The sequence below is a fragment of the Podarcis raffonei genome, chromosome 17 (genome assembly GCF_027172205.1).
Source record: "Podarcis raffonei isolate rPodRaf1 chromosome 17, rPodRaf1.pri, whole genome shotgun sequence".
NCBI classification, from domain to species: Eukaryota; Metazoa; Chordata; class Lepidosauria; order Squamata; family Lacertidae; genus Podarcis; species Podarcis raffonei.
In genome coordinates, this window is record NC_070618.1 from 8,471,366 (window position 1) to 8,532,313 (window position 60,948).

The 60,948-nt window shown below is 45.2% G+C and overlaps 2 protein-coding genes across 2 annotated transcripts; both read left to right on the plus strand.

Annotated features, from left to right (window-relative positions):
* Positions 1 to 16,082: 16,082 nt before the first annotated feature.
* SPINK2 (serine peptidase inhibitor Kazal type 2) lies at positions 16,083 to 22,589 on the plus strand. The gene is made up of 4 exons (XM_053370934.1): positions 16,083 to 16,229; positions 18,064 to 18,104; positions 19,493 to 19,602; positions 22,334 to 22,589. Exons 1-4 carry the CDS (start codon positions 16,169 to 16,171, stop codon positions 22,380 to 22,382), a joined length of 261 nt encoding a protein of 86 aa, XP_053226909.1. The 5' UTR covers positions 16,083 to 16,168; the 3' UTR covers positions 22,383 to 22,589.
* Positions 22,590 to 44,060: 21,471 nt separating this feature from the next.
* HOPX (HOP homeobox) lies at positions 44,061 to 60,631 on the plus strand. Its single transcript, XM_053371153.1, has 3 exons — positions 44,061 to 44,716; positions 56,486 to 56,663; positions 59,561 to 60,631. Exons 2-3 carry the CDS (start codon positions 56,520 to 56,522, stop codon positions 59,636 to 59,638), a joined length of 222 nt encoding a protein of 73 aa, XP_053227128.1. The 5' UTR covers positions 44,061 to 44,716; positions 56,486 to 56,519; the 3' UTR covers positions 59,639 to 60,631.
* Positions 60,632 to 60,948: the final 317 nt, after the last annotated feature.

Here is a 60,948-nt window from a genome sequence, read left to right on the forward strand (position 1 = left end):
AAAAGAAGAAAGCAAAGGATAGAAGAAAAATACAGGATCCTCTCTCATAAATGTATCTTAACTTTTGTCCCATACAGAAAATGGTATGTCTCACCTGGGGGGGTGCCCTTCCCTTCTCCCGGGCTCTCATCCTGAGACATTTCCCCTTCCCTGTCTCTCACACAGGGACCTTCAAACTGTACATCACCTTCATCAGCATGACAAAATAACGAAGATAATTAAGAGTGAGGACAAGGTTTCCTGCCCTTACTCTTAATAGGAAAACACTTTTTACTGTCTGCAGGGTCTCCCTAAAAAAAATCACTGACAAAGGGGTGTTTTTTACACCCCCTGAAAGCTTAGTGATAAGCACTCCTAACCTTTGGCTCAATCACATTGTCAGATGCCACACTGGACTGGAAATATCTGTATGTAAGTACCCCATGGGGGATAATTTGGTTATTTCCTTATTTCACTTTCATGAGCCACATTCGATGGACCCCTTGCTCAGCCACCAGTGGTCATATAGAAACTGCTTCGGTTTGTTTAGATCCCATGTTACACCTGGGAACCACTGGGCTGGTATGGCTGACTGACATTTATTTATCATTATTAATTGTATAAAATTTATACACTACTTGACTGTTTTTTGTTTTTAAATCCTCCAAGCAGTTTACAAAAGATAAAACAGTGAAATTAAGGGGGGGGGAAATACAACTATACTTTAAAACCTACAAAAGTTAAAATACTCAAAGAGTTTAACATTAACTCAGTTCTCTAAGCATCCAGCACCTCAGCCAGCATAGCCAGTGGTCAGAGATTATGGGTGTTGTAGTTCAAGAGCCATGTTGGAGTACACAGCACAAAGAGGAGTCATATTGTCCCTACTGAGTCACCTCATAACTGCTGAACCAGAAGCTACAGAGAAGCTAAGATAAGCTACAGTAACACCCTCTGCCTTTTGTGGCAAACCAAAGGTGGCCCAAAGGGTCAGATGTCTGGGTCAGGCAGCCAGAATTCTTGCTTCAAGACCTCCTTCTGTCTTACAGTTATGAACAGATATCTCAGAACGGGCAGTACAGTGGTACCTCGGGTTACATATGCGTCAGGTTACAGACTCCACTAACCCAGAAATAGTACCTCAGGTTAAGAACTTTGCTTCAGGATAAGAACAGAAATCGTACTCCGGCGGTCCGGCAGCAGCGGGAGGCCCCATTAGCTAAAGTGGTGCTTCAGGTTAAGAACAGTTTCAGGCTAAGAACGGACCTCTGGAATGAATTAAGTATGTAACGAGAGGTACCACTGTATATTCCTCCAATACCATGGACCGGAATCCACCATGAAATTGTTACAGTAAGTCACCAGGCGATTCTGGGCAGCCCTGAACAGATCTTGATTTGACAACAGCCCATGGAGGTGCTAAAAACTATGGCAAGCTGCCTCACTAGCTGATTTGGGGGTCGCCCTAGTTCTGCTGCAGGTCAAATAAATGTGCCCCTGCCTCCCTCTTTCTCTTAGATTCAGGCAGATGACTAGGGCACCTTGGAAGGGTCCTCACACAAATGGTAGAGGCCTGGCTGGAATGGTAGAGACCTGCCTGGAAAGCTTAAAGCAGGCATGGCCAAACTTGGCCCTCCAGTTGTTTTGAGACTACAATTCCCATCATTCCTGACCGCTGGTCCTGTTAGCTAGGGATGATGGGAGTTGTAGTCCCAAAACAGCTGAAGGGCCAAGTTTGGCCATGCCTGGCTTAAAGCCTGCCTCTGCTACATGAGAGACAGATTGAAGAAAAGGAAATATGAATTGGCCGCACCCTGTGGCTTGACCAGTCACGGCTAGGAGCGGCTAGGTGGAGTCATAGATCTAAAAAACGTGTTGGCTCCCACAAGCCGGCCAGCTTCTGTTTTGACTTGAAATGTTCATTTGGCGCTTCTCAGAAGGACGTCAAGGAGGAGGAGGAGTTTGTAAAATTAAGGAATGTTGAATGATGCTGGATTGAAATTGAGTGGTTTCTAGCTGTAATGGTATAAAGGAATATGAAAAAATGGTTGGATAGAAAATAAGGTGTTATTATAAGCTGTAATGCTTTAAGTTAAGGATTTGCTGAACAAATAATTTGAAATGGAATACAAGAAGGGGAGGTATGAGGAGGTCAGAGAAATAGGTTATTGAAAACTACGTATTATGAACTATATGTCTTTTTAATTTTTTTTGTTTGTTTTTTGTTTGCATAAAAAATTGAAAACTTTAATAAATATCTATTAAAAAAAAGGAGGAGGAGGAGTTTGGATTTGATATCCTGCTTTATCACTACCTGAAGGAGTCTCAAAGCGGCTAACATTCTCCTTTCCCTTCCTCCCCCACAACAAACACTCTGTGAGGTGAGAGGGGCTGAGAGACTTCAAAGAAGTGTGACTGGCCCAAGATCACCCAGCAGCTGCATGTGGAGGAGCAGGGACATGAACCCGGTTCACCAGATTACGAGTCTACAGCTCTTAACCACTACACCACGCTGGCTCTCACAAAGGCAAGAAGTGATGGGGGGAGTGATGGCCCACAATGGCACCCACCTGAGAGGTGCTTGAACTTTTCTCCAGCTGGGGAAAAAAGCACTGGGTATGTCTGTCTACATCTCCCTGGAAAATGACATATAATAATAAGCGTAATGTTTATTTTTCTGAACAATGGCACCAGCCCTCTTAAGTGGTATTCACTTGTCGGTCCTTTCCTGAAGGCCTTGTTTTTGATGGGGAATCTTAGTGGAAAGGATAATTATGAAAAGCCAGTCATGCCCCCTTGTGGTTGGGAGAGAAAGCTGTTCCCTGCAAGCAAGCTATGCAGGAAAACACTAGCTCAGACGTGCATCCTTGATGTGAGAATGCGAAACAATCTGATTAAAGATGGATAAAGTTAGGGCTGCCACCAACCTTTAAGCATCAGTGTCAATTTTTCTGAAACATGCCGAACCACAGGTAGAAACGGATAGAGTGACTCATGGAGTTCTGAGGACGGAAAAGGCTGCACTTGTTAAATATCTCTCCACCTGTTGCAAAGCTATTGAACTTTAACTGTGTCCTTTTCCAGGAAGAAAAGGATCAGTCTTAGATAAGCTTAAAGGGGAGTTCTGTACCTTCTGGAATCTTTGGGGGAAGAAGAGAAAACAAAAAAGGCAGCACAGGATATGAAGAAAAGAGAAGGAAGGAAGAATAATAATATGATTTATTACAGGAAGGAAGGACTTGAGATTGCCTGGAAGTTGCACACTTCAGCATAATAATAGCAAACTGAACGGTCCTCTAGCAACAGCATTACCCAGATACTTGAAGCCAGAGAGGGAATGATTTGGTCCGCTCATTTCCATGAATTCTAGCAACCGGTCAGCACCAGGGATAGCTCCAGGAAGGCAAAAGGGTATGCCAGGAATGCATAGCTCATTTTGTCAAAGGAGATTTGACAGTAAAGCAGAAAAGTTTGGTTCTTTATTTTAATTTTAAATACATTTTTTTCTGCTGCATAATTTAATCTGAAGAAAATGGTTCTTTTTCAGGGTCAACAAACGTCTAGAGTTCAGTTTTTGCCAAGTCAAGTGGCAAGGTGGTTGGAGCGAGGCTAGGTTAGGTAAGACGATGCCATCGCTAGGTAGAGGGAAAGCGAAGAACTACTGTATTTTTTGCTCTATAAGACTCACTTTTTCCCTCCTAAAAAGTAAGGGGAAATGGAGCGAATGCAGGCTGCGCAGCTATCACAGAAGCCAGAACAGCAAGAGGGATTGCTGCTTTCACTGCGCAGCAATCCCTCTTGCTGTTCTGGCTTCTGAGATTCAGAATATTTTTTTTTCTTGTTTTCCTCCTCCAAAAACTAGGTGCATCTTGTGGTCTGGTGCGTCTTATAGAGCGAAAAATACGGTACATTCTGTGCCTGAGAAGCTTAATAAGTAAAGTTGGCTGGATTTGGGTGGGGTGGAGGAGCCACCTAGTTTTCTTTGCGTGAAATTCAGCGGGAAAGCAAGCTACCCATCACATCGTTAACTACTCTGCAGGATTGGAACATTCACCACAGAAAGAGAGCTCCACTAATTACTCTCTGAAATGAGTGCTGCTTCCTTGCTATTTGTGAAACATTCAAACGACGATACCCTCTTCCTGTCTCAACTGGGTGGGGGATTTGCCTCACTCAATAATGGGATTCCTTTGTGCAGAAACTTGCGTTGCTTTGGCACCGCGAGGTTTTCTTTCATGTCTGACGGAGCCACCAGACTCCTCGGAGCGATGCGCGTATCTCTGGCCTGCCACACGGGCTCGGCAAAAGAAATTCCTGTAATTACTGCATCATGCTTTTCACTGAAACCAGATTTCGTATCTGTGCTCCTTTGGCAGGCAATTCATTACTGGTTGCTATAGCGACGGTTGCCATGGCACCATAAATCTCTTCTCTGCAAGGCTGATCATTCATATTCTAATAATATCTACATGAATGAACTTTGAAATGTAAGAACCTAAAACCTGCCTTGCTGGGTTAGATAAAATATCCCTCTGGTCCTGCATTCTGATTTCAGCACCCAGCCAAATGTCTCCAGGAAGTCCCTAGCTGGAGCAAAATTAAAATAGGCACCCGCTCTCTTTTTTAAAAAAACCTCTTCATCTGTACCCAGAGATATCTATCCTCTGAATATGGAAGGTCTATTAGCTCTCATGCTTACCAGCCATTGATACACTCATCCTTTGTGATTTTGGCTAATCCTTTTTTAAGGCAGCCTAAACTCTAGTTTTTAGGGACGCGGGTGGCGCTGTGGGTTAAACCACAGAGCCTAGGGCTTGCTGATCAGAAGGTTGGTGGTTCGAATCCCCGCGACAGGCTGAGCTCCCATTGCTTGGTCCCAGCTCCTGCCAACCTAGCAGTTCGAAAGCACGTCAAAGTGCAAGTAGATAAATAGGTATCGCTCTGGCAGGAAGGTAAACGGCGTTTCCGTGCGCTGCTCTGGTTTGCCAGAAGCGGCTTAGTCATGCTGGCCACATGACCCGGAAGCTGTACGCTGGTTCCCTCGGCCAATAAAGCGAGATGAGCGCCGCAACCCCAGAGTCGGTCACGACTGGACCTAATGGTCAGGGGTCCCTTTACCTTTACCTTTAAACTCTAGTTTAGAGTTCATAACCACACCGCTTTAGTATTTGATTCCATGCCTTTAAAAGGTGATGAACTGGGCTTGCATTGGCCAACCTGATTTGACTAGCTGCCATTTTTTAAATGATAAAACTTTACTTTGGGATGGCAGCAGTAATGCTAGCCTATATATGAATTCTGTATATAGCCTATATATGAATTCTATATATAGCCTGTATATGAATTCTGTATATGGATTTGCCTGTTGTCAGGATCTATCTTCCTCTGTACTATCCCAAGCTTTCCATCTGCTGCCTAATCCAGGGGTAGCAAAAAGTTGCCGGACTACAATTCCCATCATGCCATGCTGTTTGGGGCTGATGGGAATGAGGATCCAACAATATTTGGAGGGCATTGCACCGGCTACCTCTGCCCCGTTCCATATTCAGGAACTCTAATTCGGGAGAATTTTTCTTCTTTCCAGGATCCTGATCAGAGGAATTTCCTGAATACTCTGTATTTCATGAATACTCTGTGGGAAAAGTCATCGAGTCAAGCTATGGAAATTCTTCAGAAAGTATAAAAGTTAAGACGAATCCCAGTCAGAAGAAACTTCTCGATCCTAGTGACGTACTTCAGTGTGGTGAATAATCCAACTCAGCAGAGGAGGGGGGTAGAAATAATTTCTTTCCTCAGGGAAGCTCCAGTTCTTTCCTCTGAGTCATTCAGAAAATTGTTTTCAAAAGAGGTTCTGTAACTGGGTTACATATTTCTTCTTTCACATGGAACTTTCAAGAGTTGTTTCCATGTGTTTGGAGTATTTTGGGAAAGTATTTTTGTTTGTCTCCAGTAATGTTCCAAAACAGCAGAGAAGTCAAACTTGTATATTGATTTCTGCACACACGCCCAAGTTTGTTGTTCAGATACTTCTGGTCCAGCAGTGCTTGCTGATGTGTAAACACGCCCTGGAGATTTAATCCATCTAGCCTAGGGGATGGGGCCCACACTTCCTGAACAGCCAAAAGGCTCCAGGGGGCCATTTGGACACTGCTGCTGCTGCTGCTGCTGTAAGTGTGGAGGGAAGATCGCAGCAATCAAAAATGTTTTTAAATGTTTTAAAATAGTTTTAATCTCTGGTGTCTGAAATGTTGGGGGTTTTTTGTTTTGCTTTTTGCTATATTGGGGTAGGATAAATGTTTAGTTGGGGCTGGAGATTAGTTTCATTTTAGTTTTTTGTTTAGTTTATACTGTTTTATTGGTGTATCATATAATTTATATTTTGTTCTTAAGGGGAGAGGATTGGGGCTGCCTGGGAGTGGGCCCCAGCAACAGAATGGCGGGGGCAGATTCCACAGGGGGTGTGTGAAATCCCACCCCCTTGTTTGGACTCCATTCGTGGACGCGGGTGGCGCTGTGGGTTAAACCACAGAGCCTACGACTTGCCGATCAGAAGGTCGGCGGTTCGAATCCCCACGACGGGGTGAGCTCCCATTGCTCGGTCCCTGCTCCTGCCCACCTAGCAGTTCGAAAGCACGTCAAAGTGCAAGTAGATAAATAGGTACCGCTCCGGCGGGAAGGTAAACGGCGTTTCCGTGCACTGCTCTGGTTCGCCAGAAGCGGCTTAGTCATGCTGGCCACATGACCCGGAAGCTGAATGCCGGCTCCCTCGGCCAATAAAGCGAGATGAGTGCCGCAACCCCAGAGTCGGCCACGACTGGACCTAATGGTCAGGGGTCCCTTTACCTTTACCTTTTAGTGGTTGTTAAAGGGCCTGGGAGAGATGGGCTGAAGTTGCCCGGCAGGATATTTGAAATTCAGCCAGCTATTTCCCAACTCATGGAGTGACCGTCCTAAGGCAATGGGGACCCTATGCACCAAGTGACACATAAGTGGGTGGTGGCAGCAGAGAGAGAGAAACCAGGTAGGACATCCTTTGCTACCAGGCTACCCTACAGGGTTGGCGTCAGAGCAGTTGGTGCCCAGTCAGAGCCAGTGTGGTGTAGTGGTTAAGAGCGGTGGACTCATAATCTGGTGAACTGGGTTCGCATCTCCGCTCCTCCACATGCAGCTGCTGGGTGACCTTGGGCCAGTCACACTTCTCTGAAGTCTCTCAGCCCCACTCACCTCACAGAGTGTTTGTTGTGGGGGAAGAAGGGAAAGGAGATTGTTAGCCGCTTTGAGACTCCTTCGGGTAGTGATAAAGCGGGATATCAAATCCAAACTCCTCCTCCTCTTCTGCTACACCTTGCACTCGTATAATTATGAAAGCCGCTAAAATCCACCCAGTTATGCAGCAGTAAGTTTTTAACTACTGTATATAGTTCAGTGAGGTGTTGGTGGGGGCAATGTTTGCTTTCAATCTGTGCATGTAAACACAAACTTGAGCCTCCATTTGTGCACAGAGGGATTTTGTTGCTGTTCAAACTGCTAATTGATTTCCCCTAATAATAGAATTCTAATCTAGTACCTAGGAAGCAAATGGCGATGCTTCAGCAGCTTTTAATAGAAAATGTTTGGCTATCGCTGTGTATATGTACACATGAGATTGGAGTAAGGGTGATCCAACCATATTAAAATCTAATCCTCTGTTCTTATTTATTCTAGCATCCCTGTAATTAATTGCCTCTGAAGTACGTTACCGTGCTTGCTTGGGTCAAACACATCTACAAACGACATCTCATGGTCAGGGGATAAAAATCCTTCCAGAACACAAATGACTTGGGGGCAGGAGAGGATCTAACTCAAATGTACTTGGCAATGTGCTGCCCCATTGCAACCCTGACTCTACCCTGCCAGAGGAAAGGACAGGCTGCTTTCTGTCTGGTAGAGCTGGGTAAGAAATTAGCCCATTTTCTAATTACAAAGGAGCTCATCTGTGCTTCATTTGACTAAGGCAGCAGAATGTCCAAGGGACTTAGGGCACAACTGCATGGTACATTAACAATGTGAATCCCCTAGGGTAGAGTTCATTGAGGCAGGGTCTGGAACGAAGGGCGGAGCCACACCATTCAACACACATTTCAAGTGTGTGGCTTCTCCTGAATAACCCTGGGACCTGTAGTTTGTTAAAGGGTGCTTTAAACTGTAGCTCTTTGAGGGTGAAATGGCAGTTCCCAGTTTGGACAGCATTATGTGTTTTAAATGTGCATTGAGTGTGCTTTAAATGTCACTACAGAGGACAAGAGGCATTCAGGAGGGTCAGGTGCCAGGTAATCCATCAAAAGGGGAAGCAAAGGGAACCATAGGCTAGAACCAAAGCCTAGCACAGGGTTTCCAAAGCTTGGGTCTCCAGCTGTTTGGGGACTACAACTCCCATCATCCCTAGCTAGCCGGACCAGTGGTCAGGAATGATGGGAATTGTAGTCCAAAAACAGCTGGAGACCCAAGTGTGGGAAACCCTGGTCTAGCAAGAGGTGGCCCATAATGCCGCATGAATTGCTGCTCAAGCAATGGCCCAAGCCCGGCCTGAAATTGTTTATATATGGGCCATGACTGATGGAGCCAATATTGTGTGTACAGAGGCAAAATGCTTTTGCAGCTTTAGTAGCTGTGCATAGGAAATTTTAGCAGGTGTGTCTTGCATTACAGCACAACTGTTCATGATGCTGGAGTTGTGCCTTCTTTTTCATCTGGTTGCCCTAGGAACCAATAGGCTCTCTGCAGGGTGGGGAGCTATGCTAGAACTTAAGAAGGTGTTTTCTCACATGGTACAGCTGCTGCTCAACAACTAGAAGCAGCAGAACAGAGATACAGAATCACCCGGTTTGAAATGCATTGGAGCCTGCTACCTGCCTATATGATGTTGTCTTTGCTTGCTAAAGTTAACATCCTATGCAGGGTGGTTTGGTTTCATTGTCGCTCTCTCCTTGAAGCCCATCTCCCCTGTGCTGAAGTCAGACCCTGGTATTCATTCATGCTGTTAAAGCATGCTTAAATCTCTTTACGCATTTCTATTTTTAATGTCTCACAAAAGACCAAAGTCAGCACCGAAAGCAGTCAGCTGGGAATGAGAAATTTCAGAAAAAGAGCCGCTGTGTTTTTTCCTCTCTCTCATGCCTAGAAGGCTCCGCAGATTAATAATGAGATAAATTAAGTGTCAGTAAGAGGGGAAAATGTGTGTCTGCAGTGAATAAGATACTGCTCTCTAACTTATTCCCAGTCATCTGGATAATGTGACTCACGGCCAGTGCTGTTGGAGGAAAGAGGACAGTGTATATCCTATGACTGATGGGCTTTGCAAAGCTGATTAGCTGTTGCCCTAAATAAGTACAGTATGTACAGAAACACCAAAGGGGCCATCAGCTAGGATCTTCCCCTGCACAAGCTAGTGTCAGGTGCTGCAGGGCTTAAATTGGTATCCTGAGAAGCAAACACTTCCTCTCTCTTTGTAGGAATCAATGGGCTGTGCATGCTAACCTGAGCTCAATTGAACACACAGGACTTATGCATCTGAAACATTCAAAGATTGCTTGAAGCCTTGGAGCTGTACTAATTTGTGTGGTGAGAGGTGAAGAAAAACATGTCCCTTTATTACAAAGAAGCATCTTTTTGATACCTAAGATATAAACATTAAGTCTCATTTCACAGCCATGTCATATTCAACATTCATGTGAGGTAGGTTTGGTTGAGAGTTTGATGACCAGCCCAAGACAGGTAATGAGCAATTTTTTATTTCAGACCCTCCGTGTCCCTATTTTCCAGGGACAGTCTGGGATGTACAGAAGCCGTCCATTTTTTATTTGATCCTGGAATGCCCCACTTTTCCTTAGGACGTCCCAATTTTCATCAGAGAAATGTCAAAGGGTATGGAGTTATCCAGTTCCCAAACCATCTGAAGGCAGTCTTGGAGAGTGAAGTTTTAAAAAAAATATTTAATGTTTTATTATGTTCTTTTAAATATACTGGAACCTGCCCAGAGTAGCTGGGGCAACCCAGTCAGATGGGCGTGGTATAAATAGTGAAATTGTTGTTGTTGTTGTTTAATAGGACGTCCCTATTTTCATCAGGGAAATGTTGGAGGGTATGTTATTTTAAGGGACGTGGGTGGCGTTGTGGTCTAAACCACAGAGCCTGGGGTTGCTGATCAGAAGGTTGGTGGTTCGAATCCCCACGATGGGGTGAGCTCCTGTTGTTCAATCCCAGCTCCTGCCCACCTAGCAGTTCGAAAGCACGTCAAAGTGCAAGTAGATAAATAGGTACCACTCTGGCGGGAAGGTAAATGGCGTTTCCTTGCACTGTTCTGGTTCACCAAAAGCGGCTTAGTCATGCTGGCCACATGACCTGGAAGCTGTCTGTGGACAAATGCCGGCTCCCTCGACCTATAGAGTGAGATGAGCGCACAACCCCAGAGGCGTCCGTGACTGGACCTAATGGTCAGGGGTACCTTTACCTTTACATTATTTTAAAGATGAACAGAGTATATTCTCTTTGTTTATTGTGGTTCAGGGCAGATGTGGATGTTGGTGGAAAGTTGAACCCCTTTGTTTCCCTACCTTTTTTTTTTTTTTTGGTAATGCTAATGTGGAGGTTGAGGGTGCAGTTGAAGGACTGGCGCAATGGGTAAGAGAAGGCTGCTTCAACATTTCCCTACAGGCCAGTTCTCCTCTGCTGCAGTTTGTTGTTGTTGTTTAGTCGTTTAGTCGTGTCCGACTCTTCGTGACCCCCTGGACCAGAGCACGCCAGGCACTCCTGTCTTCCACTGCCTCCTGCAGTTTGGTCAAACTCATGTTCGTAGCTTCGAGAACACTGTCCAACCATCTCGTCCTCTGTCGTCCCCTTCTCCTTGTGCCCTCCATCTTTCCCAACATCAGGGTCTTTTCCAGGGAGTCTTCTCTTCTCATGAGGTGGCCAAAGTATTGGAGCCTCAGCTTCACAATCTGTCCTTCCAGTGAGAGCTCAGGGCTGATTTCCTTCAGAATGGATAGGTTTGATCTTCTTGCAGTCCATGGGACTCTCAAGAGTCTCCTCCAGCACCATAATTCAAAAGCATCAATTCTTTGGCGATCAGCCTTCTTTAAGGTCCAGCTCTCACTTCCATACATCACTACTGGGAAAACCAGAGCTTTAACTATACGGACCTTTGTTGGCAAGGTGATGTCTCTGCTTTTTAAGATGCTGTCTAGGTTTGTCATCGCCTTTCTCCCAAGGAGCAGGCATCTTTTAATTTCGTGACTGCTGTCACCATCTGCAGTGATCTAAGATAGACTACCTTAGAGAAATGACTCAGAGTCGCCCGTGGATCCGAGTTTGGGAATTTTCTTAACAAACTAGATTGAATCGGGGGATGGTCTGTGCCTACAGATCTGTGTTCAGAATCTGGCGACAATCCGGGTCGTTTTGTCTCGGCCTTTTAGATAAGATCAAGTGTGTGTCAAGTGTAGTACACGAATATGCTATAGTATCTAGTCTGGGAGTTACTGAGCCTACAGCTAAGAGAATGATATTTCTAGTTTGAGAATTCCCTGGATGAATAATCTAAGGAAAGCAGCACTGTACCTAAAGGATCCCTTGCTCCACCATGCAAAATCAGTCTGGCCAAAGTGATGCAGGCTGCATGTCTCCTTTCTTTTAACAACAACAACCTGTCCCTTTGCTTCCTCTAGTTTGTTCCAGGTTAGAATATCATTCTCATACCAGCATTTTTTTTAAACGCTGATGTGCCCTCTAGTGGCCAACATTATGTTTTGGCGTTTGAAGCCAAACGCCACTGGCGGTTTAAAATAAAACGATAAATAATCAACTGTGCTTTAACTGTATCCCAAAATGTCATGATCAGGTATCAAATTTTGGGATACTGTTAAAGCATTGTTGGTCTGCCTCACCATGCCAAGAGTAAAATATATGTTTGACAGCGAAGCTTATGCTTTTCAATAATCTCACTGGGGTGGAACAACATGTTATGATGCAAACATAGGCCTCATTCACATGTTCATCTTCCAATGTGATATATTCCAGCATATGTATGTGATATATTCCAGCAATGCTTGCTCTGCACTCCATGCAGAAGAAACAGGTGCACAAAAGAATACAGAATAAAAACCAGAAATTGCAACATTCAGAAAGTAGGGCAAGAACATTTCTGGCTCCTTGGGCGCTTTGCTGCTACCCTGAAAGTTCCTATTCTTCAACAAAGGAATTTCAAGGGGAAATTGCAACATGAAATTGCTGAAGTAGAACTTGTCAGGAAGTCTATTTCGCTTCTTTAGGCAAAGATGGAGACAATGGTGTCCTGTATGCCAAATCCTATGGTTGTGAATAGTAACTTTGCTTATCTTAGGGTCAAACTGCTATTTAAGGTAAACGTGACTTTCTAAAAATGTGCTTAAATGGGCCATACAGACCCTATTCTGAAAGCTGTCGTTTTCTTGCCAAAAAACAGCTCCTATTCCCACCCCCAACCCTGTGCCAGTTACTGCAAATAAGTCCCTTTAGGATCAAAGAGATTTGGGATCAAAAAGAGCTGACATGAGGGGATTTTAAGCTGAAAACTGATGTGGAATCCCAGCCCACATAGAGAACCCCATGTAGACCAGAGCCTCGGGGTTGTATTTTCTTCAAGATTAAAAGAGGCCCATTTAAATGCACTCTTTATGAAGCATATTTATCCTGGCATGTAGTTTGGCCCTTAAGCTTTACATTGAATTGTTGCAAACTGTACTTTTTGAATTTCCTGGTCATTTGGTCAAGCTCTTTAAAAAACCTTTCCTATATGCCAGCCAGGATAATACTTCGTGCATTTGATGAACAGGACTCTAGTTTGTGAAAGCTCACATCACAGTAAATCCCTTAGCTGTTGCTGCTGCTTTTATTGTTGTTATCATTATATCATTATCATTATATTTGTACCTCGCCCCCAACATCTGACTGGGTTGCACCCGCCACTCTGGGCGGCATTTTGATAAATGATTTGGATTCTTTTTACGTTTAAACAGAAACAAAACTGCCTTTATGTAGGACTGGAAGTCTACGTTTGCTGAGATTAAAGGCCCAAAGAACTAAAATATCTGCAAGGCATTCCCTGATGACTTTTTACAAAGAGGCTTTGTTTGACTCTGGGATGAATGGCTTATTGGAAGGTGGACAATGAGCATCCTGGACCATTTTAGCACATAGATAAGAGCTGGAACACAATACAAGTTAATTTTCTAGCTAGTGATGTAAAGCTACAGGGTATATCAGACATATCAGGAACAGTATTTCTATCTCTTTTTTTCTGCAGACAATGTGTTTAAATAAGAAACAAATCTTACATGGACACAGACTGTAAGATTCTCAAGACTGGAAATTCCAAATAAGTTCATTTTCTGCTGGAAGTACTTGTACCAATAAGCATGTGCCATAATTAAGTCAACCAGTTCTTCGATGCTTTTTTAATATATTTTGTAATATATTTTAATAAAGTTGTATCTGAATAAATCCTCAGATAGGGAGGAGATAACAACAGGCACACCTGAGACTCAATTCATGCACATTCCTAACAGCTTTTACAGGATTTATACAGTAAGGAACCTGCCCCTTCGGTCCAGTGCAATTTTCAGCACAGCAAAACTGCACATGTGCTAGTAATCTGAATGATTTCAGTGAACAAGAGCTACATCGGCATCAGCTTGGCACTGTCCCTTGTTCCACTAAACTCCTTTCTATGCAGTTCCAAATAAGTGCTGCTACGCAATTCATTCCCATGCCCCAATAAAGCCCAAAATAGTGTCAGTTGAGGCAAAACTACTTTGCATGGCGGTTACAGGATCTGATTTTCAGATGGAAACTCCGCTGAGACCAATATGCTCTTTGCCTATATTGGCTCATGTGGAAGCAAGCAGCTGACCAGAGCCAATATTGAGGACCCTTTTAGTCTTGGTGAAAAATGTGTTACCAGCCATAGAGAGCTACGGCTGTCAAATAGCTGAGACAGGATTCCCCTCTGGTGTTATTCTTCCCTCGAATGCTTCACAGTTTTGTGCTTACTCAACTGGTGCTAGGAAGTTTTGTTTTTTTTAACGTTCTTGTGTTACATGTGTATACATTGTCATATTACATTACATGGTGTATTATAATATAAATTTCAACATGTATACAAAGTTTATATACAAACTTTATATACCTAAAGAAAAAAGACAAAAAGACAAAAAAACTATTCCAAAATCATATATGTACCAACACTACAGACTTCCTGTCAACCACGTTGTATATTCCTTTTTTACAAATGAATGTACTCTTATTATTGTATATTTCTTTACATTTTATCTAATACATTCCCATATCAATATGTACCCTTAATCTTATTTCTCAACTCAATTTCTCTCCAACGTCAATCAAATGCTAGCATAGATAGTGAACCTTTACTGTATTTCTGAACATATATCTTATATCTATCCCTGGTGCTAGGAAGTTAACGGAGCCAGTTGGCCTATCGAAGGGATTCATAGAATCATAGAATTGTAGCGTTGGAAAGGGATCCGAGGGTCATCTAGTCCAGCCCCCTGCAATGCAGGAATTTCAACTAGAGCATCCATGACAGATGGTTGGCCATCCAACCTTTGCTGCAGACCTCCAAGGAAGGAGAGTCCACCACCTCCAAGAGAGCAACCATTCCACTGTCAAACACTTCTTACTGTCAGAAAGTTCCTCCTAGTGTAACTTGTAACTCAAATCCATTACAGTGGTACCTCTGGATGCGAACGGGGATCCGTTCCGGAGCCCCGTTCACATCCTGAAGCGAACGGAACCTGCATCCGCATGTCTGCACATGCGCAAGTCGTAATTCACCACTTCTGTGCATGCGCGTGACATCATTTTGAGCGTCTGCGCATGCGCGAGTGGCGAAACCCAGAAGTAACACGCTCCGTTACGTCCGGGTCGCCGCAGAGTGCAACCCGAAAATGCTTAACCTGAAGCTACTTCAATCTGAGATACGACTGTAGTTCCAGTCCAGTCCTACACTGCAGACCAGGAGAAGACAACCTAGCTCCATCTTCCATGTGACAGCCCTTGAGATATTTGAAGACGGCTAGCTTATCTCTTCTCAGTCTCTTCCAGAAAAAAATATACCCAGCCCTAATATGTACTTCCCTAACATGGGTCTCTGAACATCTTCTGTGTTACTGCCATGGATTCTGTTATGTAAGGCTGTGTACGCATTAAACCGCTTTGAGGTGCTTTGCAATAGGAAATAAAATTAGTAATTTTTTAGAGTTTATTCCAGCTCCGGTGCGCTCCCAATTGCTAGTGTTCGAAGCCACAATCCAAACGTATCCTGCAGTTTTTGATAAATATTGCTGATACTGATCCACTGGGAAGATAAATCTATATAGTCACCTTTATTCAACGAGTAGAAGTTGTGACAACTATTGAAACATAGGAACGGGTAGCTTGTAGATTGTGTGTAGGCATATTTAAAAAGCATTTATATATTTAAAAGGTTATAAATAAATGTGTATGTGTTAGAATAATATTTTCATTTATATTTGTATTAGTCAAATATGTATATAATTATAGGGGGTGTTGTGGTTTTTTTAAAAAATGCACGTATTACTTTTTTTTCCTTGATCTTGTTTAACTGAAATATTTTCATTTTTTAAAAAAAGGTAACGGGTAACTTATAGATTGTGTGTAGGCATATTTGAAAAGCATTTATATATTTAAATAAATGTATACGTCTTAGAATAATATTTTCATTTATATTTGTATTAGACAAGTATGTATACAATTATAATGGAGGGGTGTTGTGTTTTTTTAAAAAAATGCACGTTTTACTTCATTATTATTTTTTCCTTGATCTTGTTTAACTGAAATATTTTATTCATTTAAAAAAAAAAAAGGCGGGAGAGGAACACCTCAGTCCAGCAGCGATCCCTCCGCCGCCGCCGCCACACTCTCCCCTCACGGCCCTTTTGCCAACCGGCCGCCTCAGCGCCCGGGTAGGTCACGTGGGCAGTCAGTTGCTCGAGCGAGCCGAGGGGCGCGAGGCGAGGGGGCGGAGCGGAGGGCGGGGCCTCGCCCTCTCTCGCGCGCGGGCGCTATAGGCGGAGCCGCGAAAGCCCTTGAGGGGGAGGAGCTCCGTGGTCCCTCAGGTCCGTCCGCCGCCGCCGGGATGCGACGGTCGGGCTTCCCGCCGCCGCCGGCGCTGCTGCTGCTGTGGTGGTTCGTGGCAGGTACCCCCGCCGCGAGTGCCCCTCGCCCTCTGCCCCCTTCCCTCCTTCACCTCACATACACACACTCTTGAGGTACTGGGGGCGGGGCGGGGGGGGGAGGAGGAGTGAGGCCGCGTTGCCACGGTAACCAGGGGAGGGTTGGGTTGCCACCTTCTTCAAGCAGCCCCTGCTCCTCTGCACCTTCTGGGAAAGGTCGGGCTTCGGCGCACGTGAGCGAATGGCAACGCTCGCCTCGGCTCGTGCCCCTTCTTGAGAATGGGGGGTTGGGGGTTGGATCCAGAATTGGGGGGGGGGTGTGGATTAGTTTTCTAGATCAGTTGGCAACAGGGCAGGGTCGGATTTAGGTTTGATGAGGCCCTAAGCTGCTGGAGGTAATGTGACTGGTGACTGGGAGTGGCCACCAGGACCACATAACACCTGTCCTGAGAGATCTGCATTGGCTCCCAGTACGTTTCTGAGTGTTGGTGCTGACCCTTAAAGCAATAAACGGCCTCGGTCCAGTATACCTGAAGGAGCATCTCCACCCCCATCGTTCAGCCCGGACACTGAGGTCCAGCGCCGAGGGCCTTCTGGCGGTTCCCTCACTGCGAGAAGTGAGGTTACAGGGAACCAGGCACAGGGCCTTCTCAGTAGTGGCACCCGCCCTGTGGAACGCCCTCCCTTCAGATTTGAAGGAAATAAGCAGCTATCTTCTCTTTAAAAGACATCCGAAGGCAGCCGTGTTTAGGGAAGTTTTTAATATTTAATGCTGTATTGTTTTTAACACTTGATTGGAAGCCGCCCAGAGTGGCTGGGGAAACTCAGCCAGATGGGCGGGGTATAAATATTATTATTATTATTATTAGGCCCTTTATATGTCCAGCTGTCCTTTGTCAACAACAAATTGCTGCTGTTTTTTGTGTTGAATATATGCTATATAGTAATTTATGGACATCATATGTATCTAAAATGGGACGCGGGTGGCACTGTGGGTTAAACTACAGAGCCTAGGACTTGCTGATCAGAAGGTCGGCAGTTCGAATCCCCGTGACGGGGTGAGCTCCCGTTGCTCGGTCCCTGCTCCTGCCCACCTAGCAGTTTGAAAGCACGTCAAAGTGCAAGTAGATAAATAGGTACCGCTCTGGCAGGAAGGTAAATGGCGTTTCCGTGGTTCGTCAGAAGCGGCTTAGTCATGCTGACCACATGACCCGGAAGCTGTACGCTGGCTCCCTTGGCCAGTAAAGTGAGATGAGTGCCGCAACCCCAGAGTCGGCCACGACTGAACCTAATCATCAGGGTCCCTTTACCTTTATGTATCTAAAGCCATTTGCACATAACAAAATATGTATTTTATGAAAGTAATTGTTACAACCAGTCCATGCAGAATGTAGGCACCCTGTATATAGAAATGAGCAAACCAGTGATATTTTAGGGAGCAGGCTAGCAGGCTTACTAGCCTTACATCATAGGAGCCTACACACCACAAAACACCATTGCTGTCTGTAGGTTTCATTTTATTTGTTTTTTTATCTTATATTTTGGAAATGTACATCCAGGTTTTTTTCCCTTTGAATTTTTTGGGGCCCCCCAAGAGAGTGGGGCCCTAAGCTATAGCTTGTTTAGCTTATACGTAAATCCAGCACTGGCTGCGATGCATGTGAGCAAATGGCTCGTGTTACTTCTTGCAAATGGTGGGGTAGTGGATCCAGAATTTGGGGGGGGGGGGTTGGATCAGTTTTCTGGATCAGTTGGCAACAGGGTTTAGGGAAGGGGAGAAGGAGGAGAGAGGTGTGTTCATGGCAGGTGTTGGAATGGCGTGCTGCTCTCATTACCCGTGGCTGCTCTTTTCCCTCAGGACTCCTGTTGATGCCTCCTTCTGGGGAAGGCCTCTCCGAGGTAAGTTTAGGGATAGCGGGGGAAGTGGGGAGTAACAAGAAGGCTCCCATCGGTGTCCCACCATCCCCATCTTCTTGTGTCATCTTCCCCAACCTGCTGCCCTCCAGATGATTTTTGAACAACTCTTCAACTGATGGATGTTATCGTCCGGAACATCTGGAGGGCAGCAGACTGAGGAAGGTTGTTCTAGTCTCTCTCTCTCTCTCTCTCTCTCTCTCTCTCTCTCTCTCTCTCTCTCTCACACACACACACACACACACACACACACACATATGGTGCAGTGGATTTTGTTCAGTCTGCATTCATAAGTGGAACTAATTCACATCCCTCGGCTAAAACATGGATAGGAACGTAAATTATCCTCTGCATTTCACGCTTGTTAATTTTTCAGTACAGTCGCCTGCTCAAAAAACACCCCCAAGTGGGTTTCTTAAAAGGTGTTTTAGGATAAAATATATTTAGAAGTTGAACTATGCACATTGAGAGAAAAATAATATTTAAGTCCATTTTGGGATAAAATAGGTACTTAAATACAGATAACTTAAAACTTGTGCAGGAGTTAAGTTCTGGGGATGGCACATATACGTCAAACCACCTCCTTGGAAGTGCCTCTGTGTGAGCAATCTTTTCTTCTGGACCCAGCATGCTGAACAGGTTGTACCCCACCCCCCAAGGCTCTGGAAGGCTTGTGGGATCTTGCAGGGCCGTACAAGATTTTGCTAGAACCTCCCAGAGCCCAGTAAGCAAGTTTTCTGCACCAGGAAAACCCTCTGCAAAAAGAGCTTTTAAGCTCTCCACCTTCCGCACATTTAATTTGCGTGATTTGAACCACATAAAGTTGAAATTGCGCAAGCTAAATGCATGTAAATTGTAAGTTACCTGTATATCAATATATATGAATTTTTGTATAGCTTTTAAAAACACATTAATGAAGAAACAGAAGGGAACAGACATATGAATTAACACGTACAAAACTGATGCAAATTAGAAAACTGATGCAAGTGATTCAACCACACCGAAGCTCAGCATGCAGTTATGGGTACCACCTAGCTTGTCAGATAGCCCCTTGCCCGCCCCTGCCCCCAGCTGCATGCACGGTGTGGAGTTAGGTTTGCAATAATTGCATTCCTACAAAGTTGTCAAATGTGAATTTAATGGAACTCATGCAATATGTGGATGGAGTTGTGAACTCAACTTTCACCATACCTATCACTCCTCACAGCCACACATTTTTATCATGCTACTTTATCTGTGTAAACTGGTCCTGTGTGTAGGCTTGCTTCATGAAAATTGGGATTTTTGAGACTTGAAGAAATGCTACTCTGAATAAATATTTCAAAAAATACAATTTGAGTAAACATCAGTACTGTAAATCTGTTCATTCTCAGCCCAGATGCGACTTATATTCTCTACCTGGATGCCCAAGGAACTTTAATCCTGTTTGTGGGACTGATGGAGAAACTTACGCAAATGAGTGTATGCTTTGTGCTGCAAACAGGTAACTAGAAACGAACTGATTCTGGCTGCAGAAGTCTTAGGTTTACAGATAGTCAACCCGGGCTTTTAGCTAATTCATACTTTTGAAGCTATTGGTAAGAAGTCTTCAAAACTTTCATACTTGATTAAATGGACCATCTCTTTACGTCAGTATCCTCTCTCCAGAGTTAACCATTCTCTGAGAAGTAGATGGGAAGCTTCAGAAAATCATGGCGCTGAAAGAGACAAAAGACCACTTGGTACATTCCCCTGTGTACATTCCCAGTTCAAAATACACAATTCAAATTATAGTGTTTCAGAAATGGTGTACATGCACTACAGAAGAGATTCGGAGGTCCATTGGAATCTTAACCATCAAGTCAATCCCCACACTGCAGGTGGAAGGAAAGCTTGAAAAACAAACAAGGTGCTTCCAGGTCATTTTAATAGCAAACTTGGTGGCCCTGTGCCAACTAACAGGCAGGGGAGGGGTTTCTGCATACTTGGAAGAATGAATAAGAAGAGCTGCATACATATAACACCATCGTATAGGAATGGAACATGAGGAAAAATTAAATCCTACAGCAGTGAAAAGAGGGATGGGTGATTGGACCTGGAGGATCTCCACTGATTTACAGCACTGCAGTGCTTAGGTTCATGAAGGACTGTTTGTCTTGCAGAACATCAGTTGCAAATTCTCAGCTACCCAGATGGTGAGCGAGGTTAAACTCCTTTCCAACACTGTACCACTTCACCGGAACACCTTGCTGCACAACCCCATGATACACAGTTATAGTGATCAGGTTTCGAGTGATACAAAGTGGAGGGAGGTGACACTCCTCACCTTGACCCTCAGGATGGTGATTTGGTAACAATACAATAAAATACAAATACCTTCATTGGCATTACGAGTTAAAACATTTCAAAACACTAGGATAAATTTAAAAGGGACAGGAGTGAGGCAATCAAGGTACTTGATTGTTCTGCTTCACCCTGTCTGTTCCCTAGAGGGATGATTCATTAAGAACCCTTTCAGGTAAGATGGAGATTAAAAAGGAAGCCAGTGGGGCAGTTACGTCCTTGTCCCTATCCTCTAGGAGGAACCTCATTTGGCTTTTTCTCAGAGCCTTGGGTTGCAGATCCAATATCTTGCTCAGCATCTGTTTGAGGAGTCTGCTGTGCAAAAGGCCGTCCAAAAGAATATGGTCCAGTGAATCTGGTACTCCCTGATGACAGACACACAGGCGGGCTTGATAAGGAATTTGCAAGTATCTACCTGTGGTCACTGCAGAAGGGAAAGCGTTTCGTCTTGCTAGCATAAAAGCTCTTCGTTGGGAAGGAAGTAGTAGGTCTTTGAGCTCCCAAGTCATTAATTTTCTATTCCAAATATGTCAGCCAGTGGATCCAGATGTGGAGTCATCCCAGAGGAAACTTAATTGTGTTCACCTCCATGCCATGGCTTCTAGCTGCAGCATAAGTATGTCTCTGGCCAGAGCAGGCCCACCCATGAAGTGGTACAGAGGGGGGTGTGGCAGAGGGGAGCAACAAGAGGCTGCAGTTCCCGTTTCACCTCATCCTTGTCTCTGGTCCTAATGTCAGAGCAGAGTGTGAGGCTTATAGAACTTAACCTCAGCTACACGTTTGCAGAATGGGCTCTGTAGGAGAACAGGTTCTTTTCTGCCACCTTCGCTGCACTTAAAATGTTCCATCATCTTTCTGCTGTTTCATTTCCTTGAGGTTAGTTGGGTAAGTGAGTTTTTATCCCTCAACATTCCCTTGTTTCCTTATGAGGCCTATAACCTACCACAATAATACCTGGATGAGGATCCTTGCAAAAATGTTTTTTTCTCTTGAGATGGGAGTCTGGCTGTTTCCACACTGGGTACATTCCTTGGAATAGCTAGGGTTTTATTCAATCCCTGTTTATGAAGCATCTACATAATGTTGTAAAACAGTTATTCTCTTTTGTCTCTCCAACCCACCCCCGGTTCTTGGGTCTCTTTTCAGACTTTAGAAAATTGGGCTTGGTTTTGGAAAATGGAAAAGAAGCACTGTCTCCAAGAGGTTTAGATCTCTTTAAGGCTGCTTTCCTTTTTGAAAAAAGACATGCCATTTGATGACTGCAGTGACACATTGGGTCACTGAGCTTATTGCTATGCATTTGCTTTTGTAAACATTATTATTTATTTATTCAATATACGTATTTACTATTTCTCATTAAAATAATACCAACACAGTATACAACGAAACAACTACTTTTTCTGTTAGTGCCATTTTGTCATTGTGGTTGTTAAAAATATATTTTTTTCATTTGTTCTAAAATGCTTTTTCACACATTTTTTATTTAAATATTAATAGCACTTTAAATTTACTTTTTAAAAAGTACACTGCCTTTCCAGTCACCAGATTAGCACACCAAATTGATTTATTTTATTTTTTTGTAAACGAATTGCTTAGTTATAAAACACTTTGTAGCAATTATTGGGTAAAATCTCCTAAGTACAAAGCACTTTACATGCTGATAACTGATTTACAAAATTGGAGAAATTACATGCTCAAAATTGTCCCTTTCCAGCCCAAATGTCTATCATGCACTCTAGTGCAGATGAAATGTAGCAGGAGAAATACACTAAGTGCTGTTCTCCGCCCCCCCCCCTGTACACAAACACACGACAAGTCAATTATGGTTCTATAGGTAGCTTAGTGCAGATGACTAATGCTTTGCCATTCCCTTTATTTGCATTCTCTTACAGAGAACATGAAAAAAGTGTACAAATTGCCTATAAGACATCGTGCTCATGAGATAAGCTTCAAGAAAGAGACCTCTGTAGCCTGCTTAGTAATTGAAACCATATTTTAAAAGTGCCTTCCAACTGCTGCAACAGAAACAAACTCGTTTGCTCTACCCAACTTTTGAATTTGCTTAATACAGGTGTTCTGTTGAACAAACAGGTGTGTGGCTTTGTGTGTGTGTGTGCTGCGATGCAGCCATAAATTACAATCTTTGGAGATTCCACATCTTCTCTTTATTGTGTTCCATGTCCCGGTGATTTTAGCTTCTAGATATAAACATGGGGTGAGTTGCAAGCTGAACACCCAGGAATCACATGGCTACTTCAAGCTGTTGTAGAACATGCAGGTGGGTGGCCGCAGTGGGAAGAGCCCACTTGGGACTGCCAACATCATTTGCTGGTTAAGGGGTTGTTCCTTCTTGAGCAAAGAATGCATGAACTCACAGGGCTTCAGGGAGAGGGAAAGAATGTGTGCTGCTAGCATGGCCTCGTCAGCTGCCAAAGGAAGCGAGGAAGGCCAAGAAGGAATCTTGGGAGGGACTAGCTGTGTCTTGAAAGACAGTCTGAAGGGCAAGTAGTGGTAGTTCTGTAACCCTCTGGTCTGAAGCATTTTTTCCACCCCACTCCCAAGCGTACCCAAACTAAACACATACTGAACATAAATCAATTTACTTGACTTTCATTGTGCCAGCTTAAGTGCAATTCAACATGGGAAGTCTGTGACTTTTTATTTTTATTTTTTAACCTCCTAGGGGGTGGGGAGGAGCCATGTCAAATCTGGCTCTTAGTGGGGTTAATTGTTATTCTCTTCCTATTTTGGGCCACCTAAAAGGTTAAGTTGTATCTTTTCTAAAAACACAACTTTATGCAAAAGTCACACTGGACTTTGCATTTTCATATTTAAAGCTGTTCCCAATTTGATAGTCTCTGGGTGTTTTCACTTGTTTCAGTTCAAATGAAAACATAAAACATACATTCAAATTCCAAATGGCTTTCTTCCCGTTCTTGTTCTGCTGCAATAGTTAACACATTTGAATAAAACAGGGGATGTTTCTGTCTCTAACAGAGTATTATTGCTTCTATAAAAATATCAAACCAATAAAACAGGGGATGCACAAAACAGTAATAATTTATTAGCAAACTTGCAAACCAACTTTTGTTTATGATTATGGAGTAAGCCCATAGTTTGTTATTATTGGTCTTGTGGCTATGTCTCCAGCTTATTACTGGTCCTATAAGGCTGCAATTCTATCACATGCAATGGGGTTTACAGCCCATTTTTGGGCATGCGTATTCAGCAGAAAGCGTATTGTACAGTAGAATAGAATAAATGAGAGGGAGAGCTGCTGATAATACTGTTGAGTTGTAACTCATGTATATTGCATTTTGCAAGTTGTCTCATTTCTGTAGCCCAATTTGCTTACAACCCTAATTTATTGAGAGTGCTTTACATATACAGATAGCACTTACTGCATTCTAGGCTGGTGCGGTCCATCTTCACTAGACTATTTAATTTTCAGAGAAGCCAGTTTTTAGAGACAATAAATTTTGGTGGAGATAAAAACATGCTCTGAAACACCCAGCGTAACATGGGTCAAAGTGAAATGAGCCCCTTGTCCTGTTCAGTATTACTTATGGAGCTTAATCACAAGGGGGCGCTCACCCCTTCTAAAAGTCAAGAAGAGAGTAGCTAATGCAAAAGCAACTTACACCCAAATGCAAGCAGCCTGGCTCTTTCAAAGCCCCCTGTCCAGGCACAGCCATGTCATTCCCTTAATAGAACTATTACTGAAAGATTCCACAGCACAATATACATGCAGGGCACTAGTGTGGCCATGAAAGAAAGATTGACCTGACGCTGAACAGGGAAAATGGGAAGCAATTTGCATAGTGTTGCTAACCATTGTTTTTTAAAAGATATATGCATAGTTTCAAGGGTTTATCCACACTTATCTTTCCTCCATGCTTTCCAGGTACAATCTGCAATTTAAAGCTCTGTGTCCAATCACTTTTTTCTTTTTTCTTTTTTTGCTCTGGAGCTTTCACTGCGAAAACCTGCTCTTTAACACTCAGTTAAACGTCAATCTGCAGAAAACCCTTATTGACGTGGGCTTTGATTCAGCATTAAAGAGTGGGTTTTTCAGGGAAAGCTCAGGGCAACAATTAGGGCTGGGCGATAGATCAATGTATCATCCAAAATGGGTTTGATGTCCATATCGTGATAGCGGTTTCTTAATTTTTGACCTGGCAGTTTATCATGAATCATGGTGTGTGTGTGCTATGCAAAAATCACAATGCGAGGAAAACTGTGAAACCAGCCAATACTTCTCCCGATTCTTGCAGCCCCTGTTAACTCTGTCGGCTCAGCTGTTCCTTACCTCCTTATTTCAGACATCATGATATATCAGTATATCACAATGTTTAGCTGGTGATACAACATGATGTTGAAAACCAGATATTGCCTGGAAAGAGTGAGGCAAAAGGCAAGAAGTAAATTTGGATAACCTCCAAGAGGCAGATATCATAGCCAAACCAATCTGTTCACCTAAGGTGCAGAGCTATTGCATGTGGTTGTAAGTCCTTTGCCACCAAACAATCCCGATCGCACGATATCAGGCCACTATAGATGAACCAAGCACCAAACAGGTTTCTATAGTGCTAAAAGGCTCATAGGGAAAAAATGGAATCGATAGTCCCATAAGACATAAAACAGAAATGAACATCATAGAATTATGGTGTTGTAATGTGATGCTTCTCTATGTCGTTAAAGAAAAGAAAGCTGGAAAAGCATTTCAGATATAATTAAAATTTTGTGCCTTTTTATAGAGTCATAAAATGGCGCCTGCCACAAACATTGGAATGATAGTGTGCTGGGTTCATCTCTCATGTCACAGCTCATATCAAAACCACAGCAAATGTTATAATGAATGTGTGCTGAGGTTGATACAGCTCACCCACAGCAGTTGTATCACGTCCACTAGTATTGGTGGAGCATAATGGAATATATGCCTATGGAAAGAGCTGTATGCCTAATAGTGTGGGAAGTCAATTGCAATTCTGCTTGTTGCTTACAGCCAAAGAGCAATGATTGGGTAGCACCCTTCTGGAATCACCCTGTCTTATCAGGAAAACTGGCTGTGTCCTGTTTACAGTTTCACAAGGACCAGGTACTACTTGTCTTCCATCTTACTATGTGGGAAGAGGCCCACACAATCAGTCTTCCAGAACTGTAGCATTGTCCTCGTTTTTGCTCAAAAAGGAGCAGGAAGTTCTTCTGATGCCACCAGCTGTATTTACAACAGGTCATTATCAAAATGTGTTACACACTGGGCTGTTCAAAGCAAAATATCTACAGCAATGTTATATTACGGCCTCCAAAGACCATATTTATTTACCTCATTCATTGCATTGTGACAGTGCCTGCCGGCCTCTCAAACAGGTCTGACAGAAACCATCAATACCAGAACTTGATGGATGTTCACAAAACCCACAGCAAAACCTTTATTGTGTACACCCATGGAAAGGCGCCAGGGAGCCCTGCCCCAGACCCTAGAGCATGCAGCGCCACAAAGCTGACAGCAGCAGGATATACCAAGCCAGCCTCCTTCACCACAATTTGGAAGCTGTTTCTTGAGCTGCGCAAGGAAAGTTGCTTTTCGACATTCCGCAAGGAAGTGAACTCCCACTTGACAACTGTGCAGCGTGGAGCCCAAGCCTTGCCTCCAGGAGACAAAGGAAATGCGCAGGGCAGATAAGATCTTGGTGAGCCTTCCTACACTTGGCTCCATGGCTCCAAAACTCTTTGCTCCGTCATTGATTTAGGATGCAAAGTGTACACACTTACCTTGGAAGCAAGTGCCACCAAACTTGGCGAACCTTATTTCCGAGGGCAGGATTGCACTAAAGATCTTACCTTTGTTTCGGGACCCAGCTGCCAAAAATCTCACCTATTGACTGCTGTGTCCTGTCTTCTTCCAGCACTTCTGTCTAGCTAGCAAAATGCTCCTTATTGTGGTATGTGGGGAGGACCTTCATTGCAAGGACACTTGAGTGCGTAGGGCATTCGAGGGCGTAGAACATCTCTTTGCAATTTGCATAACAGGATCTTCTTCCCATGGAGATCTGTGTCATCCTGGGAATCACTGATAACATAAAAGTAAAGGGACCCCTGACCATTAGGTCCAGTTGCGGACGACTCTGGGGTTACGGCGCTCATCTCGCTTTACTGGCCGAGGGAGCCGGCGTACAGCTTCCGAGTCATGTGGCCAGTATGACTAAGCCGCTTCTGGTGAACCAGAGCAGCGCACGGAAACGCCGTTTACCTTCCCGCCAGAGCGGTACCTATTTATCTACTTGCACTTTGACGTGCTTTCGAACTACTAGGTTGGCAGGAACAGGGACTGAGCAACGGGAGCTCACCCCATCGCAGGGATTCGAACCGCTGACCTTCTGATCGGCAAGTCCTAGGCTCTGTGGTTTAACCCACAGCGCCATCCACGTCCCTATTGATAAAATGTGAGAGTGTAAAAAGAGAGCACTCAACAACACCATTGGGTTAGGGGCATAAATCTGTCCCATGCACCAAATGACCCCATTTTTGGATGGCAGCTTTTGCAGCTTTTGCATCCTCTCACTGTCTCAGACTTAAGTTCCTTTACTGATCTATAAACTCAGTGGACTGCACCGGCTAGAATGGAATGGTAGCTGGCTCCATTCTGCCTAAGGGGAAAGTTGTGAAAACCCAGATGTTGCTTTTTTTAAAAAAAATGATATTTATTCAGAGTTTCAAATGTACAAGAAAAAGGACAAAAAATAAGAAAAAAGGAACAAATACATCACAACAACAAAAAAAGAAAAAAAAGACAAATCCCATATTACATCTTTTCATTTGCTTAATTCTTTGACCTCCTCACACCTCCCTTTTTGTATTCTAATTTAATTCGTTATTTCAGCAAATTCTTTCCGTCTTTCTCAATTCTTATTTAGATAGTCTAACCTATTAGTTAACTCAACAAATCCTTTCCATCTTTTGACATATTCTGTTATTCAATTTACCTTGATTTATTTAACCTTGTCTTACCATAAAAAGAAAACCTTAATGTTCAAAATTTAAAACATATTTATGCATAACTCCTTATATCCTTTCTACTAAAGCCAGATAATTCCATTCCAACATTTTCCCTAATATTTCATTAGTTTTACACTAATTCCAAAAATAAAAAGAAAATTTTCCTTTTATAGGCTTTTTTTTAAAAAAATTTATCCAACGTCCCTTCTTCCTGGTCTTGGGTTATGTCAGTCCTTACTGTCCATTCCATCCAGTCCATCAACCTGGTGATCTTATGTCCGAGGCCCTTAAGTCTCTTCTATGCCTCTTCTGCAGATTTTCTTCTTCTTGTTTATGCTTACACTTTTCCTTATCTTTTGTTGGTTTCTTTCTTAATTTCTTCCCTTTCTCCTTGAGGAGTAGGTCTCTGGGGGATTCCAACCGATAGTTATATCCATCTTCCTTCATCAGACTAGCCCATTCCCCACAGTCCCACTCCCCGCCATCATCATTGTAATCCAAAAAGTAACTATCCAAAAAATAGTTGTCAGCATATTTCCAAGTCCCCCCAAAGTTAAGAGCCTCCTTAACTCCAGGCTCTCCCAGGCCCACTCCAAATTCAGTCTTCCAAAACAGTGGCTTATGCTCCTGCAGGGCTTCGGATCTCTCCATTTGTGTTGCTTGGGGTGCGATCGCAGCCTCCTCCATCTTCATCTGCCCTTGCACTTGCCCAGTCGAACCAATTTCCTGAGTTGGCCGCTGCATAATTTCTATGTTTCCTGTTAATCCGTATTCACTGGCTACAGCAGTCATCAAGTCCAACTTCTCCTTCATCAAACCCGTCTTCTCATGCAGCTGCTCCAGCAAAGCATTTGTCTTGCAAAAAGCAGACACCAAAACTTCCTCCCCACACATTTCTATTCAAGGTCAAACGGCTGGTCCCACGATCCCAATCTCGCAGCTGTGAGGTCTCCAAGTAAACTGCAGCAACAAATTGACAAGCTCCCTCTAGGGGACACAATTTCTATTTGTATCCATCTTTTTGAAACATGTCCAACAAAAGAAAGTTACTTCAATTTTCAAATACTTTGTTTCTTTAAAATGCAGAAGGCAGCATTGAAGTCAGTTTGGTTCTCTTTTTTAACTATCTGTCAAAATGCTCCACGTACAATCAATGGACGTCTCCGGCAATTTCTGTCCTGACACCCCGTTCCCAGGTTTGAGATGATGGAAACTTATTTTCCTTTACTCCCTCTCCTGCAGGCTTAAACAGTCAGATCCCCCCCCCTTTTCACCTGCTTCCAAGGGGGTTTTATTAGTTGTAAATGCAGGAAATTCCAACCTTTAAGACAACTTTCCAGGCTATTAGATTGTAAGGTTTTTGCTTCAGTCTATTTACAAAAAGCGGGAGGCGGACTTCCTGTTTTAAACCTTCCCGCTTCGGAGCCTAATTCAAGTATTTCTTGATCCAATTTTCCGTTTTTACTCACGGGTACTTGTTTAGAGTCCAATTGTCAACAGGAAAAAGTCAGTGCTCTCCGGCGATGGCTGTGCGGCTTCCCTCCGTGAAAATAGCAATCAGTTCGCAGCACCGTGCTTCTCACCCCACTTCGCTCCGGAGCCCCAAATTGGGGTTCCCCGCGAGTAGGGGAGGCGCTCCTGGTGCTCTGCTGAACCCCACGTTCCCAGGCTCCCTCCGCCTGGGATTTCTAGCGGGTCCCCACCTTCGCCGCGGTGGGCGGACCCAATTTCCACGGAGCCCGTTCCCCCGATCAGAGGAACTCCGCCATTTGCCGATGGCGCTAACCCGGAAGTCCCAGATGTTGCTTTTTCATTCCTCTGTAGATTACCTCCCCTCCTGATATGCTTCTGAATCTTTCTTTGCAGGCTAAATAGTTCTGCTACGGCACTGTGGATAAGATTAATTCCCTACTTAATCTGGCAATCAATATTTCCAAGCTAAACCAGGATGTCCTAGCCCACCAGTACTTTCCCAGTGTACTCAGTCGAACTAACTGCAAACTTTGCTTTCTGCTTGCCTCTCACAGTGACCGACACAGATCGTGTTAAGAGCACCAGGGGGCAGAGTGGGAGCTGCAATTATGGGTGCCAGCTTATCATGCACTGTGCAGGCAGTAAAAGGTTTGTAAGGGCAGTAAAGAGTGGACAGAAATCAACTTGTCAGCTATGCATCCACAGCAACTTCCCACAGTATCTCAGAGGCACAGTTCACACATTGCACTAATTTTTTGTAACCCGCCCTCAGACCTTAGGGTGAAGTGTAGGCAATAAAATACAATATAAATATAATAAATATTGTAGCAGCTGCAACAACAATAAATAATACAAATTCAGTATGTTTATGTATATATATATAAGCATACAGCTGCTATGTGAATTAGGACAAATGCATACTTGAAAACGTGTCATGCAGGTATATGAATCAGATATCTCTGATTAGCTACAGTTCCTTGTTGGGTGTGCTCTTGTGAGCAGCCTGAAATATGCTCCACTGAGAAATACAACATGTCCCTCCCTGAGAACTGGTATTTTTTTAAAAAACAAACCAGGCTGTGAAAATAAAGCTTGCTTCTGGTTATGTCCTTACTAAAGACGGAGCTGTTTTTTGGGGGCTGACTGGGTTTGGCACCTGAATGCATTTTTGTCAGGCTGCTTTGGCTTGTGGGCACATGCCCTTCTAGGAAAAGATGGGCAGAATCTCGCTCAGGAATTCCCTTCAGCACCATAACCTGTCACTTCTACCCATAGGGCAAGCTCTCACCCCTGCATCTCCTTCTGCAGGATAGCGCAGTCGGTAGAGCAAGAGACTCTCAATCTCTAGGTTGTGGGTTTGAGCTCTGTGTTGGGCAAAAAGATTCCTGCATTGCAGAGGGTTGGATTAGATGACTGTCGTGGTCCCTTCCAACTCTACAATTCTAAGGTTCTAAGAAGTGCCACTGAGGTGAGTTAATAGTTAAAAATCTCTGTGAATCTGTCAGGATTATGGCTGCTGAAGTCTCAAGTCTTCACTGCTTAGGTGGACAGCTCCTGCCCAGAAGCTATTGCACAAAAACACTGCTAGATGCTACTCTCTGATATAGCTGGATAGGCTTTGCTATGTTAGGCTACAGGCACAAAGCCAATGAGAAGCTGCTGCAAAAGTCCAAGCGCCTGCAAGCAGAGTCCCCTTTGTGCAAAGGGCTTCCTCCCTCTCTGCTCTGCAAGTGGAGCAGCAGCCGGACTTTGGACATCCCTGCCCTAAATATTCCTTCCTTTCTCTGCAACAGTATGTACACTCAGTAAAAAAACAACAGTGGTGCTCATCTACTTTTCAGTGCTTAACAATTCATTTTTGTATGAATTTATGAGTCACTTTGTACGAATTGTATGACAAATTGTACAAATTTATGAGAAGGCTGATTGCCGAAGAATTGATGCTTTTGAATTATGGTGCTGGAGGAGACTCTTGAGAGTCCCATGGCCTGCAAGAAGATCAAACCTATCCATTATGAAGGAAATCAGCCCTGAGTGCTCACTGGAAGGACAGATCCTGAAGCTGAGGCTCCAATACTTTGGCCACCTCATGAGAAGAGAAGACTCCATGGAAAAGACCCTGATGTTGGGAAAGATGGAGGGCACAAGGAGAAGGGGACAACAGAGGACAAGATGGTTGGACAGTGTTCTCGAAGCTACGAACATTAATTTGACCAAACTGTGGGAGGCAGTGGAAGACAGGAGTGCCTGGCCTGCTCTGGTCCAGGGGGTCACGAAGAGTCAGACACGACTAAACAACTAAACAACAACAAATGAGTCACTTTTACAAGGAATTTGGTGAACGGTAATCCAAAATAAAATCAGTTACCCAAGGAAAAGGGAAAGGGAAAAAACCCTCACACCAGAATAGAAAAAATAAAATAAAAATCAGAAGCCACAACCCATCCCTGAATGGATATCCTTTTCCACACACACTTAGGTTCATACTGCACCAGGAATGCTGGGAATGTGAATATTCTCTTTCTCTGCCCTCTGCACAGACGTCATGTGTAGACTGAGTACACACCAGACACTTGAAGCACATCACAAAATCCTGGGAATTGTAGTTTGTTAAGGGAGCTGGGAATATTGCTCTGCCATGAGGGATTCTTTGGGTGAAGTCACATGTGCTGTATGGTGTGTGGCTCTGCCACTATTTTAATATCAGGGATGTGATCTTCAAAGTCCACTTGACAAGCTGGTCCTCGTTGCCCCAGGGCAGCTCAGGCGGGGCAGCTCTGAAGCCAACTTCTGAAGCCTGATGGAAATACTTCACTGTTCTAAAATTGCTGAGCAGGGTGGCAAAGAAGTCAGCTCCATGTTTTATGTAGCAACGGGGCAGAACGGCTCAGTCGTTGCTCATCAAGGCATTATTCAGATTGTTGTGAAAAGGCCTCTCGTCCCTTTTCCATGCTTACTGCAAGACCCAATTCCTATGTTATGAGAATGACGTGGGAAGGAACCAGGCTAACCTTCCTGGCCTCTGATATTAGTGTCCTAGCTTGCAATTCCACCCTTCCTTTTGTGGTTTGTCTCTTCTTTCATGACTGCGAGTGGCTTGCGTTGGAGAGCAGCAGCTATACTGACCCTACATCTAAGATGTAGCTGATGAAGCAGATGGGAATGTCACCACACGCCCATATCTTGTTCATCTTGGATAAGATGCTAACAGACCTGCTTCTTGTTTTGGAGATGAACAGATTCTGGAAGGCCCAACTAGGCACGACGAGATAGCCATGTATATTTTCCTTTTAAACTGCGTGTGCAGGTGAGGGGAGCAAGGTCTCCACTCATGTTACCTGGCTGCCTTCCATTACCTCAATCATTTTTCTGCTACCCACCCCAATTGGCTTGTTCTCAGGTGATGACATCAACAACAAGGAGTGTCTGGGTCGGCACAAGACTTGCATTGGTAGCAGAGCGTGTTTGGTTTGTGGTTTTGCGAAGGATTGTTTGCTCTGCTCTGTTTGGTGTGCTGCTAAGAGAGAGGATTAGAGAGATGTCAAAGAGTTCTGGCGCTCGGAAGGGAAGGCCGAGGTCAGTGCTGGTGCATTGTCCATTTGGAGGGATTGGCTCTCAGCTCTGAACTGCTTCCTGGGGGAGGCTGTATATTTCAGCACAAAGAATGCCGGTCTTGGTTTGCTAGTGTTATTGTTTGCCAGAAGTGTACAGTGGACGCTTGGGTTGCGAACGTGATCTGTGCAGGAAGCATGTTCACAACCCACAGTGTTCACAAAATCCGCAGCACCGTGTGTGCGCACACGAGGGTTGAGATTTGGCACTTCTGCGCATGCGCAAAGCACAATTTAGCACTTCTGCGCATGCACGACTGCCAAAACCTGGAAGTAACCCATTCCAGTACAGTGGTACCTCAGGTTACATACGCTTCAGGTTACAAACTCCGCTAACCCAGAAATAGTGCTTCAGGTTAAGAACTCTGCTTCAGGATGAGAACAGAAATCGTGCTCTGGCGGCGCGGCGGAAGCAGGAGGCCCCATTAGCTAAAGTGGTGCTTCAGGTTAAGAACAGTTTCAGGTTAAGAACAGACCTCCGGAACGAATTAAGTACTTAACCTGAGGTACCATTGTACTTCTGGGTTTCGGCGCGTCCGTAACCCAAAAAAAGCAACCTGAAGCGTCTGTAACCCGAGGTATGACTGTACAGATGTCTGTTGCTCTCAGCTCTTTTGCATGCCCTGGAAATCAGCATGGCAACTTTAAAGTCTCAAGGGATTGTGAGGTGGGGAGGAGGCTGTAGGTGTGGGGATCCCAGCATTTCAAAGAAGGACAAGATTGTCCTACTGGAGGGGAGAGAAGCAGTGAAGAAATTGAGCTTTGAGCTAGGACACCTGGGTTCAAATCTCAGCCCGTTTGCCCCTGAAGAGGATGGTCAGTGTCAGCCATGATGATGCTCGCTGTGCCCCCTTGTACCAGCCACTATCTCTCAGCTTGACCTACTGCACGGCCCACCCATGAAGCAAGGTGAGGCAACTGCCTCAGGCAGTAGGATCCAGAGGCAGCAGTCCCAAAGAAGATCTTTATTTCTCCCTTGTTCCTGATGTAGTTCTTCACTCACCCCTTCTTCCCTGGTGGGGAGAGGGGGCGCCATTTTGTGGTTCACTTCAGGGGCCAAAATGTCTTGGGCTAGCCCTGGCATGGGGATATGGTGAGGATAAAACTATGCATATTACAGTTCCATAAAAGAAGGGCAGGATAGCAATGTAATAGTTGGGAAAGATCTCTCACCCCAAGATTCTCTGTCCCTTTCTGCAATACAGGAATGAGATGTGTGTTTGCAGGTTTGTGTCTTCCTTTGAGGCCGAAAAGACTCCCACAGCAGCTTACGTAAGATCAATGAAAAACTAGGCAGCACCTGCCCTCAAGCTTCCGATGTAAAAGACACAGCACAAAATGAAAAAGGGATGAGGATGGAGAAGAAAACCAGCTGCAAGCAGCAACCCTAACCTCACTTGCCTCACTTAAATTCATTAGGACTTACTTCTTCTTAGACAAATTTAAGATGCTGGAGGTGGAGAAGCCACACCCTTAAACAGTCCCTCATGGGAATCATAGAATCATAGAATCATAGAATCATAGAGTTGGAAGAGACCACAAGGGCCATCGAGTCCAACCCCCTGCCAAGCAGGAAACACCATCAGAGCACTCCTGACATATGGTTGTCAAGCCTCTGCTTAAAGACCTCCAAAGAAGGAGACTCCACCACACTCCTTGGCAGCAAATTCCACTGTCGAACAGCTCTTATTGTCAGGAAGTTCTTCCTAATGTTTAGGTGGAATCTTCTTTCTTGTAGTTTGGATCCATTGCTCCGTGTCCGCTTCTCTGGAGCAGCAGAAAGCAACCTTTCTCCCTCCTCTATGTGACATCCTTTTATATATTTGAACATGGCTATCATATCACCCCTTAACCTCCTCTTCTCCAGGCTAAACATGCCCAGCTCCCTTAGCCGTTCCTCATAAGATACCCCTCCAAACAGAAAGGTAGCAGAATGAAGCCATTTTCTTTCTGAGATGCTAAAAAATGATGTTTCATCCAGTGTTGGGTGAGGGAAAATATTCAAATATATAACTTCAGCCGTCAGCTGAAGTGATAGAAACTCACAAAGTTTTACTACTTATTTCTGCTTATTGTATCTACTACTGTGACTGCGACACAGTCATTGTTGTTGTTGTTCCTTGTAGTACACAAGGTACTAACATCCATATCTGCCGCTACTGTGAAGAGTTTTGGTTCCCTCGTAAGGAATTTCCTCATCGCAGAAGGTTTCCTCTTGTTACCATAGAAGGTAGTAAAGAGGTCGAGGGAGAATTGCATCCATCTCTCAGTGGCCAGAGGCGAAGGCAGGAGGCTTTTGCGAGCCTTTGATGTGTGCATAAAACTGTAACCTTGCCTTTTTACAGCTGTGGCAGGGAGTCACTGCAAAAAACACACACCACCACCACACCAAAAAATGGTATTTTTAAAGGGATGGTATGAACAGCATTGCTGCTGGATCAGGCCTAAGCAAGCTTCATCCAGCCCAGTGTTTTGTTCCCACCGATGAAACTCGTGAGCTGGGTGGTTTGGCTGATGCTCTGGAAAATGTTGCTGTCTCCACCCACCTGCTTGGGTTTTCTCACCTGTGTGTACCTGGGCTGTTGCTGGCCAATTCTCTAAGATGGGCCACTTCTGCCACGTTTGACGGCACATATTCTACTCATGTATACCTGAAGGAGCGTCTCCACCCCCATCGTTCTGCCGGGACGCTGAGGTCCAGCGCCAAGGGCCTTCTGGCGGTTCCCTCATTGCGAGAAGCGAAGCTACAGGGAACCAGGCAGAGGGCCTTCTCGGTAGTGGCGCCCGCCCTGTGGAACGCTCTCCCATCAGATCTCAAAGAGATAAACAACTACCTGACATTCAGAAGATGTGTGACATCTTAGTGTATTTTGGGTCTTTGTGGAAGCCGCCCAGAGTGGCTGGGGAAACCCAGCCAGATGGGTGGGGTACAAATAAATAATAATAATAATAATAATAATAATTATTATTATTATTATTATTATTATTATTATTATTATTATTATCATCATCATCATCATGGCAAGGTGGGTAGCAGGATATATGTGGTCAGGACGATACATCTATATATTGTCCAAACCGGTTTGAAGTCTATATTGTGATATCAGTTCCATAATTTTTGACCTGGCAATATATCACAAATCATGATGTGTGTGTGTGTGTGTGTGTGTGTGTGTGTGTGTTATGCAAAAATCACAACATGGGGAAAACCATTAAGCTAGCCAATGCTTTTCTTGATTCCTGCAGCCCCTATTAACTCTGCTGTCTCAACATCCCCCTGCAGAAGGCAGCGAATCACAAGAGCGGGCACTGGCAAGAATCATGATGTAAGGAAAACCGCGAAGCCAGCCAATGCCTCGACATAGCTCCATCCTTATTTCAGACATCATGGTCCAGTGCGTTTATTCTGGGGGGATGCAGGGGTACGCATACCCCTAAACATTTTCTGAATCTAACGGGAGAATAAACTAAAATTTTTAACATTTTTAGTTTCTTCTCTAGCATGGTGAATCGTCAAAATGAGAGTGCCCCTAAACATTTTTTTAGATAAAAGCACTGTTGTGACCTAACAGTATATCACAATGTGTAAGTAAAGTAAAGGTACCCCAGACTATCAGGTCCAGTCATGACCGACTTTGGGGTTGTGCGCTCATCTCACTCTATAGGCTGAGGGAGCTAGCGTTTGTCCGCAGACAGCTTCCGGTCATGTGGCCAGCATGACAAAGCTGCTTCTGGCGAACCAGAGCAGTGCACGGAAATGCCATTTACCTTCCCGCTGGAGTGGTACCTATTTATCTACTTGCACTTTTAGGTGCTTTCGAACTGCTAGGTTGGCAGTAGCAGGGACCAAGCAATGGGAGCTCATCCCGTTGCAGGGATTCGAACCGCCAACCTTCTGATCAGCAAGTCCTAGGCTCTGTGGTTTAACCCACAGCGCCACCCGTGTCCCTTAATATCACAATGTGATAAATTGCGGTGTTGAAAACCAGATTTCACCCAACCCTAGTCAGGGCACCTGCCAACCTCCACTGCCATGGCAGGCCCAAGGCTGATGCTGAAGGGGCATATTACAGGTCCTTCAATGCCAGTGTGGTGTAGTGGTTAAGAGCGGTAGACTTGTAATCTGGTGAACCGGGTTCGCGTCTCCGCTCCTCCGTGTGCAGCTGCTGGGTGACCTTGGGCTAGTCACACTTCTTTGAATTCTCTCAGCCCCACTCACCTCACAGAGTGTTTGTTATGGGGGAGGAAGGGAAAGGAGAATGTTAGCCGCTTTGAGACTCCTTCAGGTAATGATAAAGCGGGATATCAAATCCAAACTCTTCTTCTTCTCTTCTTATTTGCCTTTAATGCTCTTACTGTTTCCTGGCAGCTACCTACTTTGTTCCTACCAATGCACCTAAAAGACTGGTCACTGAGGTTTTAAAGAAGAAAACTCTAATAGGTTTGCCTGGAACAAAGAGGTATGGTAGATGGATCTAGAGCAATGATCTTCAAATTTGGTCCTCAGATGTCGTTGGACTACAACTCCCATTTTGCCACTGACCGTTGGCTAAGCTGGCTGCTGATTATGGCCTACATTCCCTCCCAGATCATCTTCCAAGGGCTGCAGGATGCCAGCAGGGTTCAAGGCCAGAGGCAATTGTGGTAAAAGGCTAAAGCATACCCTCCAAGCGTCCCTAATTCCCCGGGGCGTTCACAGAATTACAGAAGCAATCCTGGCTTCTGATTTCATCCAGGAATGTCCCGTTTTCTCTCTCCAGCACTGAGATGGGAGGACAAGGAGCCACTGCTTGCAACTGGCGCTTGCACTTAGCAGCAGAAACTTTTTTTAAAAAGTTTTTATTTTATTTATACTTTTCAAGTTTATACATTTCATTAGTTTTACAATCAATTTAACATTTCAAAGTTTTGACTTCCTTCCCCCTCTTTCTGTGGCTCCTTAAATTTATTCTTTAATTATCTTCGGCATATCCAGATTCATTTAATTTACTCATCTAATTATCTACTTTAAATAGATACTCTTAGGAAACGGCAGGTTATTACATAGCAGCGGAACCTTCGTGGAGCAGAACCCTTCTGCGTGGGGGAGGCATTTCACCACTGGACCGGAGGTGGCGGGTGGGCGCGACGCTCTTGTCAACCCCTCTCTGCTGCCACAGTGACTATGTTATGTACTGAGTTAAATAGGATCCAAAAGGCAGCAGTCTGATTGGTCCTAGAACAATAGGATTCAGAATGCAGCAGTCTGATTGGTCCTAGAACAATAGAGTGCAGAATGCAGCAGTCTGATTGGTCCTAGAACAATGCAGCAGTATGATTGGTCCGCAGGAACCACCCAATCCAGCTCCAGGTGGAAGTGAATCCGCAACCTGATTGGCCTACAGGAGAATCCCGGAATTAGCCAATCACGTGGGGCCCATTGTGTAAATAATGTATATAAAGCAGACATTCTGGGGGAACTTTCATTCCTCCTCACCACTATGAGCTGAATAAAAAGCATGAAATCCACTCTCGACTCCAAGTATATTTCAGACTACATACAGGCAGTGCCCTTCCTGCCATGTAGAAATCAGCAGGTTCTCCGTACTCGCAACATAAATCCAGACCCTCTCCATTATCCAGCCAGAGAAGCAAGAGGCCTTAGCACCTTCCGAGGATACATTTCGGCCAGACCAAAATATTTGGAGCAGAGCAAATGTGGGACATGGCCTGGAAAGAGTGCTGAGAGCCAGATCAAGGCCTGGAGAAGCACATTTGGCCCCCAGAACTGAGGGCTCCCACCCTCCCCTTTAAAAGTCGAAAGCAGCCAAACGAAAACAGCTGGATAATTTGAATTTTCTTTCCACAGAATTAAACCATAGGAACAGATCTTACCTCAGGCACCCTTGCCTGCGTTGCGATCCTTCTTGTAGCAATTGGGCAGCTTCGCCATAAAATCTCAGTACAGGGAGGAGACTTTGCCCCAGTTGTTTATCATTTCTTTCTAAATGGGAGTCAGGGGTTCGAATTTCTCCATGGGACTGCACCCCATGTTCCCTACCAAGGCATGGAAGCACATGCCCCTGTCATCAGCGGCTTGCCAAATGTAATACTAGGGAGGACGGCACCCGTGTTTGTCGTACAGAGTAGATGCTTGCATTCAACAAAGCGTTTAAATTTGTGGAGAACAGAAAACTTCTGCAGCTTTTAGCCGAATTAGCTAAATGGAACCTCCATGTACAGAGGCAGGACAGCTCAGGGAACAAACTACAGCTTGGGGGGGGGTCATTACATTTGTGTCCCGTTTGTGCCTTGCGGTCCCGTTGGACCTCTCTCATCCATAAAGGTGGATCTCACCCATAAAGGTGATTCTCAGGGTTGTGTTTTTTTTTTTAAGTAATTAAATAATTTATTTTTTTGTGAGGGGGGGGGGGTTGGAATGGATACACATCCAAAGCCTGAGCCAAAAATTCACCTGTATCTGTAATCAATAAAGCTGTGGCAATTTCTAAGCCAAGTCATTGTCTGCTTGAGTTTATTACTCACATTTAGCCACTGCCAGGGGTGGGGGTGGCACTACGATTGGGTCTGCAATAAACTAACTAACTAACTAACTGGGATGGGGGTGGCGCTGTGGGTTAAACCACAGAGCCTAGGACTGCCGATCAGAAGGTCAGCGGTTCAAATCCCCACGACGGGGTGAGCTCCCGTTGCTTGGTCCCTGCTCCTGCCAACCTAGCAGTTCGAAAGCACGTCAAAGTGCAAGTAGATAAATAGGTACTGCTCTGGCAGGAAGGTAAACGGTGTTTCTGTGTGCTGCTCTGGTTCGCCAGAAGCGGCTTAGTCATGCTGGCCACATGACCCGGAACCTGTACGCTGGCTCCCTCGGCCAATAAAGAGCGCCGCAACCCCAGAGTCAGCCACGGCTGGACCTAACGGTCAGAGGTCCCTTTACCCCTTTATCTTAACTAACTAACTAACTAACTAACTAACTAACTAACTTACTAACTTTGTAGTGAGTTCTCCCAGAAAAAAAAAGCACTGGTGATTCTTAAGGTTTTTTGCAGACCCAGAAAACCAAGTCCCTTCCCAAGGAAACAGATGAATGCAAGACATTTCTGGCATTATCTCTCCTTTTACATTACTGAGCTATGTAGAATTTTCTAACAGTCCAGACTTTAAAAATGCACTCTCCTTAGGCATGGAGAAAGCTAGCGTTGCATATTAGGGTCTTAACGAGGGGGACAGAATGAAAGATGCTTCTGTAAGGACCCCTATAAACAGAAGCAGTGAGATTTGCTTGTTTCCTTTCCCTACCAAGAAGACGCAAGTCCCTGCCTCAGGTCTCTGCTCCCAGGTACAGTTCCCTGGAAATTCTGCTGCAAAACATTGCCCAGCAGTGACACAATTCTTGGGACCACGTGAAATGTGCAGCAATCAAAACCAGATGCGAGTCTAGTCCAGCCTGTTAAATCCGTCTCCAAATCGCTTCGTTCCCAAGGGTCAGATCTCGATCGGGAGGAATCGGGGGAGGCTGGGAAAAGAGACTTTAGCATTTCCCTGACATTTACTGCACACTTTTTCTCTTGCAGCTAAAAGACCCTGAATCCATTTGGCTGCCAGGGACCGGCTAAAATAGCACCGCAGCTGGCCCCAGATCAGCTGCAACGGCAAATCTGAGCTATGCCTTGACAGGAGGGTTTTTGCTTCGTATCTGCAGAACGTCCACCCAAATTGCTGTTTTTCACACTACTTGGAGAGACTAAGTGGGCGTTTATAAGAATCTAGAACTACAGCACAGAAAGGCCAGAGAAAACCTCATCCATCAAAACTCTGCACGAAGAGCAAAAGTCTTCCTGTGTCTTAAACCCGCCTCCCCCATCCTAGGACCTCCTGATCTGTTTGGACTATAATTCTGATGGGAGTTGCTGTCCAAAGCATTTGGAGGGCACCAGGTTGGGGACATCTGCCCTAAACCATTCTTAAACTAAAGATTTTAACACATGCACAGCTGAACTTAAAAGCATCTCCTGACTTTCAGGCAAGCTTCCTCAACTTTGCTTCTTGAGCAAATGCAAAAATGGCCAGGGTGTTTGTTAAGTTGTGGGTGAACATATCAGACGACACAGCGATTCTTCAAACAGCTCTTGTTTATTCACAGGCCAGGACAGAACTGAACTGAAGGGTTCAGTCAGCCTGCTTATATAGAGCTCCAGTACAATGTAACTGTAACAATTTTCTAAAACTATCCAATCACTGAACGTCACTTTCGATCCCTCATTTGCATAACTATCTACAGTGTCCCCCTGCTGGCCCAGGGTGAGACACTTCAGTACATACCAGTGTTGATCCCAAAAACAGACAGACAATGCTCAGGATTAAAATGCTACATTTGATCAAACCAACTGCTACATTTAAGACATCTAAATTTAAGACATCTGAAGGCGGCCCCGTTTAGGGAAGTTTTTAATGATGTTTTAATGTATTTTAAACCTTCTTTTGGAAGCCGCCCAGAGTGGCTGGGGAGACCCAGCCAGATGGGCAGGGTAGAAATAATAAATTTAAATTTAAAAAAATTTAATTAAAAAAATTAAATTTAAAACTTCTCTGTTGCGGATAATATCCTGATGCTTTTGGAGAAAACTGACCTTCTAGATCCATTTCAATCAGGGTTTAGGCACAGAAACTGCTTTGGTTGCCCTGCTTTGGTTGCCCTGGCACAGAAACTGCTTTGGTTGCCCTTTACATAGCTAGGGGCTACATCTGGATCCATTGCTATAGCTTGTGGGGGGACAGATGAAGACCCCATGGTTCCTAGGAGTTGACTCCTATGACAGCAGCTCATTCCTGGTGGTCTTGCCCCATGAAATCAGTTGGCAAGACTGAAAGCCCCTGCCTCTCCACAGCTATCGATGGCCCCTCCTCCTTTTCCCAAGCAATCGGATACTATGTCTTCAAGCAGTTTGCCTTTGCTCCGCCTGTTTCAGCCCTCTTCTGCTTCTAGGAGTCAAGAGTGGAGAGGAGGGGAACTTGTGACTCTACACTAGCCTGGCTCAGGTCTAGCTCTTGGCCTCCCTTTCCCTGCTCTTCTGCTTCATCTTCTGTCCTGAGTCTGGACTTCTCTCTGCCATAGACTCTCCCAGCTCACTAAACCTTGCTACCTCCTCAGCTTCCAACATCAACTCTTCCTCGTCTTCTCCCTCTGGCCGCTCATTGTTGTTCCCACCACCACCACCACTAATCCCTGGGCTCTGAGCCTCCTTCTCTTCCCCAGCTGGCTGCTCCCACCGTTTCTCTGCATCTATGGCACTCTGCTTTTCCCAACCACCATAAGGTCATGCCTTCAAGCCCTAAACCAGCCAGTCGGCCCAAAAGGATGCCAAGGCTGATGACATTGAAAGCTGCTGAGAGGTCTAGGAGGGTCAACGGAGTTGCACATCCATTCCATGGCATAAGTCATCCATGAGGGTGACTGGGTGCAACAGCCCTTGCCGCTTGACTCACGGTGATGACAGCTTCTGTGTGCTTGCTTCCTGCTTCCTGCTGAAGCCTCTTGTGTTCCTCTTCAGGCCTGCCTGCAGTGGTGATGACACCCTCTGCACACTATGGGCCATGATGCAGCTTAACTGGGAAGGCAGAGAAGTGAGAGACAAAGGCAGAGGGCAGCTGCTTCCAAAACTGGTGAATGTGGGTTGGTGTGACTCTCACTTCTGCAGAACTGGGGAGGAAGGGACCCATATTCTCCTTATGACTGCTGGACAGCGTCAGGGTGAACTGAGAACACAAATTGTTCACTTATACAAGAGCATTATGGGCTTTGTGCCATTGACAATGATCCATGGATCTGCCTATTATAAATATCCAGCCCAACCTTAACTGGGCTGTAGTTCAGTGGCAGAGAGGCACATACATTGCCTATGAAAGGTCTTAGGTTCAGTCCCCAGGTGCAGATGGGGGAAAATTTGGATCAGGAATCCTGGACAGATGCTACCAGTAAGTGATTGTGAGGTAGAGATGGCAGAATGCAGCTTCCTATGACCCTACTGAAAATATAACGTAAAGGTACCCCTGACCATTAGGTCCAGTAGTGGCCGACTCTGGGGTTGTGGCGCTCATCTCGCTTTATTGGCCGAGGGAGCCGGCGTACAGCTTCCGGGTCATGTGGCCAGCATGACTAAGCCGCTTCCGGCAAACCAGAGCAGCGCACGGAAATGCCGTTTACCTTCCCGCCGGACTGGTACCTATTTATCTACTTGCACTTTGACGTGCTTTCGAACTGCTAGGTTGGCAGGAGCAGGGACCGAGCAACAGGAGCTCACCCTGTCATGGTGTTTCGAACCGCCAACCTTCTCATCAGCACGTCCTAGGCTCTGTGGTTTAACCCACAGCGGCACCCGCGTCCCTTACTGGAAATATAATCTGGAGAAAATAGATTCATTTTCCAGATTCCCAGACTCCAGATTCCAATGGCTCTTTGAAAAGCATTCTGTTACCTTTAAAGCACACTCGAAGCATGTTCCCCCCCCCCCAAGAATTCTGGGCACTATAGTTTGTTAAGGGTTTCTGGGAATGATAACTCTGTGAGGGGCAAACTACAGTACCCATAATCCTTTGAGCAGGGGGATATGCTTTCATAGAATCATAGCACTGTAGAGTTGGAAGGGACCCTGCGGGTCATCTAGTCCAACCCCCTGCAATGCAGGAAAATGTCCCATACAGGGATTGAACCTGCAAGCTTGACATTAGCAGCAGCATGTTCTAACCAACTGAGCTATGCAGGCTTTGACTGTGCTTTAAAGGTATAGTGCATGGGTAGGAAAACTAAGGCCCGGGGGCTGGATCAGGCCCAATCGCCTTCTCAATCTGGCCCGCAGATGGTCCGGGAATCAGCATGTTTTTACATGAGTAGAATGTGTGCTTTTATTTAAAATGCATCTCTGGGTTATTTGTGGGGCAAAGGAATTCATTCATTTTAATTTTTTTCCAAAATATAGTCCGGCCCCCCACATGGTCTGAGGGACAGTGGACCGGCCCCCTGCAGAAAAAGTTTGCTGACCCCTGGCTATAGTGTGTGTCTGCAGTGTTCCTCCCAGCCCCCTTCTCAGCCTTCTGCGGCCCCCATGCTGGGCTCCCTCTCACCACAGCTCCCTAAAGTGAAGTATTTAGGAATTCAAATAACAATGAAAAATATAAATTTGTTTGAAGATAAGTATAAAAAAAATTGGGAAGACATAAAAAGGGAAATGGAAATTTGGACAAGATTGAATTTAACACTCTGGGGTAGAACTTCATGCATCTTCCATGGCGATGTGGAGGGAGTGGCCCTTTCATCCCACATGTAGCTACATTTCCCGAGTACCAAGCAGGTAAGTCATCCTCGCACATGTTTCCCCCTGCGCAACATGTGCCAGCATTCATGCGCTGGGCACATGCACACAGCACATTCTCTCTCTCTCTCTCTCTCTCTCTCGGTTCCGGTGTGCCCTGCTCAGATGCCAGGGTGTGCCCACACCAAACTGAGTGCACGGCTTTTGTGGAGGAGCTGGAAGTTGCAACAGAGACCTGCCTCCCTTTTCTGTTTGGTCTATACGTACATTCCATCCCCCAAAGGGAAACAACTTGAGGTTAATTAGGCAACTGGCAGGATGACACTCGCAGTGGCAGAAGTCCAGCAGAACTCATGAAAACGACTTCCTCGGAGGGGGCGAGGGCTGCTTGGCCCGGCTGCAGCATCTTTCCCTTGCACTCCATAACCCGCCGCACTCCGCAGAAACAAGCCAAGAACCCGCACCCTTCTGTTCTCGCTCCTGCTTTCCTCCGCTCCTAAGGAATCCTGCTTTTGTTATATGGGAAGAGGGGGGTGGAATTGCAACGCAGAAGAGTTTAGCAGATATATTTGGAGAGGACACACACACACACACACACACTCCTGCATAAGCAAGCTGACTGCCAAACCTGAATTGCAGCAGCGAGAGCGGCTGAACAGCTAAGGCAGCTGCTGTTGAGTTTCAGTCTGCCTGTGGTGCAGGTTTTTCAAGTCACACACACACACACACACACACACACACACACACCTGCCTGTCACACACTCCCTCTCTCATTCATACACTCACACACATGCAGAAAGGAGCTGTTTGAGGTTACCGCCTGCACAGGTACTTAAACATTCTTGGAGGATCTCGGCTGCTTAAAGAAGATCCGGTCCTTCCCCAGGTAAGTGCAAAACTGAGCAGAACGCATTGATCTGACCTGAGAGCCCAGGCTGAAGTTAATGGTACATTGATGCTTCTTCTCTGGTGGAAGGCAAAAAGGGGTCAGGAATGTGCAACGAAGCCGGGGCAGCTTTAGGAAAGAAGATCCAGGAGGAGAGGAATGTCATTTGCTTCCAAACTACATGCTGCAGACAGAGAGCATTCTTCCTGCATCTTTGCTGCTGCTGCTGCTGTAGGTTTTCTGGATGCTGTTTTATAAAGCACTGCCGAGTGTGTGCCACTCGCAGAGCAACAGCAGAAGAGGAAAAGGAAAGATGCATTTACAATCTACATTTTGACAGTAAAGGGAAGGAAGAGTCAAAAGGAACAAATAACAGAGGTGGGGAGAGATAATGGCCAGCTCACTTTTGTGGACATTTTCATAGGTGTACTGATATGAGCATGTTGCCTTGATAAAGATTACCTTAATATTTCTACGGTACCTCTTGACATGTCGTTGGTTTTAGCATCTAATAGCGTTGGACAGTTGGCGTGAAACAGTGTTTTATGATGTGACAGCGACAGAACACCCAAACGATGCCGACAAGTCCAAAGTACTCAGATTTGGAGAGGCAAATGTTACATTTCAAAAAGACAATTTGAATACTGAATTGAAAATGTAACTTCCCACATGTGTACCAGACTCCAAATATTTGCAAGTATTCGCTTCGGCTTCACGATCTTGCCTTGTGCAAAAGTGCATTGGACATTTATGGTACCTTATGTAGGAAACTGCTCATTTACAATGTACCAGCTCAGCCAGGGGGAGCAGGCAATGAGGATCTTTTTGCGTTTGGCGTGTCTTCAAAGGCAAAAGTTTCCCCTTTGTATCCGCAAAGCGGCTTCTTTCAAATCAGCCGCGAAAGTCAGACTTGTTTTCTCCAACTGACGAGATTCCAATTTTTTTAATGGATGAAAATTTTACCAGCTAGTAACCACCAGCCATCAAAAGTCAACAAACTATGCAAAATCCTCGAGAGGCGGTCATATTGTATATAGAAAAATCATGTGTGAAATAATGCTTTGTGACTGTTAAGGTTTGCTTATCGTTTGCCAAACTCCAGGTTGTATACATGCCATACATTTAAAGCACATCTAAAGCACATGAGGTCCTCCAGAGAATTCTGGGAACTGTAGTTTGTTAAGGATGCTGAGGGTTGAAGCTCTGTGAGGGAGGAAACTACACTTCCCAGAATTCTTTGGGAGAAACCATGTGCTTTAAATGCACGGGGTATACGCAGCCCCTCTTCGCCTTGTTCATTCTGCTGTGGTCCCTTGTAAGCTCAGCAAACTCTAGTTTGGTAAAAAAACCATGGAATGTATGTGTTTCCCTATAAAGATAGCCTATGGCCCTTTCCATGAGGATAGCGCTTGCCAACAGTTTGTTCTGAGGAGGATGGAAGGAGTGAGAAATAAACAGAGGCTAAGAATAGCAACTTGAGCAATGGCTTTCAGCAAGATCCAGGGACCATTGAAAGGCTGTGCTGAGCGCTGCAGGGCTCCAGAAACATGCATTATTCAGGTGTACACTTGTCAAATTATGACAGAGCTAGGAAGAAAAGAGCATGTTAACAGAGTGGTTTCTCTTTCCGGCGGAATGAGAAGCCTGCTGTTTGTTCTTGGAAGACAACCGCCAGCCAAATACCTGCTATTCAAACAAGCTGTTTGATAAGCGATATTTGTTTGATGCTCTTGCACCTGTTCCCTAGGTTCCTCAGCAAAAATAATTCCAGGGACAGGTCACTGAGGCAGGTGGCCAAGGTGACATTTGAGGACTCAGCTGAATGCACCAGGTGCCCAGTTTCAGAAGTGCCAATCTCTGTCATATTAACGCTCCCGGAAGCTTTTTCACCTTTCAGTTGGGGTGGGGCAAGGTTCTTGGCAAGGTTCGAAGGCCTGCTCCTGAAGATCGTTAAGATTAAATTGCAAAAAAGCACACACACACACACACACACACACAGAGTGTTTAGGAAGAGCATTTGTTGCGGTTGCTTGGTGCTAGCTTGTCATTGCAAGATTATCAAGTGGGGTCAAAGAACCATCTTTTTTCAAAAAGAGTTGTGTGCTTCTGACATGTAACATCAATCCATTTCCTTGTTAATAGTACTGTTGTGGCTCAGGGCAGATGGGGATGTTGGTGGAAAGTTGAACCCCTTTGTTTCCCTACCATTTTTTATTTTTATTTTTTTTTGTAATGCTAATGTGGAGGATGGGGGTGCAGTTGAAGGACTGGCACAATGGGTAAGAGAAGGCTGCTTTAATATTTCCCTACAGGCCAGTTCTCCCCTGCTGCAGCTTGTTGTTGTTGTTTAGTTGTTTAGTCGTGTCCGACTCTTCGTGACCCCCTGGACCAGAGCACGCCAGGCACTCCTGTCTTCCACTGCCTCCCGCAGTTTGGTCAAACTCATGCTGGTAGCTTCGAGAACACTGTCCAACCATCTCGTCCTCTGTCGTCCCCTTCTCCTTGTGCCCTCCATCTTTCCCAACATCAGGGTCTTTTCCAGGGAGTCCTCTCTTCTCATGAGGTGGCCAAAGTATTGGAGCCTCAGCTTCAGGATCTGTCCTTCCAGTGAGCATTCAGGGCTGATTTCCTTCAGAATGGATAGGTTAGATCTTCTTGCAGTCCATGGGACTCTCAAGAGTCTCCTCCAGCACCATAATTCAAAAGCATCAATTATTCGGTGATCAACCTTCTTTATGGTCCAGCTCTCACTTCCATATATCACTACTGGGAAAACCATAGCTTTGACTAGACGGACAGTTATCTTCCTTCAAACATCTACCCCAACTAGACTCCAAACATGGACGTGATCTGCCTGGGGAGAGGGGTGGACAACCACAGGCAATGGCATTTGCAGAGGAGGATTGGCAGGCATCCCAGTGGCCAGATCTTCCTTCCTCCCACTTTCCCAACCCTCTTGCAGCCTCCACCCCTGCAATATCTTAGGAAACATGGGATGGAGACATGTTTGCCAAGGTATCGCCTGAGCAACATCTTAAGACATTAGTTGCTCTCTGCCCACAGATGACTGTCTCCAGCTCACCTCTACTCAGGGTTCAGCTACTGAAAAGGATGGAGCTAAGAGAGCCTTATCTATTAATTTCAATGTGTCTGGTCTGAGTAGGACTTACATTGGAAACAACCCGGGCCTGATGAGAATGGCTTCCTGCTGCTTGCAGGGCTAGCTCAGGCTGTGTTGGCAACTCAACTGCCAATTAAGAAGTGCCACTTGCTTAGGGATTTTACTGGCCTGACCAGAATTTTACTGTTTGGGCCAGCAGCCAGCTGTGGAAGATGCACAGCCAGACTAAACATCCAGTTGGGGTGTGGGTGTGGGTGTGTTGGAGTTGGTGCACACACATGTACCATACCCTCCAACATTTCTCTGATAAAAATAGGTATGTCCTATTCCATAGTATCGGGACGCGGGTGGCGCTGTGGGTTAAACCACAGAGCCTAGGACTTGCCGATCAGAAGGTCGGCGGTTTGAATCCCTATGACAGGGTGAGTTCCCGTTGCTCGGTCCCAGCTCCTGCCAACTAGCAGTTCAAAAGCATGTCAATGTGCAAGTAGATAAATAGGCACCACTCCAGCGGGAAGGTAAACGGCATTTCCGTGCGCTGCTCTGGTTTGCCAGAAGTGGCTTAGTCATGCTGGCCACATGACCCGGAAGCTGTATGCCGGCTCCCTCGGCAAGTAAAGCGAGATGAGCGCCGCAACCCTAGAGTCGGTCACAACTGGACCTAATGGTCAGGGGTCCCTTTACCTTTATTCCATAATAATAATGATAATAATTTTACTATTTATACCCCGCCCATCTGACTGGGTTGCCCAGCCACTCTGGGCAGCTTCCAACATGCATAAAAACATAATAAAACATCAAACATTTTTTAAAAAAACCTTCCCTATACTGGGCTGCCTTCAGATGTCTTCTGAAGGTTGTATAGTTACTTATCTCCCTGGCTCTGGGGCCTCATGACTCCATCATACCTGCCAACATTTCATCCTGGGTGAGGCGGGTGCTGCTAGGCGCATATGTACTCTGTCCATTTCCCACACCACTGCATGGCCCTGGGCCCTGGCAACCCATGCTAGGCCACTACATGGAGCTGCCTTTCAAAAGGGCACAGGAACCTGTGTTAGTCCAAAATAGCGCCACCACGCAGTTCACTGGGACTGGCCAATATAGATTATTCTGGCACTATGCTGTCAGAACTGGCTACCAGACTGTTTCCAGGAGACCCAGTTCAAAATTCTCATGTTTACTTTTAAAGCTAGAAGTGGCTTGAGGCCAAGCGACCTGGAGGATACGCACAGCCACACCTTTCTGGACCGTAAGGTCATCTTCAGAGGCCCTTCTCCAGCTATACCTATGTAATGAGGGGTGACAGATGACTAATGGGAATAGGGCTTTTTCAGGGGTGGTGCCTCAGTTGTGGAAAACCATCTCCAGGGAGGCTCTCCTAAGGCCCACATTGTAGTATTGTCAGCGCCAGGTGAAGCCCTTTCATATTGTCCTTTCAGGCCTTTCACAAAGTGCATTTGAGATCATTTGCACAGCTGTCTCTTCTGTTGTACGTTTTGACTCTATACTGTGCTCTATCTCAGATGTCGTGTGCATTGTGCATCATGATTTAAATATTTTTAGTTTAAACAGTCCAGAAAACTTTGGTTATTGGGTAGTATAGAAATGAAAGAAATTAAATAAAAATAAAGAGAGAGGAGCCAGACCATAACCCCCCCACCCCACCAACCCTCTGCCAATTGACATTCCACATACCGTATTTTTTGCACCATAACACTCACTTTTTTCCTCCTAAAAAGTAAGGGGAAATGTCTGTGCGTGTTATGGAGGGAATGCCTATGGGTGGCATGCCTAAGGATTTTCCTCCTCTAAAAACTATGTGCGTGTTATGGTCGGGTGCGTGTTATAGAACGAAAAATACGGTAAATCTCTATATTAGTTTCATCCCCATTCAGGCATTATAAATTTATTTATGTATTTATTTAAAATATGTATAGCTCACACTTTTTCTAAAAATGCAACAAGGCAGTATGCAGTGCTCAAAATGTCAACAAAGTCAATAAAAAGATCCGTATAAATTATTTATTTAAATGTTTACAGACCACACTTTCCCTAAAAATACAGCAAGACGATAGACCACACACAGGCCAATATAAGACCATTAAAAACCAATAAATGACCAATAAATGATGATGCACTGAACTCTTGGGTTGGAAATGACTCAGTATGTTCAAACGGACATTGAAAGTGGGATCATGTATAACCACCCCAATAATATATCATGAGCACTAATAGCACCCCCTCCAACATGTTGATGCCAAAAACCAGGACTCGTGTCTTCCTGGCCCCGCTCCCATGCGAGTCACATGATTCGCGATCCTGCGTGTTTTTGTGCACTATGCATGGTGCCCCAAACCAGGATGTCCCGATTTAATTGGGGCAGTTGAGGGGTATGAAATAATCATGAGTGCACGATAAACAGAATTGTCCGGAAGAGCCCTAACTCTCCAACCTATTCTCGCTGATTTGGTTTCACTGGAAAAAGACACTGTGGCGCTTGACACATTGCCACGGCTCTTTGCTGGCACCGCTCGGCGAATTAATATGCAGAGCCAACCTTGGCCTACTCGAGCTTTTAGCAGGGGGGCTGAGCTCAGCTATTCTCTCCTCGGGACCCAAGAGCTGCCAAAGGGTTGCTGAGTGAGCCCAATGTCGACAAGGGCAGGGAAGAGAGAGCAACAAAGCTGTGCTTCCTGGAAGACAGGCTGGTCCGGGATTAAGTTTCTATTCAAATTGGGGACAGAACAATCCCAAAACAACCTTTGGTGAATGAGCCCAGTGTGCTCTAATGCTCCATCCTTGGAAGTGCCAGGTCAGCCAGTTGCTGTTAGCAGGTAGCTAATGATCGTTGGGGCGAATGCAGGAGTTATATAAAGCTGTATTTCAGTAAAGGTTATTCAGACAGAAATGAAGGGGGCATCACCAAGCTTGCATGTGTTTCCTACAGTCCTCAACATTCCCGTTCGCATTTGTTAGGCAAAACACGGATTTCGTATTTTAAAATGCGAGTTTGCTAAGCACTCTGTCAGCACGGTAGCTTACGGCTTGAGGGGAAAACAAAATTAGGCATTAAGTAGCTCTTTGCATGTAAGGTGCAGTTGTGTGTGGCTTTTTAAAAAATGCAAATAGCATCAGCTGTGGTGCTAATAATTATCTGGACTGCAGCAGGCATGGGCTGGAAAATTAATCCTGCCGCAGACCTGAGGAAGATCCCTCTGCTGAAGCTGGTATTTGCTTTGAAAATCCCCAGAAGGGGGGGTTTCTTCTTAATGCAAGTAGCAGCTCAGAGGAGGGCAGCCCCTTGGGACCACAAGATGGGGAGGAAAGGGTTAATTTTCCCTACTAACTCCTACTTTGCTCCTGATAATTATCAGACCCACACAGATGATGCCATCTTCATAAAATAAACAAACCTGCAGTTTAAGCGTAAACAACTTAGTAGCATGAAGGCTGTCTAAGATATTCCTCTTTCAACAGGCTTCCTGCCTACAGAGTTCTTTGCTTCACTGACTTCCGAATTGGTTCTTGCAGGTTCTATTTATGGAACGCGTTGTGGTGGGGGTGTCACAATTTACTGACATGAGCCTTTGCTGCCAGCCAAACTGGATGTGCCAATCTGCTCGTGTGCAGGATTAAGTCTCCCTAGAAACACTGGGCTGATCCACCTTGGAGCATTAGTTAGCATTATCCAATTTCCTCCGCTTCACATTAGACCAGAGTAGTCCACACCCACAAGGACTTGAATTTGGATATGAGGAGCAACTCCAGTCTTTCCCCATGAGCACAGATCAGCTGACTGTGCATTTTGTTAGGGTGTTATTAGGGTGTTTCAAGGCAGGAGGTTTGTGATTCGAGGACCCGTCCCCCGCTTGAGAATAATAAAGACACGTGGACACAGTATATTAGGTTAATGGGCAAGAAAAGGCCACAACTTTATTGATTACAGCATGTGAGAAGGTATTGGCTTAGGCACTGGACAACTCCAAATTTGACTCCACCCACTCAGAGAGGGGTGAGTCTGACAAGGGGTTAACCACCAGTAGGGGGAGCCTGTTGATGCAAATACAACTACAAGCTCTCCCCTAATGTCACCGGGGGTCGTGCCATGGCCCCCCGCCACACAGGGCATCGGACAGGATCCACGACCGCCGGATTCCTTTAACGGAATACCCAAAAGTGAAGGGGTAGGCGATGGCCACACCTTGCCCTTCCATACACCAACAACACATTCCAATGCCTAACCACCAAATACCAAGAAAGTTGTGACGATTGCTACGAGGTAGGCGGAAAAAAACCAAGAGGCCAGTGCCAACTCGCCAATTGGAAAAAAAACTCCTACCGGGCCCCCTGGGCAACCAGGGCGACCAACCATGGGTCCATAGCAAGGTCAAGCGAGAAGCTATGCACTAAAGGGAGTGGTGGGTGGGTGACTCGTGAAAATCAGTAGCGCAATGGTGGGGAGAGCTGGCACGGCCACATTTGAGCGGCTAAACCACGCCCCCGCGGTGTCACCCGATTGGGTGCCCAACTGGGAGGTGTGGCGCGCCAGCGATGATGAGAGGGCAGGGGGCAGAACGCCCCCTGCGTGATGCGGGGATCGGCTCCTGCTCACAACTCCTCCCCTCTGGGAGGAGGAGAAGCTTTAGTGTGCAAGTCTTGCTGGTTTTGTTGCTGTCCGTTTTTGCCATCCCTTTTACAGGTCTGGTATAGGGTTGCAGGATTTTTATGCTTTGCTGCTTTATCCCTTTTGTTCAACTAGCAGGATGGGCAATGACAGAACATGGGTTGTAGCATTTCCTATCTCCTTGGAAACCTTTCTCTGACCCTCTTTTATACATATGCTTCTCCATTGTTACCACATTATTGCTATCTGGAAGGCCTGTGGTGCAAAAAAGAAGTGAGACTCACAGACATTCGTGGCATGAAAAGCTATAGGATTTCGAATAAAGGTGCACAATATGCACTGAATGGAAACGAAGCGGTATGAGCTCCCCAAAACTTTTGCAGGTGCAAATAATATTAAAAGCAGGATCACGGATGATTGCCCCAATACCATTGTGAGTGCAAATCCTGATGAATGCTCAATAAGGAGGCCATCTGAAAGAGGTGACTGTCTGTACTTTTGGGATTCCAGTGCCTTCTGAACATGTGTACAGTGGTACCTCGGGTTAAGTACTTAATTCATTCCAGAGGTCCATTCTTAACCTGAAACTGTTCTTAACCTGAAGCACCACTTTAGCTAATGGGGCCTCCCACTGCTGCTGCACCGCCAGAGCACGATTTCTGTTCTTATCCTGAAGCAAAGTTCTAAACCAGAGGTACTATTTCTGGATTAGTGGAGTCTGTAACCTGAAGTGTATGTAACCTAGAGCGTATGTAACCCGAGGTACCACTGTACATGCATGCTCAGGATTAACCTTCACGCATCTGACGAAGTGGACATTAGTCCACCAAAGTTTGTGCAACAGTTCATTAATCTTCAAGGCTCTTTGTTGTGTTTACTTCAAAGAAGATCCATCAACAGCATCAAAGTCATATAATGGTAAAAAAAAATCACTTTCAAAGGATACAAAGGATATCTTGGTGTTATTTTTGGATCTCTCTGCAGAGGCTTAAATATTACCAAAGAGCATCACGTCCGGTGGTTTAGATAGATCTGGAGACAGGAGATGTAATCAATTTCCTTCTGTGGCTTTGTGCTTCTCTGTTAACCTTGGTGAAGTTTCTTTGCCATTCTGCGTCTCAGTTTTGCTGCTTCTGAAATGCTGATACCAGTGTCTGCACCAACATCCCCAAAACTGCTTCCCTGCTTTTTTTCAAAACTTTCAAGGGTTGTGGCTGAAACCTCTAAAGGTGGGAAGGAACAGCTGAAAAGCCTGGGGAGAATGAGTGAGAGTCAGTACCAGTTTTACTACATTTTTGCAATTTTACTGTGTTTCCAAATAATGCCAGCACAGAGCAGTTTGATATTGAAAATTGGTACTAGGGACTGAGTAAACCAGAACTCTAAGGATGTTCTAGGCAGGCAAGAACAACATGCTGCCTCTGATCCTGGAGTCGCTGATAGCATTTTTCCTCCATGAATTTGTGTATTTCTGTGGGCAGATCTAACCATATGTTTAAAGCACATCCAACATACATTTAAAGCACATGACGTCTCCCAAGGAATCCTGGGAACTGTGGCTTGTTGAGGATGCTGGGAATTGTAGCTCTGTGAGGGGAAAACCAGAGTTCTCATGATTCTTTGGGGGAAGTTACGTGTTTTAAATGTGTGTTGGATGTGCTTTAAATGCATGGTATAGATCTCAGTCGTCCCTGGTAGTCATCCCTGAAGAAGCAGTGGCAAAAGTAGGCTTTATTTCACCCAGGTCAAAGACCCAATTTAGCGCCCCCATGCACATTCACTCTCTCTCTCTCACACACACACACAGCCTTAATGACACCGCTCTGGAGGCTTCACCTGGGGCAAAAACCCTGGCTAGACCCTCCCTCCACCTTGTAGCTACAACCCTGGAAGAAGTCCTATATGAAAGGCCAAAGTTTGCCTACTAGATTCTCCACTCTCAATTACCTCCAGTGATGTTTTTTCTTCCAGTTGCTGAAGTCAAAATAAGGTCAAATATCAGTTCTGAACAGCAGCTAGGAAGGTGATTTGGGGGTGGCAAAGCTATAGGTTAAACATCACCCCCCTAAACTTTTGGAGCTGCTTCTCAGCTCCAAATTTCCCCCCGCTGAGGCTGTTCTTCTGTTCTTTCTTTTTTCTTTTTTAAAGACTGTGTTGAAAGTTCTTGTGAATAATATGCTGTTAAGTCCTACACATTTAAATTTCTAAAACTGGGGGGAAAACCACACCGGCCACCAAGCAGGAGAAATTGCAGTCCATTAGGGAATCATGAGCCACAGCAGCCCTAACAATATAATTCTTTCCTTGCCTGCTGAATTATTTACTGAGTTACCCATTCCTAATTCAGGAGTCTTTTTTTGGGAAATGAGGAAATGGGTTCGGTTTCAGATGCATAAAACCAACACGCTATTTATAAACAGAACAGCCAATTCCGGGTATTCCGTCTCGCTTTAGCACCACCTCAAAAAGTGGGTGACCTACCAGCAAAGGAACACAAGTGAACAACACGAGCAACGCTGACACCAAACTCTACATACATTAAACATAATAGAAACACCGCCACCCGACCCCACCCCCATCCATCTTCCCTCTCTCCATCCCCCCTTTCTTTTTTCTTTCTTTTTTCTTCTCCCCCTAATGCCTCAACAAATGAAACGGATTTGTAAAAATGTTACATGGAAGAAGAAGAAAAATACGAGGCACTACACTTCTGTAAAACAAGAAAATCCTTAATAAAAAAATATTAAAAAAATAAATAAATAATTGGCTTCTCCCCCCCAAAAAAAGAGGGTTTTCTGGGCCCATGTGGTGGATCAGGCCCTCTGCCCTGCCTGTAATCTGGTGACAAGACCAGCATTGCAGGTGTTGTAAATAAAAATATGCCCTTTTCCCTTATGGGGTATCCAAGAAAGAAAAAAAAAGTGGATGACCTTGACAGGGACAGAATGGGATGTCCGAGTGCTTGTGCGTGCGCTCGCGAGATGTCTTTCTGTACAAATGCACACAATATATGAAGGAGCAGGCCTTTGGGTGCATTGACGTCATGGTGACGCCTGGTCGTTGCCACGTGTTGCTTTTGTGCTATGCATTGGGCATGTTGTGTGGGTGGCGAGTGACTTGAAGGAACTTCCAGAGATTCTGCAGGAATAGTTGTCGGTGTGGCTGCACTGCATCAACACCACAACTCTTCCCGTGCTTTGTATTTTGCTGTCAAGGTGTACAGAGGATGGTGACTTAAACTGCAGCATGCAGCGGCTGGTGTAGCAGAAGCATAGCTGTCAACTTTTCCCTTTTCTTGCGAGGAATCCTATTCAGTATAAGGGAATTTCCCTTAAAGAAAGGGAAACGTTGACAGCTATGAGCAGAAACCATCGGATTGGCCTGCCCAGGTCCTCTCAGCAAGGAGCTTGATCTCTTCATTCATTCTAAACACAAAGTGGGAAATGCCAAATAAAATGGTCTTGCGAATCATGAGCAGAATCCAGCCTTCAGAGCTACTTGTTTCTCAGTTGATAGTTTCACCACAAACGAGCTGAAGTTGTCATTAACGGTGAAGCACCTGTGCTTTGGATTTTACACAGGGCGATTGTACATGCAGATTACAAATTCAGCATTTCACGTTTAAATGATGAATGGCAAGATTGGACAATTTTTGAGAAGGGTCTTAGCTCAGTGGTAGACTGGCTTGGCATGTAGAAGGTCCCAGATTCCCTGTCTGGCATTGGCAGGCAAGACTCCTATCTGAACCCATGAAAGGGCACTGGCAGTCAGTGTAGACCAGTGCTCTCCAACATTGGGTCCCCAGATGATCAAGGATGATGGTAGTTGTAGTCCAACAAAGTCTGGGGGGACCAAAGATTGAAGAACACTAGTGTAGACAATTGCGAACTAGATGGACCAACAGTAGAACTCAGTAAGGCAACATCCCCTCAAAAATTGTTTCAGTTGCACCAAAGAGGGTGATTGGGTAATTAACTACATGCAGGGTTTGACTCTGCTGTCCCTATGCTTTTCTCCGCAGCTCCCTGTTGCAAGCAAACTTGTGCCAAGAGAAGATGTCCACCGAAACGGCAACCAGCCCCACAGAGGAACAGATAGAGATTCTGGAGTATAACTTCAACAAAGTCAACAAGCACCCGGACCCAGCCACCCTTTGCCTCATAGCTGCTGAAGCAGGACTGTCTGAGGAAGAGACTCTGGTGAGTGACTGAGCCGCAGAACGCAAAGGCCAGCTCTGACCCCAGGATCCATAGCCTCTCCCTTGGTCTCAGTGCTTTCAAAGTGTCTTCCTAACCACAGCCTCCCACTGGCTGGAGATAGCTCAGTTGGTTAGAGTGTGGTGCTGATAACGCCAAGGTTGCAGGTTTGATCTCCATATAATCATAATCATCATCACAATAATTTTATTATTTATGCCTTGCCCATTCTGGCTGGGTTGCCCCAGCCACTCAGGCAGGCAGCTTCCAACACATATAAGCACATAATAAAACATCAAACATTAAAAAATACCATTAAAAATGGGACAGCTGCATATTCCTGCATTGCAGGGCGTTGGACTAGATCAAAGTTTTCCAAAGTGTGTGTGGCGACACGTTAGTGTGTCAGCTGCAGTGTGTAGGTGTTTTGTGCGAATGCTCCTGGGGCTGGAAAGGGGTTAGTTTAACCTCCGGTTTGCTATTGAAACTGAATTAATGTGTCATGAAATGATATGTGTCCAAAAAGTGTGTCACCAACATGAAAAGTTTGAAAAGCTCTGGACTAGATGATCCTCAAGATCGTGAGTGGCGCTGTGGGTTAAACCACAGAGCTAGGGCTTGCGGATCAGAAGGTCGGTGGTTCGAATCCCCATGACAGGGTGAGCTCCCGTTGCTCGGTCCCTGCTCCTGCCAACCTAGCAATTCGAAAGCACGCAGTGCAAGTAGATAAATAGGTACCGCTCCAGCGGGAAGGTAAACAGCGTTTCCGTGCGCTGCTCTGGTTCGCCAGAAGCGGCTTAGCCATGCTGGCCACAGGACCCGGAAGCTGTACGCCGGCTCCCTCGGCCAGTAAAGCGAGATGAGCGCCGCAACCCCAGAGTTGTCTGCAACTGGACCTAACGGTCAGGCGTCCCTTTACCCTTTACCTTTACCTAGATAATCCTCAGGGTCCCTCCCAACTCTACAATTCTATGATTCTCTCCCAAGAAAGATGTTTGACTTTCTCAACGTTTGCAACAGCAAGTGGTGACTTGGGCATGTGAACTGGTCAGCAGAACCACGGACAGGGCCTCTATGTCCCCACCTCACATTACCTCAGGGCCAAACTAGAAGTGGTGAATGTGGGTGGGTGGGTGGGGATGTGACAGGGCCAGCCATGGTTGCTGAATCACAATAAATAGAAAAACCTTCTCCTTACTTCTCCGATTGTGCTTTTCCTCCCAGCATGATGTGTCTGTAGTGATGGATTGAAAGAAGGAAAAGCAGGTTTGGCGGGAAGATCCAACCCCTGTCTCTAATTAAAATTAGACTTCCACCCCAACAAGCCTATTAATGAACAAGATAGGCATGTGATTTTTAATTATTTTTTTAAAGGTGAATCTAATCTGGCCCTCAGTGGTTTTCATTCCATTAGGGACCATTCATTCAGCTATGAATCATCAACTTTTTGAGCAATCAAGTGACACAGCTCTGGCCTAACAGGGTTTCAGTACCTCTCTGGGGTACCTTCAACCATGTTGCTAGTGGTTTATCCTGCCCACCATGTGGTGAATTTCGTACTTCTAATGCCAACGGCACCTGCCATTAACAAGGAGTTGGGGTTGCTTCATCACTGTCATGATTCCAAGCAATAAGAGAGCAAATTGGCCAGGATTGTGAGTGGGAAACCTGATACAAACATGAGATCCCCATTGTGATGAGCAGAATCTCTAGGTCTCTCGCTGGCTCAGGTCAGGCCTGAGGTGAGACTGCCTTCCCTTGAGCCACATATTTCAGATCTACGTCAGTCAGCTGAAGCCCAAATTAGGCTTTTCAGCACTGAAACTCAAGGTTTGTTTTCCCCCAAACCATTGCAGTATAAAATGTATGAAAATCTAAAGTATACACAATATGGGTTTTGAGATAGCAGCCCCTAGTCTGCTATTCTGGTTCTGCTCTTTTTCCTTTCCTGAGAATGTCTTGTTTCCTCCATGGTCTAAATAAGTCACTGCTTCCTATTTAGTCTGATTATATTTATTGTCCAAAAACAACAGCCTGCAGCCGCACGGGACAGAAATTCATAAATATTGAGCAATGTTCCCTTCTACCTTTGACAGCCCGATTTGCAGCAAATAACAGACGAGAGGAAAATAGCACAGAGAGGAAGGATTAAACTCTCTCGCTGACGCATTGTAGTCCCAATCTAGATTATCCCGCTCCCATAACAGCTTTTGCTGAGGAGCGAGAATTGCAATTTGTAAGTGTAATTTTTAAGGCACAGGTGCAATGTAGTTTAGATTTGGCTCCTAATCTACAATACAGCAGAAGGAAGTAGGAATGGAGTGGTGGAGTCTTGCAGTTCTAGAATGGACTGTACCACTTCAAGCTGCAAGTGGAGGACCATATTTTCTGGAATGAGGACCCTCTCTGCATGTAGAAAGCTAGCAGGAAGTGGATTGTGCGGCAACCTTTCTCCCTGATGTGTGAATTTCCTCACCTGCAGGACCTTCCCCCCCCCCCAAAAATGGGACATTCTAAAATATATAATACCCCCCTGCAGTATGAAGTGGAAGTGGTACAGTCCACTCAATGTCCCATTCCCCCCCCACCGGATCTGCCATCACATTCTGCTGTGTATCTAGACCAGTGTTTCCCAAAGTTGGGTCTCCAGCTGTTTTTGGACTACAATTCCCATCATCCCTGACCACTGGTCCTCCTAGCTAAGGATGATGGGAACTGTAGTTGAAGAACAGTTTGGGAAACCCTGAACTAGACCATCCCTGACTCCGCATTCTTCTTCCTGTGCATTCTGCACTCCCAGCAGCTCACCCTCAGTGAAATTACTATATGCTAGATCTACATTTATTGTGCCAGCTCAGTTTCTCTGTTTTCATCCTGCCATGTCTCTTTTGTTTCCCCAGAAATGGTTCAAGAAGCGCCTTGCGGAGTGGAGGAGGTCAGAAGGGCTGCCTTCGGAGTGTGGGTCTGTCCGAGACTGACTTGAACTCTCCTTCCAGAGACAATCCTAGAAAGCTGATGGCGTCCATCGATTAATTCATGCTGCGGAACATGTTGCTATCAAAACTAATTGTGTCTGTTATTTAACCTGCTGCCTTATTTAAAATGTACATAACCAAGGGGGGTAAATAATTATATAAAACCATATATATATATGCAAGTTGTAATGTATTCTTGTATAGAAATTATAAAGGAAGAGCTGCAACTGCCGCTGGCTGCAGCTACTTTCAAAGTGGCATGGAGTAGTTTAGGATTAATGTAAGAACATTCGCCTTTATTCGTGGCAAAGCTAATAATATGAACGAGAAGACTTAGCAGGGGGGAATGGTCTGTCCGTCGCCTGCCACCGGATCTCAAAAAATGAGCTCACTTGAAGAGCGCAAGAAAGCAGCATTGAGAAAACCAACTGCATTGGCAAAAAGTTGGGGTGCGATTTCAGTGTGTAGGCAATGATGAATGCAGAGAGGTAGCCTTGCAGGAAACCAAACTGAACACTGGGAGTTGTGTCGGCAGCAAGGGTTGGGTCATGCCCACATGCCCTGGGCACCATGAAGACACCCTCCGCCACGGCACACTAGGGAAAATGCCTGCAGCAGGACATCTAGCCTCACTAGCCCCAGACAGGTGCAAACTGATAATTGATATCAATGCATCTGGGCTCACTATTAGTCAGTGCAGCCAGATTCTTCCGCCCCACTCGCCAGATCCCTGGCCTTAATTTGTTCGACGTTAGTCCACTAACCTTGAATGGTTTGGTGTAAAGTGCCTAGCATGCAGGTACGAACGCCCATGCTGCCCAGTATCAGGATTGGATCGTGCCCATACTTCATTTGATGCCAGTGTTACTGAATGAAAATCTGTGCATGCTTACGCCGTTGCCGCATTTATTTTATTGTCTTCTGAAAGGGGTTCCCTCTAAGTTAAAAGGAGTATTTCCCTCCAGATGTGCGAATAAAAATGGAAGTTAAATCAGACTGGCTATGCATGCTTCTGGTTGATTTGGTCACCCTGTCAGTTTATCATCTAAAGGTCCACCCCTGGTGTTCTCGTATGACCAAGAAACAGAAGCCAAGAAGGGCCAGCAGCAGTTTTTCTCAAAGTAGGCGATACTGCTCCCTGTGGGGTGCTGGAACGATCCAGGGGGGGTGGTAGTAGCCTTGGGTGCAATTGGGGAGCGTTGAATAAAAATAAAGGGGGTGGTGGAAGCATAATGAAAGAAGAAAATGTTGGAAAACCATTTGTACATGTCATGTAAGGTAAAGGTAAAGGGACCCCTGACCGTTAGGTCCAG

Coding starts and splice junctions, on each gene's coding strand:
- SPINK2 (XM_053370934.1), top strand. CDS start 16,169: ATGCGACGGTCGGGCTTCCCGCCGCCGCCGGCGCTGCTGCTGCTGTGG. Junction 16,230..18,063: donor GCTGTGGTGGTTCGTGGCAG/GTACCCCCGCCG, acceptor CTTTTCCCTCAG/GACTCCTGTTGATGCCTCCT. Junction 18,105..19,492: donor CTGGGGAAGGCCTCTCCGAG/GTAAGTTTAGGG, acceptor GTTCATTCTCAG/CCCAGATGCGACTTATATTC.
- HOPX (XM_053371153.1), top strand. CDS start 56,520: ATGTCCACCGAAACGGCAACCAGCCCCACAGAGGAACAGATAGAGATT. Junction 56,664..59,560: donor TGTCTGAGGAAGAGACTCTG/GTGAGTGACTGA, acceptor TTGTTTCCCCAG/AAATGGTTCAAGAAGCGCCT.